The 72,089-nt window shown below is 35.0% G+C and overlaps 5 protein-coding genes across 13 annotated transcripts; 2 read left to right on the top strand and 3 right to left on the bottom strand.

The window, feature by feature from the left end:
* The first annotated feature begins 13,954 nt into the window (after window positions 1-13,954).
* On the top strand, window positions 13,955-14,428 carry LOC104120517 (uncharacterized). The gene has a single exon (XM_009632287.4). It carries the CDS (start codon window positions 14,055-14,057, stop codon window positions 14,292-14,294), a length of 240 nt encoding a protein of 79 aa, XP_009630582.1. The 5' UTR covers window positions 13,955-14,054; the 3' UTR covers window positions 14,295-14,428.
* Window positions 14,429-17,089: 2,661 nt separating this feature from the next.
* On the bottom strand, window positions 17,090-20,569 carry LOC104120516 (protein NSP-INTERACTING KINASE 1). Of its 2 annotated transcripts, none has more exons than XM_009632286.4 (11): window positions 20,298-20,569; window positions 20,057-20,189; window positions 19,873-19,944; window positions 19,647-19,790; window positions 19,454-19,525; window positions 19,279-19,338; window positions 19,077-19,174; window positions 18,813-18,959; window positions 18,379-18,720; window positions 17,917-18,296; window positions 17,090-17,620 (listed from the first exon to the last, which is right to left on the bottom strand). In XM_009632286.4, the coding sequence occupies exons 1-11, from the start codon at window positions 20,401-20,403 to the stop codon at window positions 17,297-17,299; spliced, it is 1,878 nt and encodes a 625-aa protein (XP_009630581.1). In that variant the 5' UTR covers window positions 20,404-20,569; the 3' UTR covers window positions 17,090-17,296. The 2 variants fall into 2 exon arrangements, with proteins under 2 accessions (XP_009630581.1, XP_018621834.1); XM_018766318.3 differs by having other exon boundaries at window positions 19,086-19,174.
* Window positions 20,570-35,253: 14,684 nt separating this feature from the next.
* Window positions 35,254-37,562, bottom strand: LOC104120519 (pentatricopeptide repeat-containing protein At3g02490, mitochondrial). The gene has a single exon (XM_009632289.4). The coding sequence runs from the start codon at window positions 37,462-37,464 to the stop codon at window positions 35,521-35,523; it is 1,944 nt and encodes a 647-aa protein (XP_009630584.1). The 5' UTR covers window positions 37,465-37,562; the 3' UTR covers window positions 35,254-35,520.
* Window positions 37,563-49,689: 12,127 nt separating this feature from the next.
* On the bottom strand, window positions 49,690-50,591 carry LOC104090427 (stress-induced protein KIN2-like). The gene is made up of 3 exons (XM_009595521.3): window positions 50,430-50,591; window positions 50,085-50,153; window positions 49,690-49,943 (listed from the first exon to the last, which is right to left on the bottom strand). The coding sequence occupies exons 1-3, from the start codon at window positions 50,484-50,486 to the stop codon at window positions 49,869-49,871; spliced, it is 201 nt and encodes a 66-aa protein (XP_009593816.1). The 5' UTR covers window positions 50,487-50,591; the 3' UTR covers window positions 49,690-49,868.
* Window positions 50,592-64,361: 13,770 nt separating this feature from the next.
* Window positions 64,362-69,909, top strand: LOC104113963 (uncharacterized). Of its 8 annotated transcripts, none has more exons than XM_070195698.1 (8): window positions 64,362-64,550; window positions 64,650-64,757; window positions 66,260-66,373; window positions 66,479-66,712; window positions 67,367-67,516; window positions 67,868-67,965; window positions 68,349-68,559; window positions 69,471-69,909. In XM_070195698.1, the coding sequence occupies exons 2-8, from the start codon at window positions 64,667-64,669 to the stop codon at window positions 69,554-69,556; spliced, it is 984 nt and encodes a 327-aa protein (XP_070051799.1). In that variant the 5' UTR covers window positions 64,362-64,550; window positions 64,650-64,666; the 3' UTR covers window positions 69,557-69,909. The 8 variants fall into 8 exon arrangements, with proteins under 8 accessions (XP_070051799.1, XP_070051798.1, XP_009622582.1 ...); XM_070195697.1 differs by having other exon boundaries at window positions 66,470-66,712; XM_009624287.4 differs by having other exon boundaries at window positions 66,458-66,712.
* Window positions 69,910-72,089: the final 2,180 nt, after the last annotated feature.

Here is a 72,089-nt window from a genome sequence, read left to right as displayed (position 1 = left end):
ATGCGGTGGCATAAGGTCTGGGTGTTGAAACACATGAGGTGAGATAAGGGGGGATTGATACGTGTGGCTAGTAGGAGAACTACTAAAAGCCATGCGGTGTGATAAGGGTGGCTAAAACGCGGGATGCTATTTCGGAAAAAATAATTTTTTAAAACTAAATGTCAAGGCTCCCGCGGTGATATAAGGAAAGATTTTAAATTTATTTATGATTTGGGACTACGAGGCGATAACTCGGGAGTGCCCTTTGTTGATATTGTTTTTTTTATTTAGTTTTTTCGTAATTTGTAAATTCTTGTGTTCTCCATGATGTATTATTTGACTTAATATAAATATTTTATATTTCTTGTTGTATTGTGTTGGCTTTGGCTTTTTCGTACGAGACTCTGAGGATTTGTATTTCTGGGTTGTACTTGTTTTCGATGATTGAGTTGTTTTAAATAAAAAAAACTTACTATTATGTTTTAATTTAATAAGTTTTACCTCCAAATCGGTAGCTTATTTGATGCTTTATTTTAATTGAAATGTTATTTTTCTTCACTCAAACTATTTCTAAAGTAACCTTATTTCTTTGTTGATTTGTTACTTAATTTATATATTGATATTTTGGGCACGTGAGTTATCCGTGCAGATGTGATATAGATATGGGCACGAGGTGCCATATGAATATGAGAGGGGGCTGAGACCCGTACTTATGATTATGATATAAGATATTTATGTAAAATAGTTTTATATTCGAAGGATATTTATTTGAAGAAATTTATTGGAGGGTATTTATTCGAAAGAATTCTATGTGAATGCAGAAGGTTCTGCTCAAGATTTCACCCATGAAGGGTGTGTTGATTTTCGGGAAGAAAGACAAGTTGAGCCCTCGGTATATTGGGCCTTTTGAGATACTTAAGAAGATTGAAGAGGTGGCTTATGAACTTGCTTTACCACCTAGTCTCTCAGGTGTTCATCCAGTGTTCCATGTATCCATTCTCCGAAAATATGTCAGGGATCCGTCTCATATTTTGGATTTCAGTAAAGTACAACTGGACGGTAATTTGACTTATAATGTGGAGCTGGTGGCTATTTTAGACCGGCAGGTTCGAAAGCTGAGGTAAAAGAACATAGCATTAGTGAAGGTGCAGTAGAGAGGCCAGTCAACCGGAGAAGCTACTTGGGAGATTGAGCAGGCGATGCGGAACAAATATCCATACTTATTTGAGACTCCAGGTATTATTTTAAACCCGTTCAAGGACGAATATTTGTTTAAGAGGGGAAGAATGTAACGACTCGACCGGTCGTTTTGAGTATTATAACCTCGTTCCCCATTTACTGCTCAATTTATGCTTTACAATTATTTTATAACTTGTCGGGGTAGTTGGTTTGGGTCCGGAAGGAATTCGGAGTGAAATGAGACACTTAGTCTCAAAATTGAAACAAACAGAAAGATCTTAATTTGCGGCAGCGAAGGTGGCTAGAGTTTCCTAAGGATTATGATATCACCATTCTCTATCATCCTGGAAAGGACAATGTAGTGGCCGATGCCTTGAGTCGTAAGGCGGAAAGTTTGGGCAGCTTAGCATGCTTACCGGTAGCAGAGAGGCCTTTAGCATTGGATGTTCAAGCCTTGGCTAATCAGTTTGTTAGACTGGATGTTTCCGAGCCGAATCGAGTTTTGGCCTGTGTGGTTTCTCGGTCTTCTTTATATGATTACATCAGAGAGCGCCGGTATGATGATCCACATCTGCTTGTCCTTAAGGACACGGTTCAGCACGGTGATGCCAAGGAAGTCACTATTGAAGATGACAGTGTATTACGGATGCAGGGCAGGCTATGTGTGCCTAAATTAGATGGTTTGCATGAGCTGGTTCTCTGGGAAGCTCATAGCTCGCGGTACTCTATTCATCCAGGTGCCACAATGATGTATCAGGATTTGAGGCAGCACTATTGGTGGAGGCGGGTAAAGAAAGATATAGTTGGGTTTGTAGCTCAGTGTCTAAATTGTCAACGGGTAAAGTATGAACATCAGAGGCCGGGAGGATTGCTTCAGTGACTTGATATTCCGGAGTGAAAATGGGAACGTATTACCGTGGATTTTGTAATTGGGCTCCCACGGACCTTGATAAAGTTTGATGTTGTTTGGGTGACTGTAGGGTTGTTCCCCGTAGATTGTCTTAATCCCCTCCGGAGTTGGGAATTTTCACACTTGGTGAAGAGTTAAGGGCACTTCCCTCATGTTGTGGATCCATGGCCTTCCGAGAAGGGCATTGTACCTCATGTCTCCTTCGATCACATAAAACTTGGCCTCTCGTATGGTTCCGGTGATATTGACCGATAACATTATCTCCCCCTTAGTGGTTTCACATGCCATGTTGAACCCGTTTAGAATTCCGGCTGCAGGCATAATTTTTTCTCGTAGACCGAGCTATTCCATGACCTTCGACCGAATGATGTTGGCCGAGCTAACTGGATCAATCAACACACGTTTAATTCGAGTTTTATTTATGAGTACAAATATTACCACTGCATCATTGTGAGGCTGTATGATCCCTTCTGCATCCTCGTCGCTGAAAGATAAAATTCATTCTAGTACGTAGTCTCGAATTCGTTTCTCCCTAGTGATGGATACTTTGGTGTGTTTCAACATCGGCCCTTGTGGGATATCGACTCCACCGATGATCATATTTATGACGTGTTGAGGTTCGGTATCTTCTTGTTCTGTCTATTTGTTAGAATCTATGTTCCTAAAGTGGTTCTTGGCTCGGTCGCTCAAGAATTCTCGAAGGTGCCCATTGTTGAATAAACGGGCTACTTCTTCTCTCAGCTGTCGACAATCTTTCGAGCCCCGGGGACCGGGCCTATGCGATAGGCGTGTGTTATAGCACACAAAAATTCGAGAATCGTACATTTGGTTAGGGTCCCTTTGAGCTGGATCGGATTGTAGAGGTCGAGGCCATTTGGTATCATTGATGCGCCCGATATCTGATACGATGGCGGCAGCATCGACGTTAAAGTTGTATTCTGATAGCCTCAATGCTTCTTTAGGCCCGATGGACCTGTCGAAGCTGTTTTTGGTCACGAGCCCCCGGTTGCTTCGACCTTGATCATTTCTCCTTTCATTTCTTATGGGGTTCTGCCCGGACCCACTACTCCTCTAATCTCCATTATATGGTAGATATCGATCCCTGTTTGATCTCGGTTCACGATCGATGTCTCTCTTGACTCTGTCGAGGGTTCTGACAGGATAAACAGACTCCGAGAGGGGCCCGAGTTGGTCATCTTCGACTCTGATTTTTGATTGATACTGGTTATGTACATCTACCCAGGTAACAGTAGGGTATTCTATCAGATTCTACTTCAGTTGGTGTGAAGCCACCGAGCTCCGAATATTGAGTCCCTCGGTGAAAGCTTGAATAACCCAATCATCAGTGACTGGCGGCAGATCCTTTCGTTCCATTTGGAAACATGACACAAATTCTCTGAGCATCTCGTTATCCTTCTGTTTAACTCTGAAAAGGTCCGATTTCCTGGTTTCGACTTTGATGTCACTAGCATGTGCTTTCATGAAGGAGTCTGCAAGCATAGCAAATGAATCAATAGAATTAGGAGGTAAGTTGTGATATTGTGTCATAGCTCCCTTTTGGCAGGGTCTCCCCAAATTTTTTCAGTAGAACATACTCGATCTCGTCGTTTTCCAAGTCGTTCCCTTTGATGGCACACGTGTAAGAGGTTACATGCTCGTTTGGATCGGTCGTTCCGTTATACTTAGGTATTTCAGGCATACGAAATTTCTTGGGGATTGGCTTTAGAGCCGCGCTCGGAGGAAAAGTTTTTTGCACGAACTTCCTGAAATCCAGCCCTTTCAATATCGGAGGTGTTCCTGGGATTTGATCTACCCTGGAATTGTAGGTTTCCACCTTTTTGTTGTTCGTTTCGATTTTCTTTTTCCCTGATTCTATTCGCTTTCTCAGATCCTCGAGCATCTTTATAATCTTGGGGTTAATACCTGATTCTTGTTCATTTGACCTTACTATGACCGGTTCATTTCTGTGGGTGACTTCACGGGCGGATCGGGTTCAACCCTGCTCGGCGTCTGGCTTTGGCTCTACAACTGAGCTATCGTCACCTGTTGAGCTTGCATCATTTCGAAGACTATCTGTAAGTAGATCCCGTCTTCTTCATTGTTTTGTGTGTTTCGAGTTGCCGATCGTGCGCCACCACGGATGCTATTTTCGGGGTCGGTAGGCAAGATGGCGTCGATAGCCACATGTGAATTAACATCCAACGGATATGCGAACGAAACTCCTACGGGACCAGCGGGTGGCCCTACGTTACCAGACGCTATGTTGTTATTCTCACCCTGATGACCGGACTCGTTGTCGATATGTAGGGGTGCTAGTTGAGAGTTTGACATTTTTAGCCTGAAATCAAAGATACTTCAAAGAGCAAGTATAAAGTAATATGTGTTATGAAGATTTTTTTCAAATAATCACTATTATCCTTAGCCCCACTGTGGGCGCCAAACTGTTTACCCTCAAAATCGGATAACAATTGAATTTGTTAGTGGTTATAAGGATATGTGGATTAACTTGATACAAAACGATAAATTAGATTACAATTGAAATAAATAACGATAGATTAACCGTAAACCACGTGAGTTGGATGATTTCGGCTTAGGAAAGCAGGCCACCCTTGAATTGAATGCACTTTATTTGATACCAAAATATCAAAGAGTAAGAATTTAGAGAATGTAGTGCTTATCAATATATGTTACAACATCTTTTATGAATTATCAAGTCCCCTTTATATATTAAGGGAGGCCTACCTTTTGAGGCATTATTTTATTGTTCCATAAAAGGCAAAAGTCTTTGATTTTGGTGACCGTTGGTTCCTTTTTTGACTTGTTCCATGATTTTTGCCATAATGACCGGTTAATGACGAAAATTAAGGATCTCTGTTGGATGAGTTGGCAAAGTTTTCTTCGAGACCGTTAAAAATAGGACTGGTTATGCTTTCGATAAACTCGAGGGTCAATTTGATGGTTTCGATGGCTAGTTTTGACAATGCTTTGGATCCGATCTTAAATATCATATTCTGATCTTGGCTGACCTTGTGGAACGTCATATCGAGCTCAGTTTTACCCTTATTCCATATGGAATGTGACATCCATAACAAAAGTTAGAAAATGAGAGCTGGATTTATTTTCCTTGCATCCAATATTTGGAAACCATTAGTTATTTAATTCGAATCTGTGTTGTATAGGTCTATTAAAGAGGTTTGAGATGTATTCTTGTTACTCTGGAAATTGTCGTTCTTGAATTGAAGAAATTGGAGAATCAAATGCAATGCAAATTTTTCCATCATACTAAGTTTCTTTTTGGAAAATTTTCCGGGAAACTTTTCGGGTGCGCACCGGACAACTTGCTCACTGTGCAATAACTCGCAAGCCACACAGGAGATGTAAACTGCACTTGGCAAGTCCGGTGCGATGAGCTCTGATTGAGAAGGTTGTTGGTGAAGGAAATCGATCTCAGGTCGCCCATATTTAAAATCACTCACCCAACCTACTCAGCGAAACCTTGCGGGCGGATCATACTAAATGACAAAGCAAATTATTCTGAGAGCACATTCCCAATATACCCATTACTAATGTCTACGTGGTGCCTTTTGTGGGGCTTCTGTTACCAATTCTTAATGCACAGGGAAAACGTCTGCATCAAAACACTATTGTTGTGCACAATTAGCAACTTCAACATCATTTTTGTCTTTCAAACCTTCAAATGCGCTGTTTTTAGGATAAACCCAAAACGAATTTTCGAGACCTCGTGGCTGTTACTCAGCCAGTCATTAACACCATTTGAGAAGCTGACTCAGAAGAGTTTCGCACAAAAATTCTACCCAATGGGTTGTTGCCATGTGGTGTGCAGCTGGAGTGAGATCCACATTAACCACAAGTTTTAATGGGCAAAGACTATGGGCCCAATTCACATGGCTTTTGGGCCCAGTGAAAGGTAAAGCCGCGATCAAAACCTTGTGAAATGGACAGTGATGTGGCTGTGGCCTTTCAACTCAATGCATTACAGCCACTACTGTAATATCCCTAAGTTGTCTTCATTAACTTTGGATTTGCTGTCTTGATCAGCTTCAAATGTTGAGTCAGAGTTTGATAGAGATGAACAATTAAAAGCTATTCAGCCCCAGCTTTCCTTGCAATTGGCCTCTAAATGCTGATTTAACTTTTACTTTTGCTGTCACTTCTTATTTTTTAGACAGCCTTGCGTAAGTCGGCTGATGACCAAGCTAATAGTCAAGATAAAATCAAAATTTTACCAAACTATAGTAGTCTCTTGGAGGGTAGTATTGGCAAACTGTAAGAAGAGGGCATTATAAAAAATAATATATATATTAGCTTTGTCTATTAATAATACTTTATTTGGTATATTTTTTTCATCCTATATACAACTAATACAAGCATTAGTTATACACCATATTTGGTATTATCCTATGTATAGCTAATGCATAGCAAATTATGGTATTAGCAATACCAAGGTTATTAATACATACATAAACTTACTTAAAGACATAATTGCCCCTCAAATCTCTCAAAACCTATTCCAAATGATTTCCGCCATATTTTGTATATTTTTATATTGTTACATTTTAATTAATTTTTTCGCTTTAGCATTCTACTATAATAAAAAAAAAATCATAGTACTTAATACTAAATTTGATTTTGAATTCGTTCAAAGTATAAACTGAAGTTTTCTTTATTTATTAAAATTCTACCTTTTTTGGTTAATAATAGATATTTTTTACTATATGTCATAGCAATTAAATATTTTTTCTTTATTAACTTTAATATTTCTATTAGTTTTCTCTTTTAATTTTGTTCTCCTGTAAAAAAAAGTTGGCTTTAAAGAGAGTAAAGAATGTGGAGGGTAATAAAACTATTACAATCAAAATGGTGTACGTGTTGAAGAATGTGGAGGGTATTTTTGAAAACAACTATTTTTTTTAGAAATTAAGTAACGCTTTAATATACCAAACTAAACAGTGGATAAGAAATAATTTTATCATAACTAATGCGAGCATAACTAATCTCAACATTACTAATACCAACATTACTAATACACTCTATTCAACATTGTTCTTATATCTCCTACCAAACGGCCCTTAAAGATTATCGCTATTATAAGACTGCATGCAATAGATTCAATGAGATTCAATCCTTCCCCAATCCTATGTAAAGGAAAAATTTAATGCACCAAGTTGCCTTTTTTATCAGTAATTTCTAGACTAGAGATTATTTTGGGTTAAATGGTGAGTGTCTAATAGCATGTTTGGCCAAACTTCTAAAATCTGTTTATTTTGAGAAGAGCTTTTTCAAAAGTGCTTTTCAAAAAAGTACTTTTGGTGAGAATCGATTTGTATTTGACTAATTAATTTAAAAAATACTTTTGAGCAGTAATTAATGTTTGACCAAGTTTTTGAAAACTAGTTCTAAGTGTATTTTACTCAAAAGTGCTTCTCAAAAAAATACTTTTGGAGAGGCTACATTTTTCTGCTTTTCAAAAGTTGCTTGTGCTTCTTCTCAAAAGCATTTTTTTCCTTCTAAAAGTTTGGCCAAACACCTCAATTACTTTTGGCCCAAAAAAAAGACTTTTAGCCAAAAAAAAAAAAAAGGCCAAATAGGCTATAAGACCAAGTTGTGACTATCATACCGAACTACCTCCTGCCCTAACGGGCTCATTCAAAGATTGCACACAGTAATAGTATTTGATTAAGGTTTTTAAATGTATATAGAAAATACTGTACAAATATTTCATATAATTTAAATATCTATACTGTTATAAGAAAAAATAAATTATGGTGGATGTCTACTCTTCCTCCATGATCTTCTCAAATACTTAATGACATATTCAATGACATATTTTTATGCTTAATGACATATTCAATGATATATTTTTCTTCACTTTTCATGCATATATAAAGACCTTATAATAGATAGGAAAATACACACAATTGAAGAAGAAAATTTCTTTCTTCTCTCTATCTCCATTTCTTGTTCATGTTTTACTAAATTGCTTTTATTTCATAACATATCATGTTCATGTTTTACTAAGTTGCTTTTATTTTATAACACGTTATCAGCACGATTTGCTATTTTATCTACACTTCCTACAAGAGCTAACAGAATTGTAGACTTAGCTTCGTTGAGGTCTTGAATTTTGTTAGTGTGTTATATAGAGTTCATCCTTCAATAGTTTTCATGTTTTGAAACTTTTCTTATATCACACTTATATGGCCATCAAACAATAAGAATTGCCCTCTACTGATCATTCTAAGCATACAAACAAGGTATGCACATTTCTAATAAATAAGTCAGATGAGGTATGTACACCTAGTATAAATTATAATTATGGCTTATAATTAGTATGCTCCTTCTGTCATGTTCTCACCTTTAACTCCCGTTTTAGTTACTTGGTGATATATGATGGTGGAAAGATCAACATACCAAGTAATTTTTCTAGAATTAATACTTTTCATTTGGACAATATTAGTTGATTGGCTAGCTATATTTACTACAAAATCATGCTTGTGTTTTAAAACTAACTCATGAAAGTGTGTTAGGTTGTCGCTTACGTGATGATATCCTCGTAAGAATTTAAATGTATTTTCTATAATTTTATATAGTTTAGATAAATTGATCCTCTCTAAAAGATTTTGTTAAGTTAGGCACCTATTTAACATAAAAACTATAGCTTTCATTGTTTGGGTGGTTTCTCTGCAGAAAGTATTGGATTACTTTATTTCACCAAACTTATTAAACACAACGATCAAAATGCAACACATGTAATTTGGTTTCTATTTGAGCTAATATCATCTCGCGGAATTATTCATATGGTAATTAAATACATGTGCTTCACACTTGTAATATGAGGTTGTATTTATTCTTTCACCAACTAATTTTATAGGTTTCTTTTAGTATGCGAAATATTTGAGCATATCACATGTACGCAACCCATTCATACTTTCATATCTTTGCATTAACTTTATGTGCAGTGTTTAGTAAAAAAAAAAAAAAAATTAATTGTATCTAGTGAAATAAAGAACTGGAAAGGCATGTCTTTATTTGCTACATCTCTTATATGACAAAGATAATATTCTAACGTATATATATGTTCTGACCTTTTACATAATATGATAGATAATTATTAAGGTAATTTAGTAATAATAGTTTTACCATAACATGATGTATTTCATTGAAAGCAAAATTGGCATATATCCTAACTAGCATTTTTGTTGCAGAGAAACTATTTCAAGATTGAAATAGTTATATATGTCTTCTTGAAAGTTAATTTACTTATGCCTATAATTATGAAGTAATAATATTTTAAAGGCTCGAGTGCGAGTCCTAGTGAATTTTGGCCTATTATGCCAAAGATTGAGGGTAAGGCGATGGGTTCAAGTCCCAACGCACTATGTTGATGAAAAAATATTGGATTCAAGTTCCAACGCATTATGGCCTAACATGCCTTTATATGGGTAAGACATTGGGTTTGAGTCCTAATGCACCATATTGATAATAATAATAACTAAAGAAAAAATAATGTAATTTTCATGAAAAAGCATGAAGCTTGTCCCATTTGATTTGCTCCATTTTTGAAGTGAATGTGATAGCAGTGCATGATAAGTCTAAATAAAGACAAGTGGTTGACCAATGAATGTGGGCGTGCGAAAGGCCAAAATAATAATAGTCATCACTATGATAATTATAAAAAGGGAGAAATTCTTTGAACAGAATATGACTTGTGATAAACATTGAGATTGCATACTCATTCCTGAAAGTGAATGTGAATATATATATATATATATATATATTGAGATTGCATACTCATTCCTGAAAGTGAATGTGAAAATATATATATATGATAAAGATTATGCATAATAATGTATTTGTGCATAGTTGGATAAATACTACAACTCACCTCTAAGGGAGGTTTGAGACAAAGAAAGATAATGAATATTATTATATAGTTACATGAATATATCATTGGTCGCATGCATGCGATGCGCCAAAAAATATTTTGTCATACCTTATGAAAGTTATAAAAGCAAAATTAAAGCAAGAAATTATTTTGCTTGTGATGATTTTGAACATGACAATTATTATGATATGATTCTCTTTGTGAAGGAGACATTCATTATATGGATGGTATGACAAAAGATCTTGTAGTACAAAAGCAGTTAAGAGCTCTGAAAGAACTAATTTGTTACTATCCGAATGAATGAAATTGTTCATAACATTAATATTGTAGTAAGTCTCAAAAGAAATATTTTGATTTATAAATATATTATCCAAAGTGGTTGGCATATTGAGACTATAAATGAAAAGAAGATTGAATATCTTTATATTACTATAATTATACTGGGTAAATATGAAAGGTTACCTGATTTTTCTTCTATTTGTACTACACAAATATAAGCATGATGATGCAATCACAAGCCACAAGTAAACTAGAGGTTTACTGAAACAAATATTAGTTGGCATGACCGGTTGACCATCTCGGTTCAATTATGATGCAGAAAAAAAATAATTAAGAATTACATTGGCATATATTGAAGAAATATAAGATTCTTCAAGAATTCTCTAGTGCTGCTTATTTTCATAATATACCAGTTAAGGTTGGGATTGAATCCCTTGATTTCTGGAATGAATAAAAGTTGATAAATATATGGGCCCAGTCACCTTCCATGTGGATGGTCACATGTGCATTTGTTATCAACTTGTAGTTTGGCTTTTGCAAGATTGATTGCTCAAATTATTAGAACACAGTTCCAGAATACAAATTATGATGATTTATCTTGATAATACTGGTTTAAATCCAAGTTGATTTAGCAGAAATTGTATGCCTCCAATTATATCTAAACCATTTGTTATGAGAACAAAATTGCCAAAATAAAATTTGGTATGTGATGTATTATTTAATATACAACAGCACTTGTACGCATCTAGCCAAGTTATGATAAGTTCTCCCTATCACAATCGGTTCAGGGTCAGGAACCAAATAATTTCCATCTAGAAATATGAATGTGCTATATGATTTAATTGTTCCACCACAATACACAAAGATGGATCCCCAAATAAGACTAGGGATATGTGTTGGTGATCCCAACAATAGGGGAGAAAATGGGCAGCTGAAAAAGTAATGTATGTAATGAATTATTATGAGTACATCGAGATCCTCGTACGAGAAAATGTGAATTTGAAGTTCAAGTGATAATTCATTTGCAAAATATTGCCAGGCGTATTTGCTGACCCAAAGCTAAATGTCATATTCAGCTGCTAATGCTCCAAATAAAATAAAGTTCATAATGAATAGAGTCCATGGCATGCATAAAGCATAATAGACTAATCGGTTCCAAAGATAAAACTCCTTGAAGAAGGAGATGAGCAAATGTTCAAGATGGTCATAATAAGGAGGCAAGTGCTCTAGAAGAGCACCACGACATAACACTTTATAAGACCTCATGGGAGAGGCTCAGGTACCTGAAAATAATAAGATAAAGAGATCTCAATAAGTTATGTCTTTATTGGGTAATAGTAGAACCGATATAAAACGATCGTCGACGATATTGTTAATATAATGTAGCGCTCAATATTATTAATATTGACGAGGATCTTGAGCTCAAATCTGTCATAAAATTTGGACAGATAATTGATTGGCCAAATAAAAAATACGCAATAAAAATTGATTTTATATGAAAAATATGAAGTTGGACGGATAGTCCCAACACCTGAAAGTATAAAGCCAGTGAAGGTATAAATATGTTCTTGTGCAAAAAAAAAGGTCAAGTCGATAGACATAAAGACGACTTGTGTCACAAGAATATTCGTAAATATCCTGGCATTGATTATATAGAGACATGTTCTCCTGTGGTGGATGTCGCTGTTTCAGGTTTTAATCTAGCAATACAAGAAAAACGTGATATGCATATAATGGAAATGATTGAAGGATTTAAATTGTTCTGAAGAATATTAAGGTTTCCAAGAAATTTATTAAATAAAGCTTCAAAAATCCTTATACGGATTGAAATAATCAGGGCGCATGTGGTATAATCGCCTGAGTGAGTACTTGTTGAAAGAAGGGTACCAGAATGATTCAATTTGTCCTTGTGTTTTTGAAAAAAGATCTGGATCTAAATTTGTTATAATCACCGTGTATGTTGATGATTTAAAAATCATTGGAACTCCTAGGGAGCTTCTTAAAGTAGTAGACTATTTAAAGAAAGAATTTGAAATGAAAGATCTTGGAAAGACAAAATTTTGTCTTGGCCTACAAATTGAGTATATGAAAGATGACATTTTTGTCCATCAATCAGCATACACTAAAATGATTTTAAAGTGATTTTATATGAATAAAGCACATCCATTCCGACCTCATGAAAATAATGAAGAGCTTCTTGGTCCCGACGTACCATATCTTAGTGCAATTGGTGCACTAATGTATCTTTCTAACATTACAAGGTCTGACATAACTTTTTCAGTTAATGTCTTAACAAGATATAGCTCTGCTCCTACAAAGAGACATTGGAATGGAATCAAACATATATTGTGATATCTAAAAGGGACTACCGATATGGGATTATTTTATGGCAATGATTGCAGTCCTGATCTTGTTGGTTATGCCGATGCTGGGTATTTATATGACCCATAAAAGGTTCGATCTCAAACAGCCTATGTGTTTACATATGGAGGCACTGTCATATCTTGGCGATCGACTAAGCAATCAATCGTGACTATTTTATCTAATCATGCTGAGATAATTGCTATTCATGAAGCAAGTCGAGAATGTGTATGGTTGAGGTCTATAATACTCCTTATTCGAGACATATGTGGTTTGAAGTGTGACAAACTACCCACAATTTTGTATGAAAACAATGCAGCATGCATAACCCAGTTGAAGGGAGGATTCATAAAAGGGGATAGAACAAAGCACATTTCACCAAAGTTATTTTTCACACATGATCTTCAAAAGAATGGTGATATCAATGTGCAACAGATCCGTTCAAGTGATAATATGGCTGATTTATTCACCAAATCTCTACCGACGTCAACCTTCAAGAAACTAGTATACAAGATTGGGATGCGAAAGCTCAAGGATGTGAATTGATGCTCTCATCAGAGGGAGTTAATACGCGTTGTACTCTTTTTCCCTTACAAGGTTTTGTCCCACTGAATTTTTCTTGCAAGGTTTTTTTAACGAGGCAACCAAAAGGCGTATTTCTAAACATGTGTACTCTTTTTCCTTCACTAGGATTTTTTTCCCATAGGGTTTTTTCCTAATAAGGTTTTAACGAGGCACATTATATATGGACATCCAAGGGGAAGTGTTATAAGAAAAATCAAATTATGGTGGATGTCTACTCTTCCTCCATGATCTTCTCAAATGCTTAATGACATATTCAATGACATATTTTTATACTTAATGACATATTCAATGATATATTTTTCTTCACTTTTCATGCCTATATAAAGGTCTTGTAATAGATAGAAAAATACACACAATTGAACAAGAAAATCTCTTTCTTCTCTCTATCTCCATTTCTTATTCATGTTTTACTAAATTGATTTTATTTCATAACAACATGTCATGTTCATATTTTACTAAATTGCTTTTATTTTATAACATATACATATTAAAAATACCATTTATGTACAATTGAAAATTAGTCCGAATTAATCTAGTGAAAAAATGGAAAATCACGGTAATTACGGAGTAACTGATATTCTTGGTCTACCAGTTAACTAATTCCCTTTAATTTTAACAGGGAGTGACATACACAACTCACACGTGGAACTTCTCCGCGTTAGCCACATGAAAGTTTCTTGTATGATACGTGGCAGCCTCATCAATCTTACCGTCATGACTATTGAATATGTTAGCTACTCACAAATATGCAGATTGATAATAAGCTTAGCTATAGCTCCGAACTATTTAGCAAAGAATTGTACGAAGTTAAAGGGTATAATTGGGGTGTAGAAGTTAAAAGGTTGAAGGAGAGGGATGTCGGGGGCACAAGGAGCACAGCCAAAGGGATCTCTAACACCAACCACATATGAATCAGTTGATCAGAAAGAGGAGGACAAGCCCAAAATGGAACTCCATTCCCGTGAAGATGAGCGCGGAATTCAAATTGATAAAATCCAAGACAAGGTGAAAGATGCCGCCGGCTTAGGCGGTCCTGTTTTTGGTGCTGGCAAGGAAGAGAACAAACATGACTTGGGCGTTACCGGCACCGGCTAGTGATACTAATTTAGAATATATATGAAGTCTAGTTTTGTCAGTTGTATTAATACAAGTTCTTTTGGTAGTGGTCTTACTGTCTCCTACTATGTTCATCTCTTTGGGGCTTGAAATAATCCAAAGTTGTTAAAGAATGACATGAGTATGACGCTTGCCTTAAAATGTACTTTGTGTTGAAGAATAAACTTCTTCCCATGATTAATATGAATGATGTCTGATTAAGCAATGAGCCTATGCATCTTCCACGTAAATTAAGACTCTGTTTGGAAAGTCACCCGCTAATTTGAATTACAGCTTAATAATTACACAATATAATAATTACGATGATTTATTCGTTTGTCATAACGTAATTACAGTATAATTACAAGCGTCTTGTTTGGTTGCACAACTATAATTATATAGTAAATTAAATTTTAAATAAAGTAATTATTAAAATTTAAAAATTAATATAATAAATATATGCCTATAAATATTTTTTTATAAGTAGAAATGATATTAGATTTTGATATTTAAGATGCATATTTTTTCTTGAATATATCAGTAATCATATATTTATAACTAATATTATAAAAATAATTGATATATATTTTTAAAATTAATAATATTTAATTTAACTAATTATATAAACTAAAAGTATACGTTTCGTAAAGAACATCATGTATGTTTGATAAAGTAAATTAATATTTATAAATATAATGTCATAACATTAGTTAAATATTTGACAAAATTAATCTATCAATTCTAACTAAAAAATGAACAACATGCAATATAAAATAATAAGTCAATACTATTAAAATAAGTAAATTGGAACCATAAAAATAACACAATTTTAAAATCCAAAAAAAAAAAAATAACACATATTTTCTAACATAATAAAAATATGTTCCAATACAATTTAAGATTAAGAAACATAATAAGTTTATAACCTCATTCAAAAATAAAATTTTACTTTAATAACATCACCTAATATATGTCAAGTTTGTTAATGACTCATTATTTCTAATATTAGAAGGTCTAGTTTCAAAAACTAGAATAATAACACAGTTACGCAATAAGAAATAAAATATACGAGCAATTACGTGGATTCGCATGAAGTAAAAGATAAATAATGTACGAAAAAATTATATTATAATATTAAAAAATAAAAATAAAAAGGAAATTTAAATTATGGAAATAAAAAGTTATAAAAAAATAAAAATAAAAACGAAAAAGGAAAGAAATTAAAAAGTAATCTTGTAATTACATAGTGTAATTATCATTAATTCTCACCTCCCCTTGAGAATTGGAGAGTGTAATTACACCCCTCTAATTACACTCAATTTTATGTTGACCAAGTAATTACTCGGCCAGACAAACATGTCAACTGTGTAATTATATCCAATTACACCCAAATCGAATTCCGAGATGACCTTCCAAACAGGATCTAAAGGTGCATGTAATTGCGCCTTGTGGAGTAAATCGTGGGATTTCTCGATATGGCGAGACAACCGAAAAATCTACATTTAATTGAGAGTTTAGACTCAATTTAACAACACTAGCAAACAATAAAACCTTTGATTTTCTGAAGCAGAAAGGAGAATGATAACATGAACACATCAACCATAATATATAACATTGATGGAGAATAATAAGAAATTAATTATAAACAGCTGAAAACGAGAGGAACATTTCTTAGATTTTGGGTCGAAAGTAATGGCCGTTTGAGTTAGAACTTGGGCTACTGACACCTAGAGATTTTGTGTTTGAAATCTCTTGCAGCCCAATCTTATATTCCCCATCCACTTGGATGGCAATTTTTCAACTGATATATGATTCAATTGTCGTTAGTTTAATCCTAAAGAAGTTTCATATTGCAATTTAAGTTAGCGTACAAAAATTCAAGGTGTCTTTCTATATCTTAAATTTTAAATGACCGCACTTATTTTAAACATTCAAGCAAATCCCTCCTCTATTTAGTCATTTCAGTCCATTGAGATGTAGGATGATGATCGTCTATCACCGTTAGGTTGTCATATCATGCTCTTTTGTCATTGAAATATCAAATGGTATTAGGCGAGGCTGCTAAGCCTTTTGTAGAAAAAAAAAGATCATGTTTTGGTACTGCAAAATATTAACTCTCGTGATATATTCAGCTATATTGACTATTGTTTTAGGAAAACAGATTGTTAATGTGATTAAGTCTTTAAAATTGTGTCTTGTCTTGTTCTCTAGGAAAAAGGACAAAACATTGGTTTTCATATTTTTATCTTGGCTAGTCTTTATGGAGCAAAATATTTCACTTTTCGCTTCAAGGAATTCAAATAAAGTCAACTCCAGGTAACCTTTTTCCTCGTTGAAGCCAAGCTAGCGGTTGTCACACCCATTTTCTATATAAATTTTACTTAAGTTACTTTCATTAATTTCATTTGCTTTTGTCAAACTGGATAACACACTTTGCCACTGGACAATGAATTAAGAAATTTCCAAGCCGGACCAGTCTGTTTCTTGGATTCCTTGCTATTATTAGTGTTGCTTCGTGTATTGCACTGAAAAATAAAGCAACCTTCTTTTTTAGGAATCATTAGTTCCTGCACCAGAAAATTCTCACTCTGACCCTGAATTATAACATAACGTCAGATTCCTTTTCAATAGCCGTTGCTAATCATTATACATGCTAACACAAAATAGCAGTGAAACATATATGTACTCGAAGCCAAATGATGATTGTTATGGGAATGCACTCAATAATGCTTAAAAACTAACCTCATAATGTCAAAGTTATACCATTATCTAAACTACTAATACAAGTCTTAAAGTGAAAAAAAAATGAACTCTCAATTAAAATCATTTAAATTAATAACATGAACATATACAAGGACAAAAGAACACATCAAAGTTCTTTGAATCTTTGGTGGTTCGTTACTATACAATACATAGTTTAACAACTGGCCTCTAGAAATCTGCCTGAAAGTTCTAAGTGTGAATTTCAATCTGTATAAATACGTACTAAAGAATACAATATCTCACCTAGGACCAGATAGCTCCATGGCTTGTACAAGCAACAAAGAATCATCTGTGAGATCTGAAAATCTCTCAGACGAAGACAGCTCTTTCGTTTTGTATTTGTTACTGCCGTCAAATTTCTGGGATGCTTCCCACCTCTCTGCAAGTCCATCACCCTCAAGCATTCGAACAATTTCAGACATTTTTGGTCTGTGGCCTGGAAGATATTGAGTGCAGAGCAGAGCAACTTGAACCATTTCCTCTAGCTCAATCCGATCATAGTTGCTTTTCAACTCTTTATCAACCAGGATATCAAGTTTCTTCTCTTGGTGAATTTTCTTAACCTGATACATACAACACAAGGTTATATTGGGGGAATGACATTCTAAAAGAAAAGAAGGAAACGCAATATTTCGAGTGCGAAACTATAATAGTTTTGACACGAACCAAAAGTCTTCTTATAAAACATTTCTATGGCTATAAGAGCATGTCATTAAGGGTAAGAAAAGTTTAAAGTTAACCAGTTTCCAAATACAGAAAAGTGTCATTCTTTTTGGGACAGATTAAAAAGGAAATAGTGTCATATTAAATCGAATGGATGGTTAGATGCTTAATTGAGGCTAGACAAATTGACACTCACCCAATCAAGCATTGCTCCCTTCTGGTTAGCTGCTTTTCCAAATTCTATAGCTCTCATTCCTGTGATCAGTTCAAGAAGAAGGATTCCAAATCCAAACACATCAGTTTTCTCAGATGATTGGCCTGTTGAAAGGTATTCTGGCGCTATATGCCCCACCGTTCCACGAACAGCGGTTGTGACATGGGTATCCTGGTGATCCAAAAGCTTTGCCAGCCCAAAGTCTCCCACAACCGCCTCACAATAGTCATCGAGCAAGATATTTGCTGCCTTAACATCCCTATGAATTATCTTTGGATCACATTGTTCATGAAGATACAACAGTCCTCGAGCAGCTCCTAGAGCTATTCGCTTCCTTGTTCCCCAGTCCAACACCGGTTTTACTATAGAGAGTAACACGGATTATTTCAGCACAAGACAAATACGAAATCTGAAATGCCACTTGCAATAAATATGTATCGTTACCTCTGAGACGAAAAGCTACACTACCATTAGACATATAGGGGTAAACCAAAAGCTTCTCGTTCGGTGTCATGCAAAATCCGTAGAGCCTGAGGAGGTTACGGTGCACCGCTAAGCTTATCATTTCAACTTCTGTCTGAAATTGTTTCTCGCCACCAATTGCATTGCCATCATTTAGCCTCTTTACAGCCACAGGAGTCCCATCTGGCAAATGACCTTTATAAACTTTTCCAAAACCACCTTTTCCCAAAATGTTTTTGCTGCTGAAGTTGTTGGTTGCAATCTGGAGATCCTTGAATTGAAATCTTCTCAAATTTCCGAGGGAAACTTCTTCATGATGCCGATCTAAAATTTTTAGATAATAGAAATGATGATGAACCTGTGAGCATAACTTTCATAAGGACATTGAGTTGAAGTTCTATAACAAATTGACCAACCTTTGACATCAAAAAAGGCCTGTTGATTATGTCTATGCCTTGACCATAGAAATAGTCCAATTCCAAGAACGAGCAAAGAGATGCAACCAAGGCTTGAGCCAAACACAAGGGCAATTTTATGACTTTTTTGCTTCCCAGAAGGCAGAGCTGAATAACACGGAGCAAACAATGAGAATAAACAGAAGAATGCAAGAACTCTTGAAATTACAGGCTGAAGAAAATGGCTAGATTTGGGGGGAAAATGGCATTCTATATAATGCGTACTTTCTGAACTGTTCAATGTCATTGACATAGGCAGCAGCTGCGTTCCGTAGCAATCTGGCTCAGATCCTGTCGCACAGATCAATGGATTTCCAACAATGCTACAATGATGAACATAAATGATTTCAATATTCCAGCTTTTTATTAAACAAAAATTGATGACATGTAAGTAACTGATCTCTGAATAAAATGTTAATTAGCTTACTCGAATTTCTTAGAAGGAAACCTAGGCACTGGTCCGCTCAAGTTATTATAGGACAAGTCCCTGTATCCAAAAAATTGAATAACAAAATCAATCCAAATTATTGAAGCTATTTACATTACAATAAGAAAAACAATAAAGAGAGATAAGAAAAAGACAAGTAGTAGTAGGGATTTACACAAGAGTGAGCTGTGACATGTTAGTCAATGAGACTGGAATTTCTCCTGATAGACTGTTATTGTTGAGCCTCCTAAAGCAGTTAATAAAAGGAATCCAAGATTAAAAATTCAGGAAGATGAATGAACAACAATGCAAAGTGTCAAAGCATAAAAAATGAAGTTTTCTCTCTTTTCAAGACTTTAGATACTTACATGTACTTGAGGCTATTCAAGTGTCCCAAAGAGGGAGGAATATCACCAGTGAAGAAATTATCTGAAAGATCAAGAGTCTGAAGCTTGAAAAGCTTTCCAACCTCTTTTGGAATTGGTCCTGTTATATTGTTATTTTGCAGCAATCTGTCAAAACATAGTTATTCATCACTTAAAAGTAACATTAAAATAATCAAGAAAGCTCGAAATTACTGATTTTAATACTCACATAATCTGAAGATTAGTTAAATTGCCAATGCTTGGAGAAAGACTACCAGATAGATTTTGGCTGGGAGACCCTCTGCATAAAACACCCTATTAACTTTGAATTATGGAACATAGATATCTTCTCAACCTTTGAATTCCAAAGAAACAGAAAAAGAAAAAACAGAAAGCATTAATCTTTCACTTACAGGCCAATAACAAAACTCTCAGCAGAGCAAGTAACCATAGCCCAACTACATGGATCAACTGAGGTACCATCCCAATTATCAAGAACTCCATGAGGATCTTTCAAAGCAGCTTTTATTGCCATTAAAGCTTGCACTGAACATAATAAGAACAACCCAAGATGAAACTTTTTCATTGTATCAAGTTTTTAAGGCTAAGTATTATACATTCTGCAGAATATTTTTCAATAGGAACACTAATTACCTTCAAAGTTGACACCTTTAGGAGAAAGCAACCCTGTTGCAGTGTTCCAAAGGGCCAAGAATGTCACAAACAAGAATGCAGCATTTAACTCACTTATCCTTTCCATTAAATGTTCAATTCACAGAGAGCAAGAAAGAAACAGAAACTCAATAATCAGGCCTTGTTGAATTAACTGAAGCTATACAGAAAGACAAACCCTGTATTGGATTTTCCTCTAGGGGGGTAATCTAATAGTAATAGTACTAGTCCTTAGATATTGAGAACAAAACTATAGCTTTTGTATACCAGAAAATCATTTTACTACTGTCTTGTCAGTCCTCACAAAAAAGCAGTCTTTGTAAAAAGGAAAACTTAGCATGCCTGTCACTGGGACAGAGCCCCCTTGTAAGGAAATGAATATTTTAATAGCCTAAACTTTAATAAAGCAGAATATTATTACCATTAGGCTAATATTTTTTTAAGTTTGAGATATGGAAATCTACTGATATCTTAATCAGACACTTTGTCTTGAAATATAGACAGTGAAATGACAAGTTTTTAATGGCCTCTTCTTTAAGCTTAAATCAAAATCATTCTTGTAAAGACAAATAAACAAAAGTATTAGTGAAAAGGGTATGTATAATAAGACCAAATATTTCTCGTGGGTGAGTCATTCACTAGCTAACTTATGGCTTAGAAATTTGTAACTTTTGTCATTATTATGGGAGCTTTATTATGTGGGATAATATTTTTAGAAAAATATAGGGAACAAACATTTGGTATGTGTAAGAGTGCAAGTATTGGCTTATGGGAGTTGGATTTGCAAGGGAATCCAACATTCCCTGAGTTTGGCCATACAACAAAATCCCAAAACTTTATCTTATTTTATAAATTATAGTTTTAATTAACAACCTAAGAATGTGGGAATCTCAAGAAATTTAGGCTCGAGATTGATAATAGTTTTGGTGACCAGTGGCATGGGCCATGGTCCAAAGACCACGCCCATGATAAGAGGCATCTTTGTTGGCCGTCAGATCACTTTTTTATTTCGCGTCAAAAACTATTTACGTTCGATATTCGTAAAAGTATATAAAATTTGTATAATTTTTGTATATAACATACAAAATATATATATATAAAAAATATATATAATTTTGTCTATTATTTTGAGAGTAACTATACAATGTCAATTTTCCTTTTTTAATTCTTTGCATTTTTACCCACATAACTTTTTTTTTACCTTTTTATCTTTTGGATAATTATGATGTTTGGTCATGTTGTACACACTTTAATTATTCTATCGTTTATTTATCTCTCACCAACACAGGAAACATAGGCGGCCGAAGGGTAAGGCTGGTGAAGTCATTGCCTCAGCCCCCAATTACTAAAGGCCCCAAAAACTATTATACTCTATTATTATATATAATATATAATTTTAATAATAATTATTTAAAAAATATTTCAAAGTTTAATGAGTATATTTTAATTTGGTTGAGGTTGCATAGATGAGTGAGTCAATAACGGTAATTTATTTTCTCTCATTATCTAGGTATATTTAACTTCATCAATTCTAATTTTTCATCATCTATGTACATTCATTTTCTTTTATGTTTACTAACGCTTGACTTTCTAATTTTGGACTAAGTTTTTTCAAATTAGCTATTTTCTTTTGTCATATTTAATTGTTCCATAGATCAAAAGACTAAGTTCTTTTGTTTTTCATTATTGTGTGAAATTTATCAAATATGTTTAAGAGGCCTCTAATATAATTTGGCTATAGGCCATCAACATCGTCGAGCTGCTTCTGACAGGGATCGAATAAATTTGTTGGTCAAAAAACTTAAATAAAGAAAAAGAAATCACTTAGCAATTTTTATAAACTCTAACATATCATGATTTTTATCCACTTCATTGCCGACTTGGTCTTAGCTTAAAAAATCACCCACTTCAATATATTTGACTACCTTTTGGATCGAGTGTGTGGCCAAGATAGGAATCATGTATGTACTTTAATTGATTCCACCAGCTATTACCACACTATATGTTGTTAAACATGATTTCACACGCTTAGCACTAAGCTTCATGAGATAGTCATTCCAAAGAAACTTATCTAGAAAAAAGTAGTACTACTACTACTTTATAAAGCTAAAGCTGCCCATCCTCCATCCTTTCATGCTCCCTTTAACATCATGGGGAGGAATTTCAATTTGTTGTGGGTGGACAATATCATTCCATCTCTCCTTTTCTTGTTTCCCCCTTAATCGTTTCTTTTCATTTAAATAAAAAGTAAACTAATTATGATTGAAAATTAATCTTAATTAGGTGGCCTTTTCCACAGACATAACAAATAAACATAGAGTTGGATAATACTTGTATTTCACATCTTAACTCAAAACGCAACGTTTAAATATTAGAAACAAAGGGAAGTGCACTGGGAGTCTCTACACTTTTCGTGGCATCTGACGTGTTCGTTTTGTATATAGCTGCTTGTACCCATTGCTTCGTTAAATGGACCGTTCCAAGACCAGTCAAAATTTCAGGACTAAAGAGCAAGGAGCAAGGGACACTACCGAGTACTGAGGGTAAAACATAGTTCAATCTTTCTTTCACATTTTTTTTTCTCGCTCGGTGTCTGATACCAGCATTGGAGCCCGACTATATTCGAATTCACACCGCATAGGGCCACATTCGGGAAAGCGCTCCCTAGCAATGATTTTTCCATACCCAAGGTCGAACCTGAGACCTCTGGCTAAGGAAATATCAGTCTCATCCACTGCACCACATTTTTTGATGGTCTTCCTTTCACATTTTATATGAACGTTTAGCTTGAGACGGAGCTAACAAAATAATTTGATTTAGGTATTATATTTGCTGAAGTAAAATAAAATATAAAGTTAACACAAAAATATTGTTTAATAGATAAAATAAATAGATTTGAATTTTGAAAGTTGTGGAATGGTGTCAAATGTTGTTTCGTCCTAGTTAAAGAGAGTCATATATATAGGACACATGGAATATTCAACATCAAAACTCTAAAATAAAAGAAGTAGAAAATTAAATCCTTGTTATAAAATAAAGAATATAAATTAAAGACAAGTATACAGAGAAACTGATATATAATTCAAACTTCAAACTTACGTACATAATGACCTAAAAACTCCTTTATTTATATAGAATAAAGGAAGCTACTGTGTAAGCTGCTTGTAAGCTCCTACTGCAAGCTGCTGTGTAAGTTGCTTGTAAGCTGCTATTGTAAGCTATTGTGTAAGCTGCTACTGCAAGCTGCTGTGTAAGCTGCTTGTAAGTTGCTTGTAAGCTACTACTGTACCAGATATAGATAATCTTCTACCGGGAGTAATGTTTATCCATAACGGAGTACCAAAATGATAAGCTTCTTCAGGAGGCTTATTTCCAATAGCGTACTAAATAGATAAACATATTTACAGTAGAGTCTCATATGGATAAACTTCTTCAGGAAGCTTATTTACAATGGAGTACTAAATGAACATCCATAATATAATATATTTATAACACTTCCCCTTGGATGTTCATTAAAAGATAATGTGCCTCATTAAAACCTTACTAGGAAAACTCCGTGGGAAAAAAATTCCTAGTGAAGGAAAAAAAATACACATATTTAGTAATACGCATTGCTAGTTGCCTCATTAAAAACCTTATAAGGAAAACCCTATGAGAAAACACCTTAGTAAGGAAAAAAAGAGTATATCGCGTATTTTACTCCCCTCATGAAAATCTTGTTTTAAATATTTGAGTCTCCGCATTCCAATCTTGTAAACCATATTCTCAAAAGTTGAAGTTCGCAAAGATTTAGTGAATAAATCTGCCGGATTGTCACTTGAACAGATTTGTTGCACATCAATGTCACAATTTTTCTGAAGATCGTGTGTGTAGCATAATTTTGGTGAGATGTGCTTCGTTCTAACTCCTTTTATAAATCCTCCCTTCAATTGGGCTATGCATGCAACATTGTCTTCGTATAAAATTGTGGATCTTTTATCACATTCCAACCCATATTTTTCTTGAGTAAAATGAATCACTGATCTCAACCATACGCATTCCCTACTTGCTTAATGAATAGCTATTATCTCAGCATGATTTGAAGAAGTAACAACAATAGATTGCTTTGTGGAGCGTCATGATATGACAGTACCTCCACATGTAAACACGTACCCGATTTGAGATCGAGCTTTGTGGGGATCAGATAAATAATTTGTATCTGCATAACCAATAAGATCTACACTACCTTTGTTAGCATAAAACAAACTCATATCAAGAGTTGTCTTTAAATATCACAAAATATGCTTACTCCCATTCCAATGTCTCTTTGTAGGAGAAGAGTTATATATTGCTAGTAAATTAACAGAAAATGCTATGTCAGGCTTTGTAGCATTAGCAAGATACATAAGTGCACCAATTGCACTGAGATATAGTATTTCGGGACCAAGGAGTTCCTCTTCCTTTTCTGGAGGTCGGAACGGGTCCTTATTCACTTCAAGTGATTGAACAACCATTGGTGTACTCAATGGGTGCATTTTGTCCATGTAAAAGTATTTTAAGACCCTCTCTGTATAGGCAGGTTGATGGATAAAGATCTCGTCTGCTAAATATTCAATTTGCAGACTAAGACAAAATTTTATCTTTCCAAGATCTTTCATTTCAAATTCTTTCTTAAGATATTCAATTGCCTTTTGGAGCTCTTCTGGAGTTCTAACAAGATTTATATCATCAACAAAAATAAAAAATATATCAAATTCGGATGCCATTTTCTTTATAAAAATATATGGACAAATAATATCATTTATATAACCCTCTTTCAGAAAATATTCACTGGGGCGATTATACCACATGCGCCTAGATTGTTTTAAACCGTACAAAGATTTTTGTAATCTGATTGAGTATATTTCCCGAGATTTTGAATATGCTTCATGCATTTAAAATCCTTCAGGGATTTTATGTAAATTTCACTATCAAGTGACCCCGTACAGATAAGCTATAACTACATCCATTAGATGTATTTCAAGCCTTTCACGTAAGGCTAAACTGATGAGATTTCGAAATGTTATGGAATCCATAACGGGTGAATATATTTCTTCATAATCGACTCTAGATTGTTGTGAGAATCCTTGTGCGACAAGGCGAGCCTTGTATCTTTCAACTTTATTTTTTTCATTCCTTTTTCGCACAAAAAGCCATTTATGACCAACTATTTTTATACTAGCAGGTGTTTGGACTACTGGTCCAAAGACCTCTCTTTTAACAAGTGCGTTCAATTCTGATTGAATTGTCTCTTGCCATTTTAGCCAATCAGATCTTTGTTGACATTCTTCGACAAATCGGGGTTCAAAATCCTCACTATCTTCCATAATGTTAAGTGCAACATTATATGCAAAAATATTGTCCACCACTATTTCAGATCGATTTAAATTAATCCTATCACGATTAGAACTTATTAAAAATTCCTCGCTCACTTGAGTCTTGGGTTCATTGATTTCTTCAGAAATCTTAGAACTAATCAGATCTTGGGTATCTTCAGGAGATTCCTTCAGAGTATCGTTATCATTTGTCGATTTTCTTTTTCGAGAATTTCGATCCTTAAAACCCAAAGGCCTACCACTCTTCAGGCCTGCTTTAGGTTCACTAGCTCTCATGCTAGTAGATGGTCCTGCTGGGACATCAATTCGGATAAGCATGTTCTCTGCAGGGATATGTAACTTAGTTATCCTATTCCAATCAGTAAATGCGTCTCGCATTTGATTTGCTATATTTTATAATGGATGATCTTCTGTACCTCCTGATTATATATAGGGGTACGTGGATCAAAATGAGATAACGATGAAACTTTTCCCACAATTTCTCTTTTGATTTCCTTTATATCTCCCCCTAATTGTGGAAAATTTATTTCATCAAACTGACAATCTGCAAATCGAGCAGTAAATAAATCTTCCGTCAATGGTTCAAGATAGCGATTAATAGAGGGTGATTCAAACCCAACATATATTCCTAATCGTATATGTGGGCCCATCTTAATGCATTGTGGTGGTGCTACTGGCACATATACAGCACATCCAAAAATTCATAGATGGCAATATCTGGTTCATGACCAAAAACTAATTATAACGAAGAATATTTATTATAATATATCGGTCTGAGACAGATAAGTGATGCTGCATGCAAGATAGCATGGCCCCAAACAGTGGTGGACAATTTTGTTTTCATAAGTAGTGGTCTTGCTATCAATTGCAGGCGTTTAATAAATGACTCTGTGAGGCCATTTTGAGTATGAACATAAGCTACAGGATGTTCAACTTTTATCCCAACTGATAGACAATAATCATCAAAAGCTTAAGATGAGAATTCTCCAGCATTATCAAGGCGAATAGCCTTTATGGGATAAATTGGGAATTGTGACCGTAATAGAATTATTTGGGCTAATAGCTTTGCAAACGCAGGTTGCGAGATGATAGTAAGCACACATGAGACCATTTTGAAGATGCATCTATTAGGATCATAAAATATCTAAACAGCCCACTTGGTGGGTAAATAGGTCTACATATATCTCCATGTATGCGTTCTAAAAAGGTAGGGGATTAAATGCCAACCTTCATTGGTGATAGTCTAGTGATCATTTTGCTTTGATAACAAGCATCACGAGAAAATTCATTATTTGTAAGATTCTTCAAGTTCTTTAATGGATGCCCACTCGAATTTTCAGTAATTTGTCTCATCATTATTGATCCAGGATGGCCCAAACGGCCATGCCAAAGCACGAAAATATTTGAATTAGTAAACTTCTGATTTACGATAGAGTGTGCTTCAACTGTACTAATCTTTTAATAATATAAGCCAGAAGATAATGTTGGTAATTTTTCTACAATGGACTTCTAGCCAGAAACATTCTTTGTAATACAGAGATATTCCATATTCATTTCATCAGTCGTCTCAACATTATACCTATTTCGGCAGATATCTATAAAACTCAACAAGTTTCTTCGGGACTTAGAGGAGAATAATGCATTGTCTATAATAAGTTTTGTTCCCTTAGACAGAAATATAGTGGCTCTTCGAGAGCCTTCAATTAAACTTATATTACTAGAAATTGTTGAAGCATTTGCTTTTTCCTTATGCAAATAAGAAACGTATTTCTGATATTTGAATATGGCATGAGTTGTTCCAATATTAATTACACAAATATCTTCATGATTGGTCTTTGATCCAAACATAATTTGAGGATTATCCATATTCTTCAAAATAACATAAACAAAATAAGTATGATAGTAAACATCATTATCAAAGCATAACTTTTATTTACAACAATTACATAACCATACTATCTACTACAAACAATAAAAATTAAAATATTTACATCTCTACATATTCATCACCGATCACATGACTTGTTTTTCCTTGCGGGAGTGCAAAGTAATCAGCTACTAACCAAATGCATGAAGTCTAAATTATCTCGAGAAATAAAATTTGTGTCGCCATTTTTCTGTCTTCTTCAGGGAGGCTTGATAAAGCTCAACCAGGTGTTTGGCGTACGACAGGTACGTGATCAGTACCATTTTCATCCACATCTATAACATGCATTTTATGGCTTTGCTGCTTGCACCGCTTCATGCTTTTGTTCCTTCATTTTTTACTGTTGGTGGTGAGGAGGGTTCTTTGGTATATTATTAATACCATGATTAGAGTTTCTTCCTCGACCATGACCATGACCACGACTGGGGACACGTCATCTTCCACGCTTTGCTTGGTGGAAGTTCGTCTTATTCACATCAGGGAATGGACAAGAACCAGTAGGTCGGCTTTCATGATTTTTCATTAATAGCCCATTATGTTGCTCGACTACAAGAAGATGTGAGATAAGCTCAAAATACTTTTTGAATCCCATCTCTCGATATTGTTGATGTAGGAGCATATTCGAGGCATGAAAAGTGGTGAACGTTTTCTCCAACATATCATGATCAGTAATATTATCACCACATAGTTTCAATTGGAAAATAATTCTAAACATAGCAGAATTATACTCACCGATAGATTTAAAATTTTGTAGTCTTAGATGAGTCCAATCATAGCGTGCCTGTGGAAGAACGGCCATCTTCAGGTGGTCATATCTATCTTTCAAATTATTCCATAGTATAACTCGATCTTTAATAGTGAGATATTCCATTTTCAAGTCTTCATCAAGGTGATGGCGTAGAAATATCATTGCTTTGGCACGGTCTTGGTTTGATGCTTGATTTTTGTCCTTGATGGTGTCTGCCAGACCCATCGCATCAAGATGAATTTCAGCATCAAGTACCGAAGACATGTAGCTTTTGCCCGATATATCTAGGGCTACAAATTCAAGTTTAGAAAGATTTGACATTATTTAGAAAAAGAAAGTTCGTACCTCTGATACTTTCAAAGTATTTGCTCGAGATGGTAGAGTCTTGTGCTGATAACGTGTTATAAAATAAAGACTGTAAAGTAAAGTCAAGTATAGAGTGAAACTGATATATTATTTAAACTTCAAACTTATGTACATAATGAACTGAAAATTCCTCTATTTATAGAAGAAAGGAAGTTGCTGTGTAAGCTGCTACTGCAAGCTGATGTGTAAGCTGCTATTACAAGTTGTTGTGTAAGCTGCTACTGCAAGCTGCTATTGTACCAGATATAAACAATCTTCTATCGAGAGTAATGTTTATCCATAACGGAGTACCAAAATGATAAACTTCTTCAGGAGGCTTATTTCCAATAGAGTACTAAATAGATAAACATATTTACGGCGGATTCTCATATGAATAAACTTTTTCAGAAAACTTATTTACAATAAAGTACTAAATGAACATTCATAATATAATATATTTATAATATGCCCGTCAATGTCTAGAGCCTATTTGAAACCAAAGTTTACTTAAGAAGGAAAACACGTTTGCATGGAATTATTTTTCTTCTTCAATTTTCATTTTTTATTCTTTTGCTTCAGCCAATTTTTATCCAAAGTATAAAGTGTTTTACCTTTAATTTTCTCTCCCTTCATTTCACCCAATTGGTAACTAAAGTTTAGAAACTTGTATTTTACTTTCCTTTTTTTCTTTTCCCCTTCTCACTTTTCTTCTTTTATTTCCCTTTATTTTTCCCAATTGATTCAAAAGAAAAAGAAGTGCTAGGAGTGCATGGTGAAAGTGGAGGAAAAGTAAACATGCAGGAGAATGAAGCACAAGTTTAAGCATATTTCCCACTTCTTTCTCCCACCTAAGTTATCCAAACAAATAATTTATTTCTTTTTTTCCCCTTACTTTTCCTTTTTATTTTTTCATTCTGACGTGATGATCACATTATCCAACTGAAATTTCTTCTGAAATTGTGAAAAAACAAATGTGTAAGGCTTATTAGCATTTCCATCGATCAAGAGATTGTTTTCCATAATATAATAGGGTTTCTTGAATTAGTAATCACAAATTTTAAGTGAACCAATAATTAAAAGAATAGACACTATCAAACGTCTACCTTTCTGTGTTTAATTAATTTTTAGGATGTCTCCTTTTTATCATGAAGAACATTAATTGGTATAATAACTTTAAAAAAATTGAAGTTCTTTCGAAAATAAAATCCCTATATTCATCATGGCCAAAATGATCTTTTTTTTCTTCGCTTGGACAAGAAAGAACAATACTAAAAGTTTCACTCATTTCCATTTTTAAGGTTAAATCTTATCTTTATGAAGAGTAGCAGCATATAAGCAACACCCAAATTTATGAAATTGATAGAAACAAATGCAAGGATATGGACCAACACCATTGTAACAATAGGAATATGAATTGACTAAACGCAAGAAAGAAAAAACCATAGTCGACAAAATGACAAAAGAAAAACAGATATATATGCGTTGTGGAGTAATAAGAGGAATTGAATCACAGCTGGGATCAATTGTCTCTTTCTTTGTTCACTATATCCTAAGGAAAGGCCATTCTATTACTCAATTAATACTTGCTTGCTTCGGAGTTGGGACCAGTTAACCATCAAACTAAGATTTTCGAAATCCAAGATATATAGTGCTTTTTACTCCAACCCTTCTGTAGATGAACTTTCTAAAGTTAGTTAAAAAATATATTGATAACGTAAAAATCTTCACACATTTAATGTATATAAGTTAAAGCAACGTTCTTATTATAACGTGAATTTAAGATACTGAGAACCAGTAAACACACTACTTCCTAACAAAAACAATATTCTACGTAAATACAATATGTATGGACATGATATAAGTACATATTCTATGTAATTATTCAATTGCTCACACATGTATGTATGTATGTAGGTATGTCCAAGGGATTAGTATATCGAAATTTACACGCCAAACATTCAAACTTGTATCGTTTTCATTCTTTTTTCTTTTTTGAAAATTCAGTTCATTTTACGGTTAATATTAAAGTGATCAAATATATTAGAAGTAGTAGTACTCCCGCCGTTTCAATTTAGATGATGTAGTTTGACTTAAAAGTTTAAGAATTTTTTTTTTTTGAAATATGTGGTGCTAAAAGTTTAAAGGACAAAAGTTTAGTGGGGTCATGATATTTATGTGACTATAAAAGCTCTCATTAAAGGTAAAATGGGTGGATGAAAAGTTTAAAGTTAAATTATTTCTAAATATAGAAATGTGTCATTCTTTTTTATACGGACTAATTAGGAAAGTGTGTCATGTAAATTGAAACGAAAGATATAATTTAAGGTGTTTATTTATTTATTTTTACTTTCTATTTGAAACTAAAAGGTGGGTGAGTGAGTAGTAGTATTTCTGCAAAGCTTCCGCCTTCGCAAGTTGAATTTAATCCACCTTAATGGAAAATTTCACTTTAGCAAAAGTACTTCTTTTTTTTTGGCTTTATTATTTTTTCTTTTTGCTTGATCTTTTTCTCTCTAATCATTTTATCCTTAATTTCCCTTTTTCTGTTTTTCGAACATAAGAAAGTAAACAAGGAATCTATGGACAAACGGAAGGAAATTTGTAAGAAAGGAGACTGGCTAGTGTTATGATTGATTGATTAGCTTTAAACTTTAATAGGGGAAGTCATGATTATTGAAAGTTGAATTTGAATAGCACAGAAATGGATATATTTCATAGTATATAGTAATTATATTGACGGAACATGCAAGCAACACAAGATGCTAGCTACGTGAATTATTAAGGTGGTCATGGTACCAAAAACATGCATGCCCCTTACACAAAAGGTTTGTCGACAGTACTCTTCCCTCCTCCTTTTATCTTTTGATGCTTCACCCACAAAAAGAAAAAGAAAGAAATAACTTTAAAAAAAGTTAAACTTAGATTTATTTGAGCATAGTTACATATTATTCAGCTAATTAGTGGCAGATTCATAACATAAACACTGTGATATTCAAGCATGAGAACCACCAATTTGGATTGTTGTGATCACCTTCCTTCTTATATGATTTAGCGAATGAAAAGGGTACCTTCACTATATTTTACAATAAACATCCAATTTTTTCTCTCTAATTTAAGGTTTCATTACACAGACCTCCTGCGTAGTCGTTCTTAGAACTATTAACACTAGTAATTTCATTAAAAAGGTTAAAGGTTTTTGTTCCAGTTTTACCTTCCGATTTTGTATTTTACTTAAAAACTACTATTGAAAATGAGAGAGAGAAATTAGAATGAATTAAACTTTTTAAAGCTTAGTACTCTACTAAAGATGTAGGCCAAAGAAGAGGTGGGGAGAGGTGATTAGGCTAGACATGATGCAATTTCAGCTGACCGAGGACATGACCCTTGATAGGAAGGTATGAAGGTCGAGGATTAGGATAGTAGAGTGGGTAGTCTCCAGTGTTCATAACAATAGTTTTGACACGCAGTCTCGCTTTCTGTTGGTAGTAGGTTTTTATGACTAACCGTTATTTCCTTCATTGTTGATCACCTTACTATCTTTTTGTTTTTATTCTGCTTTTATATGACTTTTTGGTACTGTCCCTTCTTGTCTATATTTTCATTAATGTGGTGCTTCTGTTTGCCTGAGCCGAGGGTCTATTGGAAACAACATCTCTATCCTCACAAGGTAGGGGTAAGATCTGCGTACACACTACCCTCCCCAGACCTCACGGTGGGATAATATTGGGTATGTTGTTGTTGTAATCTACTAAAGATCGAGGGTAAATAGGGGAGGTCCACCTAATTGAATTTCAGAGGAGGTATACATAATTCACCTTTTATTTATAAAGGAGAAGGCACTTGTATATGAAACTAAACTTGCCTAGAAATAATTGCATTATTAAACTGTTATCCTCCCCTAGGGTGGCGAAGGTACGTAGATGAAGGGGTTGAAGGACTAGGAAATTGGAAATTGGAAATTGGATACAGCTACTAATCATCAAAAGTTGATGAAAAAATTGTCTTATGCACTGTAAGAACCTCAGTTGTCTACAAATCTGTGAAGCTAAATTCCAAAATCCCATTGTAGTATGACAAATAGAAGCCTCCAACTGAGATTTATTTTCACAGTCTTCCTTCTATCAAATATGAAGTATGAATATACGCATCTTAAATACGAGACAAATAGCAATACAATTTTGATCAAGTGAAAAAGGTAAAGAACAAAATTCATTAATAGGTAATAGCTTTGTTGTGTCACTCTCATCGCGTTTTGCTCATTGAGATGTCCCCTTCAGTCCAAAGCCACCCAACTAGAATCAGAATGGCAAAAATTTGTCCCAAGACGACTAGCTTTTACTTCAACTAGTAATTTTGTTCTTCCAATAGGAACCCAATAAAGATGTGAATCCAATTAACCTGGCCTCTCAGAACAATATTTTTGTGTTTAGACAACATTTGGTTAAAGTTGAAAGATACGAGTATTTGAAGTTGAGGTTGAAAAGGTGTCTTTATCTGAAAATTATAAATTTTGTTCTGACATAAATTTTACTTGAAAAGAAAAGGTGAAATTCTGCGAATGAAATCATTATTTTACTTGATTTTTTATTAATATTTCAAATATTAAAATTCGGTATATATTTGCAACTCATGAAATACTATTTATGTATTCACCATTATGTATAGCCGTATAGGTAAATGAGCCCAGGGGCATCCACTTTATACTTGAATAACAAAAGCAATCAGGGTAATATTCAAATTCTAATAGTAATATTTTGAATACATATTTTAAAATACGAACACAAAAAAGAACAAAATGACAAAGTAAGGTCCATGACGAGAATTTGTCTGATAGAGGAATGATGCATCATTTTCCTTCTTCTTCTGCTTGGTACAATACTCCCAAACATCTTTAATGCGGAGTGTAGACTAATCTCTATCTCTGTCTACTTTCAGCCAACAATCAGATATTACAACTCAATTCTTTCTCTTCCCTCTTTTTAAACTGGTGATACTGTTAAGAGATCAGACCGATGTTAGTGTAAAATACTTACTTAAAAAATCGCACAATGCGAAGTGTTAGCCAAACCTGCCCTATATATAAGTAAAATTGTTATTGTCCAATTAAAGAATAATTTGCTTGTATTGTATTATCTATTTCTGAAGAATTATTTGCTCTACCAAATCGAATGGCGGCTAATAAATTCCCCCTTAAAAATATCATGAATTTGAATAGTGATCTCCATGATGACGCCTCCAATTTAGAGAACAGAAGCGCTTAAATGACTATGCGAGACATTGAAAAGGAAAACATGGCTTTTAATGAAAGTCTTTGTATTTTGATGATATTTACCTAGTCAAATTGAATATCAATCGTCTTGAATTTATGGTCAGCATGAAATTTGGCATATCTCCGACCTTAATCAAAGATCTCGAGTTCAAACCCCGGAGAAACTCATAGTAAGGAACGCTTTAAGCTGCTTAATTAAACAAACAAATCCTTAATTACTCCCCTCTGTAATACTACTAGGGGCTGTGGGAAATGGGCCGGATACGAGATACTACTCCAAGAAAAGCAAATAAATGACGAATATTACACCAGCCCATTTCCAAAGCCACTACAGAAAGCTTCGTGCCATTCTTGGTAAAGGAAGTAACAGAAAACAACTAAGATCTTTATCAAGAAGGACCCAATAGACATTGCCATGTTGGAACATAATTCTTTAGATGAATTATCCTAACACTCTAGGCCCAGCAAAAACTTGAGTTAATGTAGCACAATTAAGTTAAACAAAGAACCAGTATTTTAAAAGGCGCGGGCGTAAGGCGAGTTGTTTTACATATGCCTCCGCGAGGCGTAAGCCCCATAGGTATTTCTACTTAGAAGCTCAAATAACTTGAGTCGAAAAGAATAAAGTTTTCTACATGGAGGAACAAAAAGGACGACTGACATGCAATTTGAACTTTGAACTTGCTGCTACGAAGAAGAATGGAGTTGTCTTTGTATTTGTAATTTTTTTTAAAAATATTTATTGCTTTTGGGAGATATTAGCAAACTAACGGACAAGATAAAGAACTGGGAAAGACCATGAATTGGGGCTTCAATCAATAAAAAAAGTCTTGACTTTTAAATTTAATACATTTCAATTTTTTTTTAAAACTTTTGAGTAATTACCAAGCTGAATTTTGAGAATTTGGGTATTATATGAAATACTTATTCAACAAATTTTGTTTTAATTTGAAAAAATCTTTGGGGCTTACGCCTCACCAAAAAAAACACGCCCCAAATTGTTGGGCGTACGCCTCTTGAGACTTTTGCCCCACACCATCGCCCCCGAGCGTTTTTGGTGCGCTTCGCCCCAAGGCTCGCCCCAAAAACGCCTGTTAAAACACCGACAAGAACATCTTGGAGTTAAAGGGTTGAGTTGGATTCAATTGACAATAGCAAACATGAAAATCTTCAAGGTTGCCAACATAATCTAGTAAAACCAGAATTAACAAAATCTAGATGATGGATCCAGTAGTAGACTAGACCAATTACAGAGCCCTTTCTTTTTTCAAAATTACCGCAACATGAAGAACTCATTGGAGTCAAGATGAAGCATTCACCAACTTTAGTATAAAGTACAAGATGAAGTGTTTACCAATAATTTTGGTGAGTCCAACGCAATTTTATCCTTATTTGTGTCAATTGAATTTCACCAAGTGAATAAGAAACAGTTTCTAAGGGAACTAAGCCCCAATATTTTTAGAGAAAGCATAGATGGTAGCAAACTTTCATAAGAAAATATTAGGCAAAAAATGTCCAAACACTTTGCAGCACAAAAAACTAGATGACGTATCCATCTGAACCTATGCAGCTGCAGGAATAGTGGCAGTTGCTTTCTGAGGTTTCATGGAACAGAACAGATTCAAAACATCGGCATGGTTCCTAATGTATCTGGGACATTTTGCAAGGAAGTCCTGTGCTTCACTCCGCCTTCCTGCCTTAAAGTATGCTTCAAACAAATTGAGAAATACAGAAGTTGATGGAAATTTCTTCACGGTCACTGCTTCAGTAAATGCAAGGGCATCATCAGCAGTTCCGGTCTTGGAAAGGTACTTGATGAATGGATCCAGAAAAGGTGGATAACCTTGACTTTTCATCAAATGCAGAACATCCAGAGCTTCCTCGAAACCCCGTTGAGCCAATAATTTTCCTACCAATAACTTATATGTGGTATGCCACACATGTAGTTCTTTGTCCTCGACCATCTTCTTGACAAGTTTGAAGGCATGAATTGCTCTTCTCTTGCGGCAGTGCAAAGAAACCAACAATTCTAAAGCACACCCAGCATGCGAGGAACCTTCTTTTTCAACCATCATTTCAAATGCATCTGAAGCTTTAACCAGATCACCAGCTTCACAGTACCCTTCAATTAAAGACGTCCATGTTTTAGAATTTGGGATATTGCCTGATGATTCTATATAATTCATAAACTCGTTCAAATCCTTATCCTTCCCACAGCTACCCAAATGAAAAGCAATTTCGCTCTGTTGATTAAGACTAGGTGTGAAACCAGCATCCTTCATTGCTTTTAATATCTTGTTGCATTCGCCAAATCTATCAACACTGGTCAAAGACTTGAGAATGGCATCGAGGTTAGCACCAGTCAATGAATTGCCACTTTCTGTGAAGACCCTCAAAACTTTTGAGAACAAATCCAAATCAAGCTCCTTACTAACAACTATTTTCTTCAACAGAAAAGTGCAGTCCTGTGAGGATGGCTTGTTTATGCTGACCATTGCAAACTCATACAAGTCAACAGCATCCTTAATCATTTTTCTCTTAACAAAATTTTCCAGAACCTTAATATACGTTTCCCTTTCCATTTCAAACCCAGCTGTTTTCATTTCATCAACTAACCTCCAGAACTTCTCACCGGACTCTTCCCTACCTAAGTACCTAGCCATAGCATTAAAAGTCCGCTCGTTGTGTTTAAACAGACCACACTCTTCAATCCACCTAAAGAATATCAAAGCCTTATTACTTTCACATTCAAGCTTCTCCAGAACCACACTGATCAACTCACTAGAAAACTCGAGATTTAACCCTCGCAGCTGCTTTTCCACGTCATCGCCCCATACATTTCCGCAAATCAATTTGCAAACCCTAGAACAAACTTCCTCGCTCGAATTATCAGCCAGCTCAGGACCATACAACTCTTTTAGCTTCTTCACATCGCCACTCAGCTTATCCTTTTCAAATCTCTCAATAGTTCGATTAAAAGTACCCCGTGACACTCCATACCCTTTACTTTTCATAATTTCAACCATATCCCAAAACTCCTTAACAAATCCATTAAACCCCAGTACCCCCAACATATAATTATACACCTTTGAGCTCAACCTCTCACTCTCATTCTCTAAAACCCAGTTAAAAAACCTACGTGCTGCATCAGGCGCAGTACTAAAACTCCGTAACGCCTTTATAACCAAATCATGGGTCATAATAACACTATTAGACTCTAAATCAAGCTTAATTTCGTCATTAGTCCGGTTTGATTTAGAGAAAATGTCGGTTAAAACAGCGATTTGGTGATCAGGATCTTTGTGTTCGATAGCTAATTCAGATGTGGAGAGACTACGAATGGTGAGGCGTTGGTAGGGGAGCATGTGAGATGTACGTGAGGGGATAGTTGGAGTAGTGATAGAACGAAGAGAGTGATTTACCTGAAACGGAGAAGGATTGATGAGTTTCCTGCAATAAGAATGGTGGCGTAGAAGAAGACGAAGCCATCGCTGTTGATTCCGCATTTTTACTTTGGTAGATTGAGAGATTTGTTTTAATTGGTAAAAGCGTTTCGGCGAAAGAAGGAAGGGGATTTTGGTAGGGTTTATGGATGAGAATTCAGAAATGAGAAAACTCAGTTCTAACAGGTTCGGGTCACATGGACCGTACCCAAAATCCGAATGTGGGTTTCGGGTTTAGAATTGAGTTATTTTTTTTTTTTTTTTTGATATTTTGGGAGAAATTCAAAAATAGTCAGATTTACAAAAAGTAATTGAAAAATAGCCACAATTTCAAAAGTAATCGAAATTTAGCCACTTTTCATGTAAAGATAAATCTGAACGAAAACACTGTTCAAAATCCGGAAAATACTCCAACATAATATACTGGAACTTCCAGCATAAGTATACTGTTCCACTATAATATACTGGACTTCCAGCATAATATACTGGAGTTCCAGTTTATGGACCGTTGTCCAGCATAATATGCCGGAAGTTCATATACAGGTGCTCCAATCTCCAGTATATTATGCTGAAACTTTCCGCGTGTTGGAGTTTCAGCATAATATGCTGAAAGTTTATACACACGTGCACCAATCTCCAGTATATTATGCTGGAACTTTCCGTGTTACAGCAAAATAGTGGCTAATTTTTCAATGACTTTGCAAACGCTGGCTATTTTTCAATTATCAATTCAAAATCTTGCTAACTCGTGCTATTTTTACGGATATGTTTTGTCTAAACATTTGATGAAGTTTCGATAAATTCTAACGAATTAAATTAAAGGAATATTGACTAACTGATATTTATGTTATTGGACCATCTTAAATACTATCAATAGAATATTGTAAAATTTTTGTGTCAAAGCATGAGAGTAATAAAGAGTTGATCCAACTGTCAAAGCTTAATTTTATGAGACTGATTTTTGTCATCATCTTCTTTCTCCCAACTACCCAACCTTTCCTAACATGGACCCTTCCATGATCACAACGCATATCCCACCGGAACCACCAGACAAACCCAACCAAATGGACATTGAAGTGACTCAACCAACTCACTCCTATAAGGAAATGCAATTGGACAGACCGGCAAGCCAGCAAAGCGAATATTACGAGGATGATGTTCCCACAACATAGAGAATGATAAAGGAAAAAACGTTAAAGGTTCAATCCCTCTCTCTCATGATGATAAACAACGCCTCTACCTCCCATGGCGCTACTCTGTAATCATAAAGGTCTTTAGACGTAGAGCGCCCTACCACTATCTTCGCTCTAAACTGATTGAACTATGAAAATCATCCGAACAGTTAATCTTGATTGACCTAGGATGGGACTTCTTCATAGCCAAATTTAGCTTAGAGGAAATTATGGTAAAGGCACTACACCTAGGACCATGGTTCAAAACCCCAAAACAGGCCCAATGGCCCAAATAGTAAACCAAGCCCCACCCCTATTACCGGGCCGCCACCCCAACGCGGCCCCAGCCCAATACAAGTACAAAACAAAAAGCTGGACTGGTGCCCGATGAACATGACGCAACGCACTCCATTGACCCCAATCACGCCTCATAGATCAGGCTGCCATTTATGGCCCATCTATCGAAGCCACATACCCCAAATCTGCGGTAAGATATGATAGGGCCAGTCACGCCCGTCCAATAGGGCCCCCTACCCAATTGGAGTATGTCAGCCCAAATCACCCAAACCCTCCCACCTATGCTTCCCCTACCACTTCCTCTGAGATAATCTCTAATGGGGATATCTCAACAGTCACCACGAACAATCAAGTGCTCTATATGGAACCTCTCCTTTCAGGTGAAAAGACACCCTTCGTCAACTCCAAAAGACCCATAATTAATGCACAATCCCTCCCCTCCCCCCAGGCACAATTAACAGCAACACCTCAACTGGCCAAGATTTGACACCAAAAGGCGTGATAATGGATCAGGCCCTTAAGTTAATCCCCCACATTAGCCAAAGTAGTAAAACCAAAAAGCACAAAAATGAAAAAGGAGCAAATGACAACTTTCGTCACCTCTCTGCCACTACCACCGGACCACCTACCGACTTCTTGGCTGGAAGCGGCGTTACAGGGACAGGGCCTAACTTACAGTTTCACCCTGGGAAACCAGAAAGTGACACTGATTGTCAAAAACCCACCTCATATAGAGGGTTACTGTGGAGGCCTTGAACAAAGCCCTAACTGCATTTGGTCCATGCCTATGGCAGACGATGGTGAACAAGGACAGTGCGTCACCAATGATCGACCCTCAGATACTCAACACCCAAATATTCCAAACATTCCAGTCCCTACCTTTCTTCCCAGATCTAACAACGGAGGACCCAACGATGGACCCGATCTTTGTAACAATCGACCCCTAAACTCATCAAATGTCATCATCTTCTGCACCAAGAGAGATGAGCACTTCGCTGCCCCTCAGCAATATCAAAAAGGGAATTAGCAAGGCCCTAGAAATTCTTAAAAAGTAAAGCACGCCAGAGGAAGAGGGAACAATCTACGGCCCTATACGAATAGACTCGCTCCTACTGGACTCAGTCAGGGCGATCGAGTTCAGTCTCGACACCAGTGAGGTGTTAGTGATTCTGTGCCCCAGATTGATGATCAAGTGTGGTATGAGCCTCGTGTCCCTCCAGACACATAGGCCCACCAAGCTGTTACTGAATCTGACTCTAGTCCTCAGCCTCAAGAGGAAAATGCCACCATCTCTGACGAGGGCTCCGCAAGGAATGGGGAACCCTCAGGAAGGTCTCCACCAACCATCCCCACCATCCCTAATGAATTACATCATATAGAATGTTAGGGGTGGAAACAATGCTGAGTTCAAGCGACATTGTATGGAGATGGTAAAAATGCACAAGCCAGCCATACTCGTTCTTCTTGAAACAAAAATGGCCGACCACAAGAAGCTGGCAGAAGAGCTTCAGTTCGACATGATTATATAATCACCGGCAATCGGCCTTTCTGAGGGGATCATGATTATGTGGAAGGAGGATAATGTGAGTGTCGATGGGGTGGCCACCACACCCCAAGGTATCCATACAATAGTGAAGGTATTACCTAATCATACTCCCTGGCTTTTCTCTGCAATTTATGCAAGTAATATGTTAGATGATAGGAAAATCCTGTGGGATAACCTTATTTCAATCTCCAAAACTCTCACAAATAACTGGTTTATGGGAGGAGACTTCAATGAAGTCTTAAAGGCGAGGGATAAATTTGGGGGCAATCCCATAAGCCCTAGCCGCAGTAACCTATTCTAGAACTGTATAAATGAATGCAATCTGCTAGACCTAGGTTACAAAGGAAGTAAATATACTTGGTCTAATAAGAGATACAATAATAAGGCCTCCCTGATCCATGAAAGAATAGATAGGTGCTTTGCCAATGAAAATTAGATCAAACAATACCCTGAGGCTACTGTGTTGCACCTTCCTAGGACCCACTCTGATCATTGCCCCATTCAGGTTAAACTGGTAGGGACACCATCCAACAATCTGACTAGACCCTTTAGATTTGAAACCATGTAAACTATCTACCCATGTTTCCCTGACATCATCAATGAGGCTTTCACTGAACATTCCACCATCTTCCAATCCACCGAATCTTTCAAAAGAATTGTTACTAAGTGAAACAGAGATACCTTTGGTAACATCTTCCATCAGAAAAGAAGAATTCTAGCTAGAATTGCAGGAATCCAAAAATCTCCTAATTACCAATGCAGTAGATTTTTGTTAAACCTAGAAATCAATCTGGCCAATGAGCTTAACTCAATCCTAAAAAATGAAGAGGATTTCTGGAAGCTAAAATCTAGGATTAACTGGCTCAATAAGGGTGATGTTAGCACTAGATTCTTCCACACTTCCACTCTCAACAGAAGAAGAAGAAGGAACAAAATCCTCTCTCTAAAAGAAGAGAATGGAAACTGGCTCTATGACCAACAAGATATCTAATCAGCCATTCTTGGCTTCTTCACAAACTTCTATACCTTCTCCCACTCCCAAGCCCCAATGGCCACCACCAGTCATCTTTCTATGTCACACACCCTTTCTAATTCCCAAAGGGATATTCTAGACAGACCACTTGAGTTGGGAGAAATAAAAAGGGCAATCTTCTCCCATAAAACATTCAAATCTCCTGGCCCTGATGGACTCCACCCTTTCTTTTACTAGAAATACTGGAGCCTTGTGGGTAGTTCTATCACAGACTTCTGCAAGAAATGCTTTTCTTCCAACTCCATGGATGAAACCATGAACCAAACTCTGCTATGCCTCATCCCAAAATGCCCCCAACCATCAATGCTGAAAAACTTCAGGCCAATTGGACTGTGTAACACAGTATACAAGTCCATCACCAAGATCATTGCCAATAGCATAAAACCTTTATTGCCCCATATCATTGGGCCTAGCCAAGCCAGTTTCCTCTCCAACAGAAGAGCCTGTGATAATTTCATCATCGTGCAAGAATACATTACTCACTTTAGGAAAATGAAAGGGAAATATGGCAACATGATCCTCAAAATTGATCTTGAAAAAGCTTTTGACAAGCTGGAGTGGTCTTTTATCAGGGATACTCTTTATGCCTTCAATTTCCCTCCTGGCTTAACCAAACTCATTATGTCATGCATTAGCTCTTCCACCATCTATATTCTTGTTAATGGTGGGAAAACTGAATCTTTCAAGCCATCAAGAGGCATAAGGCAATGAGATCCAATATCTCCCTACCTTTTCATAATGTGTATGGAAAGATTATCCAGGTCTATTGATAAGGCTGTCGTGGACAGACTTTGGCAACCCATAAGTATTAGTAGAGCTGGCCTAAGGATATCTCACCTATTCTTTGCAGATGACCTTACCTTGTTCGCCAAAGCAAACATCAGAAACTGCAATATCATCCACTATATTATGCAAACCTTCAATGAGATGCCAGGCCAAAAAGTCAACCTTTGCTAAGTCTAGAGTGCTCTTCTCCTTCAATACATCCCAGTATTCTCTAGAGAGCCTCACCAACTCTCTGTACATTCAAGCCACCACATCATTTAGCAAATATCTTGGTTTCCCCAACTTTCATAAAAAATCCACCAGTGCAGATTTTCAATTCATAATTGATAACATGCAATCCAAATTGGCTGGATGGAAAACCAGTTGCCTGAGTATGGCTCGCAGAACTATCCTGGCCAAGTCCTCCTTAAACAACATCCCAAGCCATGTCATGCAATATATCCAACTGTCCACCCAAGTTACCAAACAAGTTGATAAAATCCAAAGGAACTTCATATGGGGAACCACTCCAGATATGAAAAAAAAATGCACCTAATCAAATGGGATAAGGTCACTAAAAAGAAGGCTGACAGAGGATTAGGGCATCATAAAGTTGACCTAAAGAACAAAGCAGCCCTCACAAATCTTGTCTGAAAGACTTACCAAAATACCAATAGCTTATGGGCAAAAATCCTCATTCACAAGCACTGCAACCTGAGCCAAACACATAGAATGATGAGAACAACTAGATATCCTAGATACCCCAAATTCCCTACATGGTAGTGCATTCTGAAGGGATGGAATACTTGCAGTAAAGCAAGCAAATGGGTAGTTCACAAAGGAAATAGGGTCAGCTTTATGAATGATGCTTGGATACCTAATCAGCCGGCAATTAGGGAATTGATTGAGGGTCCGCTTTCCCTAAATGACCTAAATGCCAAGGTGAACTCAGTCTACAATTCAGGGGCTTGGGACCTATCAACTTTATCCATGGATCTCCCCCTAGCATTCTCAACTTGTTAAACTCTGTTTTCATTCCCTCAAATCCAACAAAATAGGACACCCTCATATGGGGATTAACTACCAATGGCTACTACTCGAACAGTTCTGCGTACTATTTTCTTAGCAAGGCTAATAACAATTTTGAGACTGATGAGGAAGGATCCTTCAAATGGGTATGGAAGCTTCAAGTACCCAACAAAATAAAGAACTTCATTTGGCTTCTTACCCACATAAGGTTTCCCACAAGGAGCTATCTCCACATAATAGGTGTCAACTGTGACCCCTAGTGCTCTTACTGCAATAATGGTCAAGAAACAATCGACCACATCTTTTTTGAGTGTACCAATGTAGTACGCTTTTGGAATGACCTACTCTCCAAAGCATCTAGGGATATTAGATAGCATGACCCAATCTTTTTAGCCCAACAATGACCATCAACTTGGAATTCAATTAGGAAAAAGCCTTTCAATAGTCTCATTCTCTGGGAAAACATCACCCCCTTTTGTTTCTGGCATATCTGGTTAACCAGAAACAACAACCTCTTTAATGACAAAAAAGAGCTTGTCAACTCTTCCAACACCATCTCCAAATCCACAGAATACCTTATGTTGACTAAAAATACTTCCACCAAAATAACATACCAAATCATAATCAAATGGGAGCCACTAAGGAGAGGATTCTACAAACTTAATACGGATGGGGCAGCTAAAGAGAACCCATGAATAGGAGGTATAGGTAGAGTTTTCAGAAACCACAATGGAGATTGGATAATTGGGTTTATGGAGAATATCCCCCACACAACCAACACTATGGCAGAGCTGAAGGCCCTCCTAAAAGGACTTCAACTTGCCGAACAAAATAATTTGGTTCCTCTTGAAATTAATACTGACTCAGCTGAAATCATACAAATGCTAATAACAGCTAACCTCACTTACGATCCTATAATTGGTGAATGCAGGTCCTTAATACGCAGGATGGGCAGAGTCGTGGTGAAGCACACTTACCGGGAGCAGAATAGGGTGGCAGATGCTTTGGCCAAGGAAGCAACAAAAATAGTCTTTTTGAATAGATATAGCATATTAGCAGTTCCTCCGATGTTTTGCCAATGATGTATTTTGGGCAGACATCCTAGGAACTGATTTGGTTAGGTTTTTTGTGGGTTGTAATATGGAACAATTCTCCAAAATATTGCTGCAGTAGGGTCCTACATTACCCCAACAATGACTTAACTATGTAATTTATTGCTAGCTATATAAATATCCTTTCAACCAAAAAATAAATAGAATATTATACTCATATTAGTTAGTTATAAAATGTTTAGGCTAATGTTGAGTTGTTTTGTATGGTTTCTGGAATTGGGATGAATATCCAATTTTTATTTTTTATTAGTTTTTATTTTTATTTTTTATGTACCGTACATAATGACTACTTGGTAATAAAATTATTTTAATTACCAATAAAGAAAAATATATATTTTCACATACCAAAAAGTTAAAAAATTTATTAGCTTTAGATAAGAGTATAAAGTATAAACCTCCCTCCAACCAATTTTTACCTTCCTATATTACATATGAAACTTCATTACCCTCTCTAATCAAGTTCTAACTTAATTACATGGGCATATACAATTTACCAATTATATACAATTAGTATTTATGAGTATCTCTTTATATTAGGAATTGAATAGGAATTTTTTTATTAGCCATCCTCTCTCTCTCTCTCTCTCTCTCCTCGTCTCTCTCTCTCTCTCTCTCTCTCTCTCCTCGTCTCTCTCTCTCTCTCTATCCTTCTCTATTCTTTTCCCAATATTCTTCCTTCATTTTTCTCTGCTTTTTTATCCTCTCCTTGTCAGCAATTTCCTTTCATGTTGCACAATTGGTGTTCGAATTGAAATTACCAATCAATAAATTTTGAAGATGTTTGATTCTCCATCATTGATAGCCATTAAAAAGCTTCAAAGGTTTGAATTCGAATTTGGATTTTCAAAAACTATTGTTTGTTTGGATTGGGTGTTGTTGCAAATAATTAAAAATATTCTTTGAGTTTATATCTCATTTTTTAGGATGTTTGGTGAAGAAGAAAAAGACATGGCATACAATATACTTACGAATTTATATTAACGTTGGCCACCTAATACACAAATAAATATATATATATATATATATATATATATATATATATATATATATATATATATATATATATATATAAACTGAATGTTGTATGAAAGTTAAAAAATAGTTGTATAATATATGAATCGTTGTACAAAATTTGTATTTAAGTTATAAATACTTTTTTTTTTTTACATAAAGTTGTTGATACGTATCAAAATTATTTTAAGAGAGAAAGTTTTGATTGGAATTTCAGAGAGGAAGATAAACATACCACTTACAAAATATATACAAATCATATATAAAATACAGACAAAAGACATATTGTATAAAATTTGTATGAAAATTATATTTAAGTTGTATGATATTGTAGTTGTATTTACCTGGGTAAGAATGATGTAAATAAGTTATAAATAAATTATATATTGTATAATTACTTGTATGAAATTTATTTTTAGTTTATAATATATTTTGCATATGTATCATAAAGATGGACATACCCATTACACAAACCTTTTCTCTCCTCTTTCTCGCTCCTCCATCAAAAGTAACGATTCTTATAGAAATACAGTACGTAAATACAGAAAATTACCTATACATTCCACCTAGATTATTGTACAGGTTTTATATTGTATATACATATTAACTGCGCATCATCATTCTCTGATAATATGGTAAAAAAATCTTTTATCATCACCTCTCTCTTATATTAATTTATATTTTATTTGTGCAATCTAATCCTAGATTTGTGTAATACAGCGTAATTTAGATAAGGACAAAAGAGTTTAAAAAGAAAAAGACAAGAATATCAAATTTACTGTAGTCTACCCCAAACTTTAACTTAAAAGTTTCATATAAAATTCGTAAGAGATTATAAGGAAAAACTGTATATACAAACTTCTTACAAAATGAACTTGAACTCGTTTCATAGCCTCACAAATTTCGACTTTGATTGTAGGGATTTTTACCCATGTGCATCACGTAGTTAGGGATATGCTTTTTCTAATGGGTATTCAGATTAATTGTTGTTTAGATATCAGAATGTGGGGTTTGATTGGAACAATTTGGTTGAATTTTGGTATGGAAATTAGTACCAAAGTTACGGTCATCACTGATTGGTTAGAGAATAAGGAAAGAGGATATGAGAGAAAAAAGAAAAAATGTGTAACTGAATCTATCAATTTAAGGTACTAATAATTGATTGTATATAAATTATAAGAAAAATTTGTTTAGGGCGGGTAATATATAAAACTTGAACAAATTTGATAAATAAGTTTCAAATATTATATAGGAAGGAAAAAATCCCTTGTTATTACGAGGTTATTGTTCAGCACTGTTGTTGCCATTGCAAAAACACTTGGTCCTTATTTATGATGACCCATTTTTGTGAAAAATAAACGAGTTCAATACAGTAACAGCACATATCAAATTATTAATGTTAGACCGCATTCTTTTATTAATTCGTTACTTAGCTAGCGTATAAGACATAAATTTGGTTGAAATTTGAAAAAAATAAATTTTTGTAGATGAGATAAAAAATAGTTTTGAAAGTGAAAATTATGTTTGGACATACATTTTATTTAAAGAAATTTGAAGTTTCGTGAGTACAAAACTTCAAAAATTACTCTAGAGCTATTTTGGGATTTGAAGATTTTGTTTTCAACCAGTTCAGGTTTATGCCAGATCAATCGACTACGGAAGCTATCTACCTTATTAGGAGGTTGGTGGAACATTACAGGAATGGGAAGAAGGATCTGCATATGGTGTTTATTGACCTGAAAAAAGCATATGACAAGGTTCCCTAGGGAGGTTCTCTGGAGATGCCTAGAGGCAAAAGGTATACTGATAGCTTACATTAGGGCGATCAAGGACATGTATGATGGATCTAAGATTCAGGTTAGGACAGTGTGAGGTGACTCAGAGCATTTTTCGGTTGTTATGGGGTTACATCAAGGATCTGCGCTTAGCCTGTTCTTATTTGCCCTGGTGATGGACGCACTGACACACTATATTTAAGGGGAGGTGTCATGGTGTATGTTATTCGTTGACAACATAGTTCTGATTGATGAGACGCGAGGCGGTGTTAACAACAAGTTGGAGGTTTGGAAGCACACCCTTGAGTCTAAGGGTTTCAAGTTGAGCAGGACCAAGACAGAATATCTGGAATGCAAGTGCAGTGCTGAGTCGGGGGAAGTGGGCATGGACGTGAGGCTTGGAGCACAGGTTATCCCCAAGAGAAGTAGTTTTAAGTACCTGGGGTCGATTATCCAGGGAGGCGGAGAGATTGATGAGGACGTCACACATCGTATATGGGTGGGTGGATAAAATAGAGGTTAGCATCAGGAGTCATGTGTGACAAGAGAGTGCCACTGTTAATCAAAGGTAAGTTATATAGAGCTGTGGTTAGACCGACCATGTTGTATGGGGCGGAGTATTGGCCGGTTAAGAAATCTCATATCCAGAAGATGAAAGTGGCAGAGATGAGGATGTTGAAGTGGATGTGCGGGCATACTAGGATGGATAAGATTAGGAATGAAGTTATTCGGAAGAAAGCGGGTGTGACTCCTATGGATGACAAGATGCGGGAAGCGAGACTCAAGTGGTTCGGGCACGTGCGGAGGAGGAGCCCTGATGCTCCGGTGAGGAGGTGCAAGAGTTTGGCCCTGGCGGGGACGAGAAGAGGTAGAGGGCGGCCTACGAAGTATTGTAGAGAGGTGATTAGATAGGACATGGCTTTGCTACAGATTTCCGAGGACATGGCCCTTGATAGGAAGGTGTGGAGATCGAGTATTAGGGTTGTAGGTTATGACGTAGTTGAGTCCAGGGGTGAGGCTAGTTCGATATGGATGGTCTTAGACTACTAGGGGTTTATGTTGTGTTCTCCCTATCCTTACGTTTTCATAGCATCAGGCTTATTTTCAGGTTTTGTTATTGCATTTTCTAGTTCTTATGATGCTAAAATTATTTCTTTGGTTTCTGTTTGATGGTACTAATATATTGTCCCTTCCCTTATCATCTTTTCCGTCTTCTTGAGCCGAGGGTCTTTCGGAAACAACCTCTCTACTCTTTCGGGGTAGGGGTAATGTCTGCGTACACACTACCCTCCCCATACCCCACTCGTGAGATTTTACTGGATCGTTGTTGTTGTTATTTTCAAAATCTATCACAAATGGTTGAAATGTGTAAATAAATAGATATTTGAAACAAAATTTGAAAAAAAACTTTCAAATTTTATGGTCAAACGGGAGCTTAAACTTTAATTTTCCAACAGTACCAATTCTTCCATTTCCTTCTTCACCTGAGCTAACATTACTATGTTTGTGCGAATTATCTAAAATTGATTTTGTCAATTGTGATTCTGATAATTATGCTCACAAAAAATAAATACGTCGCAAAAATTTGCTCCTGGAACAATTATTTTTAAAAAACATTATTTAACATTGATACTTGTAGATGAACCTTGGCGTTAGTCCTCAAAAAGTGTTTAACAATATTTGATTTTTTATAAATAAAAAAGACAACCAAACATAATCACAGATATGTTTTGCACGAAATGAAAAACACATCTGGAGTAGTATTATAAATTTTCAAAACATTGACTAGTGGCTTTATGGCTGAAAAAGCTTCCAAGTGATTAATTCTTTTCACTTTTTCCCAAAAAAAAAAAAAAAACACGAAAAAGAAACGCGATAAAATTTCTCCTACTTTTGAATCAAACACTACTTGTACAGTATTTCGTTCGACTATCCTTATGCTACTGTCCACTGAGAAAGATTTGTAATTGTCGAAATTAGTTGCTTTGCACATTTTGCAATATGATATTTTTGAGTTCCTGAATTAAAGGAATTTTGATTTAATACCTTTCCAATTTTGATACGAGGAAAATAATAATTTGCATTATTTATCACGATTTGTGTGTATCATCCTTGTTCAAGATGATCATTTTAACACTCCAATTTTATCGAATGTTGCGGCCGGACCAATATTTATCACATGGTTTATCATGAATATCCTACTTTTAATTTTAAAAGTTTAAATATATCTTAGATATAGCTCAAAAGAGTTGTTAAAATTGAACTTCAACCAACAAGGGTTGTGGTGGAGTGGTAAGTACTCATTCATTCTTAACTAGAGGTCTCGGGTTCGAGTCTATGGGTATGGAGTTACCTTTGTTAGGTAGCGTTTTTCCCCCAATGTGGGACTTCCCGACGTGAATCTGAATTTGGTCGGGTCCCAATGTGAATACCGAACACCGAGTGAGAAACCAAAAAAAAAAAAAAAATGAACTTCAATAAGTTAAAAGTGCTAAACAAAGAAGATCATATTGTGAATGCGAGAAATGCAAAGAAGGGAAATTACACATAGAACCAAAAACTATGTATTATTAGTGAAACAAAGAAGAGAGAAACAATACTCAATCCTAAGCAACAACAAAAATTGCGTCTCTAATTTGAAATGAAAACAAAAACTTAAAAATTCTGAAGTGGGAAAGAAAAATAAGAGCCCATTATGGCCCAGCCTAAAAGTATAAAATAGGATCTTCATTTGTTCAGGCCAGTGGCATTTTTAACTGCATCAGCCGCCCCTTGTGCCTTCGCCTGCATTTGCTGTCCCGCCTATAAAATTGTCAACCAAATATAACACATGATGAGTAACTTTTTGTCTTATAAATCAGCTACGTATAAAATTATATGAGTTACACTTTAGTCATGTATATTATGGAACACAACAAAATAATGGAATAACAATGGCCAAACCTCCTGCATTGTTTCTTTAGCAGATTGTGCAGCATTTGCAGCCTTGTCCATCATCTGGTTACCCTTTTCCTGATGCATAACAATATATATCACGTGTTATCAAACCAGAGCTACATAGTCAGAAATATGAATTGTTGAATTTCTTAGACATAACAAAATGCCACCAAGATGATTCAAAAATTGATGTATGTTGCAGGTTCAAGTCGCATACATGACATTCTTGTATATATTTTTTTTAATTTCACTTGTTAGAATTTCTAGTTTCGTCACCACATGTTATCTAGCTATTGGCAAGCATGTTTTTAAGTGAAAGTGAATGTGCAAGAAATATAGCATATATATTACCTGGGCTTGGCCCTTGGCTTGGCCAGCTTGGTAGCTCATTTTCTGGTAGTTATCCATGATTATTTTTGTGTTTGAAAATTGAGCAAATAGTGTTATAGACTGAGAGAAAACAAACTATATATTTTTTTGAAGAACTTGGAATTGCTTGTTGATGTGTTCTTTTAGACAGACTGGGTATTTATAGATCTTGAAACCCATTCAGTGCTTGACATTTGTTATTATAAGTTGAAGGCTACGACACATTCTAGGCCTCAATAGGGGGAAGAAGATGCGAAAAATTAGTCTTTTAGTGGTTAAAAACCAAAAAATAGAAGAGGTAGGTTCTTAAGACTCGGATAAGTTTCTAGTCTTTCAAGTTAAAGTGTAATTTACTCTAATTTTCATATCATGGAAAAAGATTCGAATAAGTATACTTAGTTATTGTTATAAATCTGTATCGCTGTAATAAACAATTAAATCATTAAACTTTTTGAAATATATAAACAAAACAGAAAGTTAGTAATATTTGTTTAACGAAATAAATTTAACAGAAAGTTAGTAATACTTGTTTAACGAAATAATTTTTGAAAAATCAGTATAGGAATAAATTGAGCCCACTGAATACACAGTGTGTCCTTAAGAAAATTATTCCCCTCAAGTACCCGAGTTACTGGAATATATCCTCCCAGGATGAACGATTTAACTCACCGGAGTGTTGGTACCAAAACGCCGGTGAACAACGAGCCACTCGAAGGCTGTAAAACACATTGGAATTTTTGTGTAGAAGAAGAAGAAGAAGATCAGAAAATTTCGTAAGAAAGATTCTTGGATTCAAAGTATATTTATAGAGTTGCTGGCATTGTTTCTGAAAAGGTTTGCAACCTTTTGGAAACAACCATGGCTGTTGGAACAGGTTGTTTGAAATATTGCGGGAAAATGGATTTAAAATAATTCGGGAAAGAAAATGGGCCTGACCGGATCGGGTTATTCCGGATTGAATTTTTCGTTAATTATTTAATTAAATAATTAAATAATTAAAAGAAATTTTGTCCAAAAAGATTAATCAATCAATCGTTGATAGCCGAAGCCGAAGCCGAGCCGAGCGAGCGACGACGACGACAGCGCGAGGCTTGCCTTCTTCTTAACTCTTTAAGAGCTAAAAGAAGAGCAATTATATATATACCCATCAAAAGCCTTTTCTTCCTCCAATATGGGACAATGTCCCTTTGCCAAGGAGGGAAACTCAAATATTTCATTTTTTCTCCATTTCTCATTCACCCTCTTTAAGCTACACAAGCTTACAATCCCAATAATCCCCCACATGAATGGAGAATGGCTATAAAATAAAGGAATGCCCGGACGCGTGTGTATTTTACATGCAAGAATTAATTGTACCTAGACAACATAAGTCACACAATCAATCCTTAATCATCTATGGTTCTCACGGTTGTGTTCGTTTCAGCCATAAACACCTCCTGGTTTCATGAGTGCTTAGAGAATGGGCCTTTACTTTCATTTCCCTTGAAGCGGCTTACACTTCACACTCACATAGGTGATTTCTAAACGTGTAATCCTATAGACACACTATCTGGTCATATCCTGCCAGACTTAGCAAATCATTAAAAAATCTTTAAGCTTTGTTGACTCATCAAAAAACCTTAATGCTTTACCTCGATTTCTGAACATTGTCTTCATCACGAGAACGGGTTGAGTTATTTGACAATGTTGAACCGTCATTCATAACTTTGTTTGATCCCTTTGAACCTAGCTCGTGGGATCTCCAGTCTGCTAGATAGAGTTACCGCCATGATGATTTGTCCTAGACCTTAACCCCATTCCCTTTGATGATCTTTCAACTGCCTCTCTAGATAGGCCTTTTGTAAGTGGATCCGACACATTATCTCTTGACTTTACGTAGTCAATTGTGATAATACCACTAGAGAGTAGTTGTCTAATGGTATTGTGTCTCCGTCGTATATGACGAGATTTTTCGTCATACATAACGCTCCCTGCCCTGCCTATTGCCGCTTTACTATCACAATGAATACAAATATGTGCCAAAGGTTTGGGCCAAAATGGAATATGTTCCAAGAAATTCTGGAGCCATTCAGCTTCTTCACCGACCTTATCTAAAGCTATGAATTCAGATTCCATTGTAGAACGGGCGATGCATGTTTGTTTGGATGATTTCTAAGACACTGCTCCACCCCCAATTGTGAAAACATATCCACTCGTGAATTTAACTTCAGATGATCCAGTGATCCAATTTGCATCACTATATCCCTCGATCACGGAGGGATATTTGTTATAATGCAAAGCGTAATTTTGGGTATGTTTGAGATACTCCAAAACTCGTTTCATTGCCATCCAATGTATGTGATTGGGATTACTTGTAAACCGACTCAGTTTACTAATAGCACATGCTATATCTGGTCGCGTACAATTCATGATATATATCAAACTTTCCAATACTCTTGTATAGTCCAGTTGTGAGTCACTTTCACCTTCATTCTTTTGAAGTGCATAACTCACGTCAATTGGAGTCTTGGCAATTTTGAAATCCAAATACTTGAACTTGTCAAGTACCTTTTCAATGTAGTGAGACTGTGATAATGCTAGACCTTGTGGAGTCTTGTGAATGCTGATTCCTAAGATCATATCAGCAACTCCTAAGTCTTTCATATCGAATTTACTAGCCAACATGCGCTTAGTAGCATTTATATCTGCCATGTTTTTGCTCATTATCAACATGTCATCAACATATAAACAAACAATGACTTCATGACCTGGAGTGTTTTTAATGTAAACACATTTGTCGCACTCGTTGATTTTAAACTCACTTGCCAATATTGTTTGGTCAAATTTGACATGCCATTGTTTGGGTGCTTGTTTAAGTCCACAAAGCGACTTAACAAGTTTGCACACTTTATTTTCTTTACCAGGAACCACAAAACCCTCAGGTTGTTCCATGTAAATCTCTTTCTCTAGTTTTCCATTTAAGAAAGCTGTTTTAACATCCATTTGATGGATTTCAAGATCATACACGGCCGCTAGTGCCACTAACACCCTAATAGATGTTATCCTCGTTACTGACGAGTACGTGTAAAAGTAATCAAGGCCTTTCTTTTATCTATAACCTTTGACAACAAGTCTTGCCTTATATTTGTCAATAGTGCCATCAGCTTTCACTTTCCGTTTAAAGATCCATTTCGAACCTAAAGGCCTATTTCCCGGAGGAAGATCTACCAATTCCCATGTATGGTTACACAAAATTGATTGAATCTCACTATTGATTGTCTCTTTCCAAAACGTTGAATCAGAAGATGACATAGCTGCTTTAAAAGTTTGAGGCTCATTTTAAAGAAAGAATGTCACAAAATCTGGTCCAAAGGAAGTAGATGTTCTTTGACGTTTGCTACGCCTTGGATCTTCTATACTTGGAGTATTTTTCTTTGGTTCTTCCCGAGGCCGTTTAGGTCTTTCACTTAACGACTCACATTCAGTTTTCTACGGATAGATGCTTTCAAATAATTCAGCATTATCTGATTCCATTACCGTATTAACGTGAATTTCGGGATTATCGAATTTATGAACCAAAAACCGACATGCTTTGCTGTTTGTAGCATATCCAATAAAAACGCAATCAACAGTTTTTTGTCCGATTTTAACCCTTTTAGGTAAAGAAACTTGTACCTTTGCTAGACACCCCCACACTTTGAAATATTTCAAGTTGGGTTTTCTTCCTATCCATTTTTCATATGGAATAGATTGCGTTTTGCTGTGGGGTACTCTGTTGAGTATTCGGTTAGCTGTAAGGATAGCTTCGCCCTACAAACTCTGCGGTAATTCGGAACTTATTAATAAAGAATTCATCATTTTCTTTAATGTCCGATTTTTTCTTTCCGCAATTCCATTGGATTGAGGTGTGTAAGGTGCGGTAGTTTGATGGATAATTCCATATTCCGAATATATTTCTGCAAATGCAAATTAATATTCTCCACCCCTATCACTTCTAATCATTTTGATCTTTTTATTCAATTGATTCTCCACTTCATTCTTGTATTGCTTAAATACTTCAATTGTTTCATCCTTACTATTAAGTAAATAAACATAACAATATCGAGTGCAATCGTCAATAAAAGTAATAAAATACTTTTTCTCACCTCGAGATGGTGTCGATTTCATATCACAAATGTCAGTATGAATTAAGTTTAAAGGATTTGAATTCCTTTCAATAGACTTATAAGGATGTTGTACAAACTTAGACTCAACACATATTTGACATTTTGATTTATTACACTCGAATTTAGGCAATACTTCTAAATTAATTAACTTCCGCAAGGTTTTGTAATTGATATATCCTAAACGAATATGCCATAAATTATTTGACTCCAATAAATAAGAAGAAGCTAAAATTTTATTCATACTGTCAACAAACATTACATTTAGTTTGAAGAGGCCCTCTATGAGGTAGCCCTTTCCAACATACATTTTATTCTTGCTTACAACAACTTTATTAGAAACAAATACATATTTGAATCCATTCTTAACAAGCAAAGAAGTAGAAACTAAATTCTTCCTAATAGTAGGAACATGAAGAACGTTGTTGAGCGTTAACACCTTGCCGGAAGTCATCTTCAGGAATATCTTCCCATAACCTTCAATCTTGGTTGTTGCAGTATTTCCCATGGAAAGCTCTTCTTCGGGACCAGCAGTAGAGTAAGTCGCAAATGCTTCCTTGACAACACAAACATGTCGAGTGGCTCCAGAGTCTATCCACCACTCCTTCGAATTTTCAACTAGGTTGTATTCCGAAAGCATTGCACACAGATCATCAATGTCATCATTCTTCTCCACTATGTTGGCATGTCCCTTCTTCTTATACTTTTTCAGGAGACGACAATCAGGGGCTTTGTGACCGATTTTTTCACAATTGTAGCAGCTGCCATTGAATTTCTTTTTGTTCTGCTCCTTAGTCTGTCCAGAAGACCTCTTTCTCTTCTTACTTTTTGGAGCAGTCTCCTCAACGATATTAGCTCCTATGATCGTTGAATTTCCACGAGACTTCTTCTCGGCTGTTTTGTTGTCTTCCTCAATCTTGAGACGAATCACAAGATCTTCCAACTTTATTTCTTTGCGCTTGTGCTTAAGATAGTTTTTAAAATCTCTCCATGATGGAGGTAATTTTTCAATCATTGCAGCCACTTGAAATGCTTCATTCACGACCATACCTTCAGCAATAAGGTCATGAAAAATAAGTTGAAGCTCCTGAACTTGGGTTCCAACAGTTTTGTTGTCTATCATTTTATAGTCTAGAAACTTGGCAACCACGAACTTCTTCAAGCATGTATCTTTAGTCTTGTACTTCTTTTCAAGTGTGTCCTATAATTCTTTTGAAGTATTCATTGCACGGTATACATTGTACAAGTCATCCTCTAAAGCGCTTAAGATATAGCCTTTGCAAAGAAAATCTGCCTGCTTCCACGCCTCAACAATCATGAATTTCTCGTTGTTCGGCATGTACGCAGCAGGCACTGGAGGTTCTTTACTAGTGAATTTCTGCATACCAAGTGTGGTAAGCCAGAAGAACACCCTTTGCTGCCATCCTTTGAAGTTGACTCCGGAAAATTTCCCCGGTTTCTCTGCCGGTGGAACAACAGTCCGGCTTGACGAGGCTATCGTCGTTGACGCAACAGTCGCAGAAGAATTTTCGTTATCAATTGCCATTTCTCACTGTAAATAACAGAAGAGTTCAATTAATGGCAAAATCGGAACAATAAACTATATTGTTATTAACAAAAAATAGTATGTATAATAAATAAAACCGGAGTTTTTATATACTGTTTCACAGAAAACGATGAAGTTTTTATGTTGTTCAAATCGTTTTATGAATTTCAATACTCTGATGAAGTTTTTTATATCTTCAAATCAGAATAGTAAAATTCAGAAGGAGTAGAAAACCACACAGGTTTTAATCTCCACAAACAAAATACAGAATATAATAAAATAATTTCCTTAAGATTGTTATAAATCTGTATCGCCGTAATAAATAATTAAACCATTAAACTTTCTGAAATATATAAACGATACAGAAAGTTAGTAATACTTGTTTAACGAAATAAATTCTGGAAAATCAGTATAGGAATAAATCGAGCCCACTGAATACATAGTGTGTCCTTAAGGAAATTATTCCCCTCAAGTAACCGAGGTGCTAGAATATATCCTCCCAAGGATAGAACGATTTAACTCAACGGAGTGTTGGTACCAAAACGTCGGTGAACAACGAGCCACTCGAAAGCTGTAAAACACACTGGAATTTTTGTGCAGAAGAAGAAGAAGAAGATTAGAAAATTTTGTAAGGAAAGATTCTGGGATTCAAAGTATATTTATAGAGTTACTGATATTGTTTCTAAAAAGGTTTGCAACCTTTCGGAAATAGCCATGGCTGTTGGAACATGTTGTTTGAAATATTGCGGGAAAATAGATATAAAATAATTCGGGAAAGAAAATAGGCTTGACCAGATCGGGTCGCGGGTCATGGATTATTCTAGATTGAATTTTTCGTTAATTATTTAATTAATTAATTAAATAATTGAAAGGAATTTTGTCCAAAAAGATTAATCAATCAATCGTTGACCAAATCCGAATCCGAATCCGAATGCCGAAGCCGAAGCCGAGCGAGCGAGCGACGACGACGCGAGGCTTGCCTTTTTCTTAACTCTTTAAAAGCTAGAAGAAGAGCAATTATATATATACCCATCAAAAGCCTTTTCTTCCTCCAATATGGGACACTATCCCTTTGCCAATGAGGGAAACTCAAATATTTCATTTTCTCTCCATTTCTCATTCACCCTCTTTAAGCTACACAAGCTTACCATCCCAACAGTTATAACATTGTACTATAGTACTAAGGCTAAAATACATCTAGATACCAATTATATTTTACAAATTATGTTTGTAATAATTAGTAGTACCACACTTGAATTTTGAAGAAATAAGCACAAGATACTAAATGAGTGTTTGGACATAAGAATTGTAAAATTCCAAAATAGGGGAAAAAAAGTTCTCAAGTGAAAATGGTATTTGAAATTTAGAGTTGTGTTTGGACATGAATATAATTTTGGGTTGTTTTTTAAGTTTTGTGAGTGATTTGAATGAAAATTTTGAAAAATAGTTTTTTGCAGTTTTTCAAATTTTTGAAAATTCCCAAAATGCATCTTCAAGTGAAAATTGGAAATTTTATGAACAAACGCTGATTTCGAAAAAAAGTATTTTTTTTTTGAAAAAAAGAAAAAAAATTCTTATGTCCAAACGGGCTCTAAAACTATTTGTTTGACAGTTATAAAATTTCGTTGTGAGAATTATGGAGTAGTATTAATTAGTAGAAATTACTATTAACTTGCGCGTAGTAGAAGAATCAACTATATGTTCCCAAAATTGGGGTAATCAAATTTAAGTATTACGCAACTTAATGATGGAGTCGATGGATCATCTACATTTTTCTTCTCCAAATTTACAGAATTACCTAACTGTGTTTGTTGCGTCTTCAGTATGAATAAGAATTAGGGTGTGTTTGGTATGAAGGAAAATATTTTCATGAAAAATGAGTGGTTTTGTCACTTATTTTTTCTTATATGGTTAGTGAGTGGAAAATATTTTCCGAAAAATATTTTTTAGTATTTGGTTAAGAGTAGAAAATATTTTTTTATGCTATTCTCCTCACCCCTCCCTCCCCCTCTTCTCCCAAGTCTTTAAAAATTCACACAAACCCAAAAGAACTAATGTGCTACTTTATATTTTTATGCAAAAACAACGTTGAAATTTGTGTTCCATAACTAAAAAGATAATACTCTTTTTTTGGTTGAAAAAGAAAGTACTCTTTCTACAACATGAAAATAAAGTATCTATTTTATTGAAATAAAAGAAAATACTTTTTCTACATCATGAAAATAAAATACTTATTTTGTTGAAATAAAAAAAAAATCTATCTATAATATGAAAAGAAAGTACTATTAATAATATTTTTATTTAGGCCGGGGATGGGTTGGTGGGTATTAGTGGGGATGGGAAATAGGGTGAGAAAGTTTGAGAAGGAGTTTTGAAAAATGTTTTCCCTTCTCTTGATAGAGAAAATATTTTTCAAAATATTTAGGTCATCCAAACATGAGAAAATTGAAAAATATTTTTCAAAAAATATTTTCCCTCGTACTAAAGACACCCTTAGTTAGGTTATATTATATCATAAAAATTTGTTATGACATGCTAATGTAACTATGACATTCGGCTTTCCTCTTTTTCATGATGGTACTTTGCTTTGTAACATTTGCTTTGGGTGTATTATAAACCTAAAGCTTGTGATAGACCTTTTTTTTTTTTTTTTTTTATAATTTCATCTCTGTTATGAAAATAATTATAATATGGATGTCCATTTATTACTCCGCTATAGATAATCTTCCTAAAGAAGATTATCCGTTTGGTACTCTATTGAAGTTTATCTACTAGCAGCTGATGCAGGCAGGTTGTAAGTAACTCAATGAAATAATTTGTAGCATATTCTTATTAAACAGGCAGGTTGCAAACAGCTCATGCAGACAGTTTACAAGCAGCTCAAGAAAAGTCTCGCAGTTGCTTCCTTTCTTCTATAAATAGAGGAGATTTCAGTTCATTATGTACATGAGTTTGAAGTTGAATAATATATCAATCTCTCTCTATACTTATCTTCGGTTTATTTACTTTACAGTTTTTATTTTACAACACGTTATCAGCACGAGACTCTGCCATTTTGAGCACTTACTTCGAACTTGTTCATCTCCTATTAATTTCTATTTCAGTGTTCATCTTCGATGTAAGGCGACGCTCTTACGTCCGTGGTTAGATCTTGTTCATTCCTAGCATCATAAGGCAGATTATATCCTTGAGGTGGTGACTTTTTCTTCTTGGCAGCAGTGATGTAGATATCACTTACATTTAGAGTGGCCAAATTTGTGTAATTTAATTTGAGCCTTTTGCTTATATTTTAATATCTTTATCATCGCTTCCTTGGTTATATATTACGTATACAATACCTATTTTGGTATTTGTTTTCATCCTTATTATCTTAATAAAGGATTACAAAGTAGATAACATTGTTAGATCCACTTAAAGTCCAGCAGAGTTTGCAAGAAATATACAACCACCAGAAGTGATTATGTTTCGTATATCTCATTGTAACTAAATTTTGTTAACCACCAGAAGTGGTATATGCGTATGACCACCAGAAGTGATAATTTAGACTTTTTATGGTTACAATTAAAGATAGGCTAGAGAAATATTCTCTATATTACATGCACGCCTCGATTTGCTCATGAAGTAGTAAATATTTTAAAAGAGGTTGAAGTATCACAATTTGATATGATTAATGCGTATTCAGATAATTATGTTCGATTTCCTGAAGGATGAGAATTTTTTATAAATATTAATCCATTCCCTGAAGTAAATGTGATAATATTAATAAAGTTGTAAATATGAACGTGCTCTTGATGTAAATATATTACAATTCACCTCCAGAAGAGTTAATATGATTGAGAGAATATATACTCAATATTTCGTATTTTAAATTTGCTCCTGAAGAAGTAACACAATTAAAATTTTCTCTTGAAATAGAAAAATATTTTGAAGCAGTGTCTTTCTGTGCTTAAACAAAATAATGAGCTATTCAAGGTTATTTTTGAAGCACATTTTCATTCCCTGGAGTGAATGAAGAAATACCACAATTCACCTTCTGAAGAGGTAGAATAATAGAGGATATAAATATTATTTTTGTAGCATAAAGATCATTGCCACACGTACCTGTTGTACGTAAAACATCTTTGATATATTATGATTAGTTGTTATTAACTACCCCGAAGAAAATAACAACTCATGTAATGACTATGTGGTTGTCGCTTTAATATAAAATATTCATATGTTAATGGCGGTTCTCCTTGAAGGAGATATTTGTCACAAAATTGGTGGTAAAAATATTAAAATTCTTGATTTCTGACATTTATTAATTTAGAATTGTCTTTATATTATTTATTTGATTATGATTTTCTCTCGTGATACCAGAAGTGTCTGAGCAATATTTGATTACAAAATGTATCAAAAATTCCTGAAGAACTAACTGTTTGTCTAGAAGACACGTGACACCAGTAATGTCCGAATAATATTAGATTGTGGATAATAAATGAAGGCTCTCGAAAAGCTTATATACAAATATGTCATTCATATTATATGATTATGGTCAAAACATATGTTGTAGTAAACTTGAAGTTTACTGATACAAATGACTATCATATTGAGACCACAAATGATTGGAAGATTGAAAATCTTCATGTTTCCACAATCATAGGGTGTAAAATAATATATATGTGAGAAGCTACCGACCTTATTCTTTAATTTGTACTACATCATGTTTCACAGTAAACCAGAAGTTTATTAATGCAAAAGCAGTCACAGTAAACCAGAAGTTTTACTGAGGCAAAAGTAGCTACTGTAAACCAGAAATTTACTGATATGAAAGTAGCCACAATAAATCAGAAGTTTATTGATGCAAAAGTTTATGCCATAGTAAACCAGAATTTTACTTAAAGTTAGCACATGCCATGATAAACTTGAAGTTTTCATTTGCCATTTTTAAATGAGCTATTTGAGAATTCAGATAAGCATATACTGAAAAACTAGAAGATTTTTCAAGAATTCTCTTGTGTTGCTCGTTCTCATAATAAATTGATTATACCATCTAAAGTTGGGACTAAAACCCCTCAATTCTGGAATATATAAAAGGTGAATATGGACCCATTCACCTATCATGTGAACCACTTATAGATGCATATATGATATGGTTAGATGCGTGTTTATTGTCAACCTGCAGTTTGGCATTTGAAATTGTCTTTCTCAATTAAGAGCATAATTTTCAGATTATAAAATCAAGATAGTTCATCTTGATGATGCTCGTTTATATCCAAGGTAGTTTAGCATTGAATACCTCCTATTAATGGCTAAACTATTGCTTATGAGAACAAAGCCCCATGTGTTGGTCTATGATTTTCTAAATTGCATACAACAATACTTGTATGCATCATACCAACAAAATATGATAAGTCCTCCCCTCACAATTAGTTTAGGATCAGAAATCAAGTATTTTTACTATCTAATAACTTTTGATGTGTGGTTTATGATTAATTTCTCTACCACAATATACAAAGACAGGTTTCCTAAAGAAGATTGGGGATATGAGTTAGTTTTTTAAATATTTGTGGGATGGAATAAGTAGCTGAAAAATATGCTATATGAATCGAATTATCATTAATATGATCCTCACTTAGAACATAATTCAAGTCAAATGCAGAAGCATTTGCTGATCCAAAATTAAATATCATATTTCAGCTGCAAATGCTCCTATTAAAATTAAAGTCCCTCAAGGATAAAGTTTACTGCACGCATGAAGCGTAGTAAACTGATCGGTTCCAAAGGCAACAATCATTGGAAATGATAGGAGCAATTGATCAAAATGATCATAATGAGCTCTAGAAGAGCCCATGACATAACATTTCATGAAACTCCAGAAGAAGTTCATGTACCTGAAAATAAAGAAAGTGATGAGATCTCAACAAGTTATGTCACTTGCAAACCTATACAAAATGATCATCGACGATATATTTGATACAATATAGTGCACAATATTATAAAAGATTATGAGGATCAGACCTGTAGTCCAGACACCTGAAGATGTCATGCCATTTAGATGCAAGCCATAACCTGTATGACTCATTTGATCAAATTTATATAAATATCCCTGAAGGATTTAAAATGCTAGAAGCATATAATTCAAAGTCTCAAAAAATATACTCAATTAGATTACAAAAATCTTTGTATGATTTAAAACAATCAGGGCGCATGTGGTATAATCGTTTCACTAAATTGATGAATGAAGGTTATATAAATGATGGCATTTGTCCATGCGTTTTTACAAAGAAAATAACATCAGAGGTGGTAATACTTACTGTATATGTTAATAACATAAATCTCATAGGAACTCCAGAAGAGCTCCAAAGGGAAAAACTTTGTCTTAGTCTGTAAGTTGAATATTTAGCAGAAATGATCTTTATCCATCAATCTGTCTATACAGAAAAGGTCTTAAAACGCTTTTACATGGACAAAGTGCGCCCATTAAGTACACTAAATGGGTGTTCGACCACTTGAAGTGAATAAGGATCCGTTCTGACCTCCAGAAGAGGATGAGGAACTCCTTGGTCCTGAAATACTCTATCTTAGTGCAATTGGTGCACGTATGTATCTTGCTAATGCTAACAAAAGTAAAACAGATCATATTGGTTATGCAGATGCAGGTTATTTATCTGATCCCCATAAAACTCGATCTCAAATCGGGTATGTGTTTACATGTAGATATACTGTCATATCATGGCGCTTTACAAAGTAATCTATTGTTGCTACTTCTTCAAATCATGCTGAGATAATAGATATTCATGAAGCAAGTAGGGAATGCGTATGGTTGAGATCAGTGATTTATTTTATTCGAGAAAAATGTGGGTTGAAATGTGATAAAAACTCACAATATTATACGAACACAATGCTGCATGCATAGCCCAATTAAAGAGAGGATTTATAAAAGGAGATAGAACGATGCACATTTCACCAAAATTATTCTACACACATGATCTTCAGAAAAATGGTGATATCGATGTACAACAAATCTGTTCAAGTGACAATCCAACAGATTTGTCCACTAAATCTTTGCCAATTTCAACTTTTGAGAAGATGATATACAAGATTGGAATGCGAAGACTTAAATATTTGGAACAAGGTTTTCATCAGGGGGAGTGAAATACACAATGTACTCTTTTTTTCTTACTAAAGTTTTTTCCATGGGATTTTTCTTGTAAGATTTTTAATGAGGCATCTAGAATTGCGTATTACTAAATATGTGTACTCTTTTTCCTTCACTAGGATTTTTTTCATCGGGGTTTTTCCTAGTAAGATTTTAACGAGGCACAATATATTTTAATGAACATCCAAGGGGGAGTGTTATGAAAATAATTATAATGTGGATGTCCATTTATTACTCTGCTATAGATAATCTTCCTGAAAAAGATTATCCGTTTGGTACTCTATTGAAATTTATCTATTAGCAGCTGATGCAGGCAGGTTGCAAGTAACTCAATGAAATGATTTGCAACATCTTCTTATTAAACAGGCAGGTTGCAAGCAGCTCATGCAGACAACTTACAAGCAGCTCAAAAAAAGCTTCGCAACTGCTTCCTTTCTTCTATAAATAAAGGAGATTTTAGTTCATTATGTACATGAGTTTGAAGTTGAATAATATACCAATCTCTCTCTATACTTGTCTTCGGTTTATTTACTTACAGTTTTTATTTTATAACAATCTCCTATTTTACTTTTTCTTCAAAATAGTGATAGCAGGGTGCATTTCGTTCTTATTCCTATAATTATCGAACTTTAAACTATCTCTATTCAAACACATAATTATTTATTTATAAAATTAATTTTACTATTTAAAACAACACTTTATATTTTTATCTACTACATCACTTAAGAGCCCGTTTTGATTGACTTAAAAAAAGTGTCGTTTCAGCAGAAATAACTTTTAAGCCAAAAAACAATAAGTTGGGGTTGCCTAACTTAATTGCTTTTAGTTTTTTTAAGCCGTTTTAAACTTATTTTATACTTTTTGACTTTGTCAAATACTAAAAAAAATTAAAAAACTTAAAAGCTGATTTAACCGAACTTAAAAACCAATCTAAACATCTCGTGAATCAAAGACAAACTCAAATAGAAAGAACAAAAAAAAGGGGTAATGGAGTATGTGTTCGTAGAATAGAGGGTTAAAAGTTTTGTAATTAAAACTTTAGGTGTACTTTTTTTATTTTCACATTTTATTTCCATATACCCTGTGTATCATCTCTTCAGTCTCCCGTCTCCTACAACTCTCAAACTTAAATACTTTCAGAGACCTCGCCGCGCCTTTGGCGGCTGTAAGAAATCGCCGGTGATTCCCCCGTCCACTGCCTTGCCGCCTCTCTCCCATATTCTCGTTGAGTGGAGTGCTCAAGTCTTCTTTTTCTTCTACTTCTACAGTTCTCGGTAAAGTTTCTGGTTAATGTTTAACTTTGTTCCTATGGTAAAGTTTCTGCCTTTTTTCTATTTCTTTTTAGAATAATTTTTTCCTAATTTGGAATCCAGATTTCTAAGAGAGGAAGATGGGAGCCAAGGACTTGCAGAAGGAGCTAAAGAAAAAGAAGAACAAAGATGCGGAATCCCTGACTATAAACTCTAACCTTGTTCAAAATGGTATTATTACCAAAGTTTCTCTCTTTCTCTTTCTTCCAACTAATAAACCCCAAGTAGCAACAAAGTCACATTTTGAGTTTGAATCTCAGTGCACTGCTAACCTATTGGGCTTACCTATGTGTTATAAATATAATAGTGAACAATTGAAACATATTCAACCTAATCTGTGGAAAAAAAAGAATCTTTTTTATAGTTTGTTGAGAAGTAGTATTACATTCGAAGCTGTTTTCTCAGGGTTTCGAGCTGCCTCTGAATTTGTTTTACTACTGCTGCTTGGGTTCCTAATAGGTTGAACAGTATGGTCTTTAATTGATCTTCATCTTCTTGTTTATGTCGAAAGCATAATTCAATTGCTTCTGATTTTTCATAGCAACATTTCAAACTGACTAATAAACTCAGTATCTCTAATAATCAGCAACTACCACCCCATCTTAAATCCCTGTCATTCAGGAACCTGCAAATTGTCAAGTGCTGTAATTAGATACTATATTATATCTGAGCGAGGAGTTGAGAAGACTGAGTTTAGTAGACTTTCCTCGACAGCACTATTATACTATAATTGGATTTTTGCTCCTTCTCCACTATTTGCATTGGCAAGCAGTCACTTCTGCTCGTTGCATACAACACTTCAAGTTTCAAGTAATTATAGATGGAAGAATCATCACAATATACTCCACAAATTAGTAATCTCAATGAACTAGGAAAGGTTTTCTTTAACATTTCAAATTAATTATGACTTATGAGCCTATCCACTTGCTCACACTCAGTTTCAGGATTAGTATTGAGCTTCCTCATTCTATTATAATTGAGCTGTGCAACATTTCTTTTCCTACTCATTAGCATAGTAGTATTAGGTTCCACATGCAACAGCAAACTTGAAATCCTAATTCCCTGGAAATTTCCAGGAATGCTGGTTATTAGCCATAAACAGACTTTTCCACTTAGATACTAGATTCTGTGGCAAGATTCAAACCGGTGATGTGTGCCACCCATCATTGTTGTGCTCTTACCACTATACTAAATCCCTGGGGCATTGCCATGAGGTTTATCTTGTTTGCTTTTATTCAGTTTTCCATATTGAGGTCTTGTCTTATGAAGAAACTCTGGGAGGTTCAGTTGCAATATGGCTCTATCTCCTCTAGAGGGGGCTTTTCTTTTCCTCTTAGGAATATTGCAGGTGGATGAAAGTCCCAATATATTTTTTCTGGGCTCACCACTCACTTGTGTATGAAGCAAATGTCTTCTATGCACTAGTATCAGCACTCTTCATAGATGCCCTGAAAAAGGACAGTAATTATAGATATGGGGTTCAACATTATCTATAGTGTCTCGATGAGCCAAGATGTTGTAGTAAAGAGCCCAAAGATTAGTTGAACTAGAAACAAAGTTTTTTCTTATAGGATCTTTTGGATTTCTTCACTCATTTCCTTGTTTATTCATCATCTTTTTCTATGTTTAGTATTTACTTGACAACAATGCTGATTTATGCCCTTTTGTTGTAGAGGAAAATTTTGCTAAGGTAACAGAAGAAAAGAATAGGAAGAAGAAGAAACTGACACTGCAAAACAGAAGAAGCAAGGATGAAATAGATGAATGCCATCTATCATATGATAAAGGTAGTGGTCTGGAAAATTTAATTAATATTTTATTTCGGAGCATAAATTGCTGGGATTGGCCTGTATGATTATTGAGGTTTTTAGAAGATGATTTAGATAATGCAGATGGGGAAAAGAAAAAGAGCAAATCATCAAAGCAGAAAAAGAGGAAAAATGACACACTTGCTGAAAGTGGTGTAGTTGATCAATCTAATAACGTAGAGGATGGACTTGGTCAAGAAAATACCTTATCGAGTGAACCTGATAAGCCGGAGAAAAGAAAATCGAAGGGAAAGAAGAGAAAAAGCGAAAAGAAAGCTGGGAAAACTGAGGGTAATGATTTCTCAAAACGACAAAAAGGTATGGAGAAAATAGATTCTCGAGTTTTCATATTTCTGTTTCTTTATTTATTAATCATGTACGTCAAATTTAAAACAAGTGAGGAACTAAACGATGTTGAGTAATTAGTGTAAGTAAATAAACTTTCTCTCAAGCAGGCGGTGTGTATCACTTGCTGGCATGCCTTAGTGTCTAAATATGTTAGCATCTAAACAATCGAAAAGTTTCACATGTTGAACATAATGAAGTGAAGTCCTTTACCTGATCAAAGAACAAGAGAAAGAAGTGAAGTTTGATTGTTCTTCCCAAAAATACATTTTTTTCAAGGAAACAATAACAGTTTTGTACTTTCCTAGGAGTCTATTAAAATATTTAAAAGCTTATGAGTATTGCATTAGAAACACTTAGCACTTTTAAACCATATGGTTTGACGGAGAGAGCACTCCAAATGCTGGAAGATAGTGAAATATAACTTATATCAATTGAAATGAATTACACTTGCTTCAGTTATATGCAACCTACTTATTGTACAAGTATGTGAGGTTATAAATTCATAATTATACCCAACAACCATCACACGCTTTAATTTATTGGCAATCTTTTGATGTTATTCATCAAACAAAATATTTGATGTTGATGATTTATAACTTCTGCAAGACTGTCTATCTCCCCTAGGCAAGTCAAAAGAGCCCCACAAAATTGTTGAGAAGGATCGTCCATCTTCAATAGCTGAGGATGATTTGTCTGAGAAGACAGAACAAGCTGAAGATGAAGAGATTTATGAGCTATCTTCAGGGGATGAGGATTACTCTAAAGGAGTGAGAAGTATGAATTTCTCTTTATATCATATAAAAGTAATTCCTGTTGCTTCTGTTGTTATGTTCGTTGTGATTTGACATGAGATTTGCCTCATCAAATATGTTATGGAGAAACTCATTCAAATCTTTCACGGCAAATTAGAAGTTCTTGCTGTTGTATATTTCTTTTTCTTTTTTGAAAAATTATGGACACATGCCTAGTTTTATTTAAGTTAGGAGTTATTTTTCTCGGCATCTTGCTATATGAAAAAATGATTCTTTTGAGATGAACTGCAGCGAGAAATGACATTATATTAGAAAAAAGTATGAATTAGATTGATTGCCTTATAAAGAGTCAATTTCCTTTTTCTGGGTGCAGAGTGGGTTACAGATTATTATCAGAGTAGGCCAGGGATAAAGGTGTTGCAAGAAAGGATTGATGAGTTTATAACTGATCATGAGGCGAAAAAAGAACAGGTACTCTATATTTCCAGATTATCATGCCATTTGTTGCTGTTAATGATTTTTTCGAAGTATAGGGAGAATGCTCGTATTTTCATGAGCTGTCATATCCATAGTGGAAAAAGTTTTTATGGTATTTATAGCTTTTTTTCATTTAAAAGAAAATGCTGGACTGAGTCTTTAAAGAGTTTTGCACTTATCTTTTGGCCCTTTCTTGCATCAGCCTGTACTGATGAATTTGTTTCTTGTGACCACCTCATAATGACATGTCATAGAAGTTTATTCATATGCCCACAACTAATCATGTTCTTATATTCTAATGGTTGTATATGCTGATTTGCCCACGACTAATTATGTTTTTGTTCCCATTATCATATTTTTTATTCTGATACATACAGGAAAGGAAAGAAAAAGAAGCCCGTGCTGCTGAAGGTGGATGGACCGTTGTTGTACACCACAAAGGCAGGAAGAAGACAACGGATTCTGAAACTGGAATTGCAGTTGGTTCTGTTTCTCAGACTGCTGTTATGGATAATATGGCCAAAAAGAAAAAGAATGATGTGGGATTAGATTTCTACCGGTTTCAGAAGAGAGAAGCAAAAAGAAATGGTATGTTTACTGCATCTTTGCTTTTGTCAACACCTTCTTGCTCCATATTGTTCAAAATTGACTTTGTTTTCCTCGATTATCCTATAGAAAAATATTTTATAAAAGGTAAAAGTTTAAATCAAAAGTTTGATGTTATCCAAACAATCACATTTAAGTTTGAGGTGAAAAAGTATTTACATTTTCTGATGAAAAGGTTGTGGTTTCTAAGCTTGAATTGAAGATGCATATTGCCTGGGGTTGTACTGCCCGTCCATTGCTTCATTACATTCTCAAAAGAAAAAAAAATTATTAGGATGATTGAAAACCAGCATTGTTTTGATAAATTGATGCAGAATTGGTTTAGCAGTTTCTGTCTTTCGTGACAGATAGTGAAAGAGCCTGAAATAATCTACAGCATTGAATTTTACCTCTTGAAAACCACCTCAAATAGTATCACAATTTTGCTTGTTCAAGATTTAAACCCTCTTTATCGTGGAACTACTAGTTGTTTTCCCTTTATCATGGAATTATGGATCATCTTTCATTCACATAAAAATTGGACTGGTTAAGTTGCCTATGTTTTCTGGTCTCACTGCCTATTGATTCTTTCTATTGTTCTATTTGCAGTTTGTCATTTTTCCCGTCAAGGGCTCTGTAGGATTCCCTGTTCAACTTTGATTTTTATATCGAACCTAAGTCATACAAAGTAAATCTGATCTGATACATCGTCCTAGTAATAATGATTGTTTCTTGACCCATCCATTCATCTGAAGGACCTGCTATAATTTGAAACTTGCTATGTTACTCTAATGTACTTCTCATTTGTTTAGTTGCCAATTTCCCCTGGTGCAAGAGATTAAAATCTCAATATGATTTTTTTCCTGTTTCTTTTGTTTGTGACTTATCATTGTTCACATTTGTATTATGCACAGAGATCATGGTGCTGCAGAGCAAATTTGAGCAGGATAAGAAGCGGATACAGCAGTTGAGGGCTGCAAGAAAATTTCGACCTTACTGAACCAAGAGAAATCTCCAGAACAGCGTTGTTATAAGATAACGCAAAATACTTAATGGAGAATGGGTTTCAAAATTGTTCAGTTCATTCTGTTTGTTTAGAGAGAACAAGCTTAACTAACAGCACAAGATAGTTGATAAAGTTGTGACATGAGTATAGATGAGCTATTGTTCTTGTATGTAGTTTCCAGTTTTGGTTGTAGTTGGTGGATGCCCAACTGTTTTTGCTGAAGCTTATGCTTCATGTTTCTTGTGGTAGGCATTTCACTAAAAGCTCAGCCTAGAGTTGATCAGCTGATTTTCTTTTAATATTTTCTAAGATTGGAGAAATAGAAAACAATTGTATCTTTTCTACCATAGCATGCTCTCTCGTCTCTTCTATTTATCTTTATTACATAGACTTCCTTTTGAGCCCGTGACTTTTGCTAAGTTTTGTCAACAACTGGGAGGTTCTAGCTGTTAACAATTTGGTGGCAGAAGTTTTCTTTACCATTAAAATGGTTCTAAGTTGGCCATCTCACTTTCCTTTTTCAGGTACTTCTCTGTTTATACTTGGAAAATTCGTTAATGAACTGGCTTTCGACAGGGGAAAATTTAAATACTGAAGTGAAAATTAATCCTGCTTCTTTTCCTTTGGACCTTATGTATTTGAAATTTTCTATTTTGGAAAAGTGAAATTCATTTTGATGAATTAAAAAGAACAGGTGGACATTCAAGAATCATTATAGACGTGGCAACTAATTGCTTACATACAATGGGAAACCTAATAATGCCAAATAGTGCAGCTAAGTTTAAAGATTAGAAAAAAGTTTTATTATAAAAGAAATGTACAATTATAGTAGTCTGATGTGCAGTTAATTCGAATAAGATTATTCAATGAGCCTTCAAATGCTATTACTCATAGTGTAGAAGATGAACGAATGAATTGGAAAATTTTCTGCGTCCTTTCTCATTTCTCTTTGTTTGTATTTATAAATGAAAAATGTAAATAGCTATACATGCGTCAACAATTTACTGGACTATAAAATAACAGAAAATAACTCCTATACAGTGACTCAGCTTGGTCATGTGCCCAAAGAATCCAATGTGTAATCTTTATCCTTTACAAATGGACGGTCCAGATTATTTACATGTGAATTTAATCCAATGGCATAAAAACCTCCATCTGTATTCTCTAGAAGACTTAAAGAGGAACATATACTCCCTTCTGTCTCTGACACAAACAAAACCTTAGAATCATTAGGTTGTAACACCATATTCTTCCTCTGTCTTTCACCATTTATGATTTCTTTAGAACATAAATAATCATTAATATTAACACCCCCTGAAGTTGGAGGGGAGCGAAGAAAGCCCCAACTTGCTAAGGATGAAATTATGTGAAGGCCCAGATAAGGGCTTTGTAAAGATATCTGCGATTTGAGCAGATGATGGAACAAAACTCAAAGAAATCAAGCCATAGAGGAATTGTTGCCGTACAAAATGGCAATCGAGCTCCACATATTTTGTTCGTTCGTGAAATACCGGATTCCGAGCGATATGGAGTGCTTCCTGACTATCAGAATGAACCGGGATATGGAGAGTCACAGGAGCTGAAAGATCATTGAGGAGACGATCCAACCATGTTAACTCAGCAACAAGACGCCTCATTGAACGATATTCAACCTCTGCTGAAGATAGAGAAACAAAAGCTTGCTTTTTGGATTTTCAAGAAACGGGTGAGCCTCCAAGACTGATAATATAACCACTTATAGACCTCCGAGAATCAACACAAGACGCCCAATCAGCATCGGAGAAAAAAAGATGGATCAACAATCATGAAAAGCCCTTGACCAGGATCTTTATGAAGATATCGAATTACCCGAAGGGCTGGTGTAAAGTGTGGAAGTCGAGGAACTTGCATGAATTGAGACAAGTGTTGCACTGCAAAAGAGAGATCTGTGCGAGTATGAGTTAAATAGTTCAATTTGCCAACAATCCTGCGATAAGAAGAGGGGTCGGCAAGCAAATCCCCTGAATCGGCAGAAAGTTTGCAAGATGGATCCAAAGAAGATGAAACAGAGGGTAAATGACCACAGTTGTAATCAGAGATGAGATCAAGGGTGAATTTGCGTTGAGAAACAATTAGGCCATGTGATTCTCGAAGAACCTCCAAACCAAGAAAATAATGTAAGTCTCCAAGATCCTTAATCTGAAATTCATCATTTAAGAATTGCTTAAGTTGAGAAAGCTTTGTAGGATTGTTGCCAGTAAATAGTATGTCATCAACATACACTGTCACAATAGATATAGAATCACCTGATTGTTTGAAAAATAGGGAATAATCATTCAAAGAAGAAGAAAACCCATTAATATTCAAAGCAGCTATAAGTCGAGCATACCACTGTCACGACGCTTGTCGCAAATCGTAAAGTGATTTCTTAAGACGACAGACATGGTTAGGACTAGGAGCAGGTATACCGGCAGAAAATTTCATATATACTTCTTCTTGTAAAATCCCATGTAAAAAGGCATTGTTCACATCTAATTGTGACAATGAC

The sequence above is a fragment of the Nicotiana tomentosiformis genome, chromosome 2 (genome assembly GCF_000390325.3).
Source record: "Nicotiana tomentosiformis chromosome 2, ASM39032v3, whole genome shotgun sequence".
Lineage (NCBI taxonomy): Eukaryota > Viridiplantae > Streptophyta > Magnoliopsida > Solanales > Solanaceae > Nicotiana > Nicotiana tomentosiformis.
Note: the sequence above shows the minus strand (reverse complement) of the source record. Positions and strands in the feature narration are given on the sequence as shown.

Coding starts and splice junctions, on each gene's coding strand:
- LOC104113963 (XM_009624284.4), top strand. CDS start 64,667: ATGGGAGCCAAGGACTTGCAGAAGGAGCTAAAGAAAAAGAAGAACAAA. Junction 66,374..66,457: donor CCATCTATCATATGATAAAG/GTAGTGGTCTGG, acceptor TGAGGTTTTTAG/AAGATGATTTAGATAATGCA. Junction 68,560..69,470: donor GAGAGAAGCAAAAAGAAATG/GTATGTTTACTG, acceptor TATTATGCACAG/AGATCATGGTGCTGCAGAGC.
- LOC104090427 (XM_009595521.3), bottom strand. CDS start 50,486: ATGGATAACTACCAGAAAATGAGCTACCAAGCTGGCCAAGCCAAGGGC. Junction 50,154..50,429: donor AAGCCAAGGGCCAAGCCCAG/GTAATATATATG, acceptor GTTATGCATCAG/GAAAAGGGTAACCAGATGAT. Junction 49,944..50,084: donor CTAAAGAAACAATGCAGGAG/GTTTGGCCATTG, acceptor ACAATTTTATAG/GCGGGACAGCAAATGCAGGC.
- LOC104120519 (XM_009632289.4), bottom strand. CDS start 37,464: ATGCGGAATCAACAGCGATGGCTTCGTCTTCTTCTACGCCACCATTCT.
- LOC104120517 (XM_009632287.4), top strand. CDS start 14,055: ATGTCGGGGGCACAAGGAGCACAGCCAAAGGGATCTCTAACACCAACC.
- LOC104120516 (XM_009632286.4), bottom strand. CDS start 20,403: ATGGAAAGGATAAGTGAGTTAAATGCTGCATTCTTGTTTGTGACATTC. Junction 19,791..19,872: donor TTAACTAATCTTCAGATTAT/GTGAGTATTAAA, acceptor ATGTTTTGACAG/ATTGCTGCAAAATAACAATA. Junction 18,721..18,812: donor GGCCTTTTTTGATGTCAAAG/GTTGGTCAATTT, acceptor TAAAAATTTTAG/ATCGGCATCATGAAGAAGTT.